Here is a 72,089-nt window from a genome sequence, read left to right as displayed (position 1 = left end):
TAATGCAGATGCATTTAATGAGAAGGATCACATGCGCATTGTGTTTTGAGAGGAACTTACTCATTCATGCAAAGAAAGCCAGCAACAAGCAAGGAGACTTCACTGAGTCTAGTTGGATCAACAACAGTGCTAAAGACCCTCAAATGCCATTCTTTATCATCTTTATATTTCTTTGTAATGAGCTCCATCCAAGCCACTGTGCGATGGTTCCCCTCCCACACATAGAACATTTTATTGGAAAGAAAAGACAACCCCTTCTTGGTTCTCAACTCATTCTCAAACTCTTTATCTATAGCCTGCCAGTGTGCATCCCATGAAGCCCTCATCTCACTTGTCACCGGAATTGCAACACCCAAAGGGGAGACAATAGAGACAATGAAAATACCCTTCTCTGGATAGTAAGTTTCACCCTCTAAGGCTATTTTGAGTAGCGAAGTGTCGCTTCTCAAACCTCAAACCCTAGGGTATGGAAACATCCTACAAAGGGGAATGGGTGGGCACCTTGAAACATCTAAACCCTGCATTTAGCCAATACATCTCCACCTTTCATAATTTCCACCACCTCATTTTCCCCTTGCTCTTCTTTCTCACTACACATGGACTGCATAGTGCTGCTAGCGGGTTGAGACAATACTTGTTCTTTATGTCTTCTTTTAGAAACCTAGGAAGACATTAATCAAACACAAAACAAACAACATTTGAAACATAGAACTTAGAAACTGGCAAACTCAATATAAGCAACATAAAATATTCCCTAGAAAAAGCATACAAACAAGAACCTGGATAGGAGAGAAATCATCGCCGCCACTCTCATCTGCTGTAGGACTAGATGCACACACTCCTTTCTCCTTGCTCGTTGGTTGAATTCTAAATCATTAGTTCACACAAAAATATTAAGAAATCAAGGCTGCAACAATTGAATGTAAAATCTTACTGTAAGAGACTCGAACTCCCTATGTTTTTTTGCTTGTTGTCTATTTCGTGGAGGCATGATTATTCCCTAACATTTCAGAAAATTAAGATCATGGCCACAAAATGGCCATGAGGTAATCAAGATCATGGTCATTGTGGCAAGCATCCTAAACTCCTCTACTCACTCCTATTAAATTTACCTATCATAAGATTGGTGGCAAGGGGCTAAGGTCTCATTGTCTGTGGCCTTAGCAACTTGCCACCAAGGGCAAGAAAGCCCATACGCTGGCAATAAGGAAACCAATGCCTTGGTATTTTGTGCTTGTATTTTGTGCTTGGCCAATGCATAAATTTGCAAGTAAAATTGAAACTAGACATTGAATATCCGCGTGGTTTTTGTTGCTAGTAAACAGATGAGGCAACCCACAATGAGTATGAACATCAAACTCTTCACTTACATCAACAAGAGAGAGATGCATGTGAGGCTCCATAAGGATAGCTATACGTGATGCAGGCGAGGCTCAAACCAAGCACAGGGTCTTAGCTCCTTCCCACCATGCATGTGAGGCTCCATAAGGATAGCTATACGTGATGCAGGCGAGGCTCAAACCAAGCACAGGGTCTTAGCTCCTTCCCACCAACAAGGGGGCAAGAAAGCCCATACGCTGGCGTATGGGCTTTCTTGCCCTTGGTGGGGCTTATTGCCACCCACACATGCCCATGGATGCCCTCTACTGCTGGACACGCACACACAGGCACATGCCCATGGATGCCCTCTACTGCTAGACACACACACACACAGGCACACCCCTGCACACTCGCAGCCCCTGCGCACTCGCACTCGCAGTCTGATGGACCCCCACGCTACATAACCTTAGTTGATTACTCAGACCTTAGCTCCTTGGTTAATTACTAAGACCTTAGCCCCTTGCCACCAAGGGCAAGAAAGCCCATACGCCAGCGTATGGGCTTTCTTGCCCTTGGTGGGGCTTATTGCCACCCACACATGCCCATGGATGCCCTCTGCCTGGACACGCACACACACAGGCACACCCCTGTGCACTCGCAGCCCCTGCGCACTCGCACTCGCACTCGCAGTCTGATGGACCCCCACGCTACATAACCTTAGTTGATTACTCAGACCTTAGCTCCTTAGTTAATTACTAAGACCTTAGCCCCTTGCCACCAAGGGCAAGAAAGCCCATAGTGCATAACAGAGAGAAGAAGGGGCCGCAAAGAGCAGCTCACCTGGCAGTGCAGAAGGGGTTCGCGGCAGTGCAAGATACCTTCGCGAAAGAGGAAGCCGGTTTTGTTGAGCAGCACTGCAGCAACAACCGGGGTGCGAAGACAAACGAAGAGAGCAAACAGAGGCTTGGCGGAGGCGAAAGAAGAAGAGCAGAGCTCGAGACGACCTCGCAGTTTTGAGAATATATTATATAAAAATAAATACATATATAAATAGAGATTGGTATATATTATGTATTATTTATATATTATGTATTATTTATATATGTATTTATTTTTATTTATATATTATGCATTGAAATGCTATGAATTGATTGTACAAGCATATATTAGTGGAGATATAGTCATTAAATGCATCGTAATCATTCTTCAGTTATTTGAAAAAGACATATACTAGTGGTGCAAATATTCGGTTTTAAATGCAATCATATCTGGAAAATATCAGTACTCATATCTCGAAAAGGGAGAATGATGTTGGCCTTCTTGATATATTTTCAGACATTTGTCAATAGCTGCATTTCGCAAGCAGAATGGTGCACGTCATTGATATTCTTTGCTTTGGCTCTTTGAAAATTTTATCCGTCTGTTTTGATTCAGAAGATGTTATTTTGACACAGAGAGAGAGCTTCAAGAGTACTTCTCCTTAGGTAATAATAACTTATCAATGGAGAATCAAAGCAGTGTAGTGCCTAGGATAAAGCTAGCTGATGGTGTTTATGCATTTAAACTTACTGCAACAATGCCAAGGGAATGCACTGTGTCTACTTTATCTCTACATTCCAAGGATGTTGTACATGGTAGAGATGATGGTGGGCATATATTCTCATCAGTAAAAAATCCCTCTTTTTCTTGTTTGGGAACTCCATCAATCCTTGAACCCTGTCTATCTAGTTTAGGGACACCCATAGAAAATAAAGTTCTCAACAGTATCTTGTCTCTGATTAGACGATTGCCTGTTAACGACACTCTTCTCAATGCTTTAATGAATGCATCTGAAGTTAGGAAAAATGATGAACTTCCATCACAGTACGATGGGGATATTGTTTTTGAGCTCCCTATTGCACCACAAGGTAAGCCAATGGCTGGGATGGAGCAAAGATATGATGGTCATGTTGTGTGGGTGGAGTATAATACATGTACAAAGGAATGTTTTGATGGTGTTGTTAGGCGTAGTGCTTGTGGGGGGCATCTAAGATGTTGTAATGTGGAGTGCCCATATTATGAGCGGACGAAGGGAAGCAATCAATCTCAATGGAAGGGAAAACTTAAACAGGTGCCCAGAATTAGGTTTTTAAGTTCTGAAACCGGCACTTTCGTTTGTCGACATTGCTCTACTTTACCAGAATGCTTGGCTGTGTGTGAGTCTTCTATTTATTATTGCTACCCTACAGATAGAACTACTACAACAAGATGTGTCATACATCAAGGTAGTCACTTTATGGGGTGTCAAAAACAAATGAGACTTTTGTGCATACTTTGGTGTAAGATAGAGCTTCCCATGACCTTTTTGCAAAGTGTAAAAAGGTTGAGAGACAGGTGTAGCTCAAGATATAATTATGGACATACTCTTTGATGACACTGATATCACTCCTGATATGGGAGATTTGGGGGTCGAGCAGCTTCTGGAAAGAGTTACACCTCTTGTACAAAGAAAAAGGTTAGGTCTAAACTTTGTTTACATTTTTTTGAAACTCACATGTTGGAATGGTTGACTTTTGGTATTTGATTAGGATTCAGAGATCCATGGATATTGCCCGTCAAAATGTGAAGGGATGGGTTCTTGGGCTCAAAGCATTACTGGATCTTAAGGAGAAAACAAATAGGCGATACCCTTTCTTTCATAGCCTCTTATTTCCAAACCAGCTGGCAAGCAATGTGGAGCCTCATGTATTTAAGATCATGTATTTAAGATGTCCTCTGTGGGTCCTGGAAGTGGGATCGACTTGGTTAATCAAATGAGGCCGGGTGGACCATTAGAGAAACAATTTGTCCACTTTGATCATGTGCACAGGACAAGTGGCTGGACCACAATGAGTGCACATGTTTATCACCCTTTTGTCAGAGAATTGCTTACAATTGCAGTAGGTGAGTTCAAGGTGGAGAATACAAATGCACAGGTTTTATTTTGGACTTTGATGAATGAAAGGTTGCAGCAATGTGGATTTGAGAGTGCAGAGTTTGCAGGTTTCATGGCTGATGAGGCACAAGCAAATTGGCTTGCAGTGCATACTGTTTTCAATAAAGGTAAAAGGAATGTGATGATGTTCAAGGAACGCTCGTGTTCTTTTCACTGGGAAAAGAGTATGCTGGAACATACACGAATTTGTATCAAACCACAATTTCAAGAAGACCATAAGGATTTGTGTCGACGGTGGAGAGATGCACCAAGTGAAGTGTCAGCCGCATCAGAGGACAAACTTGTTACTTTTCGGAGTTTGGGACATGCGCATGAGACAGAGCTACATTCATTGGAGACATGGTTATCTTGGTGGGAGGTGTGGGGATTTCACTGGGCAAAATGGATATTGACACAAGGGGGTGGAGGTCCATTTGTGCCTATGGTTAATCTCTTAGAGTCTAAGCATGCATCCATGCGAGCAGCTTTGGGATACGCTCAACAAGTTAGCTTGTTCTCTGCTTCAGCTGACTGTAGACCTTGCCATGTCAGTCTTGCAAAGTGCCCATTATAAGGCCTACTTGACAGGAAGACATGAGGGGTCTGGGCCGGGTTTAAATCAAATTAAGAAAAGATTTATGTCCGCAGACAAAGGCGTTCGAGCAAAAAAAAATCTTGTGGACCTTGCATCAACAGTGTTGGAGGAACAAGATATTGTTGCTCCAGATGTTCAGAGGACAGTCTTGAAAAGTGTGATGCGCAAGAGAAGAAAAATGGATGCAAAAATTATACTTGATACATATAGTCATCGGCCAGAATATGAGAACGTTACTATTCATGTTCCAAGACCAAAAGGGGGTGCTTCATACATTCATGGGACCCCAAAAGAGAGTGAGGTTGATGTGAAAGAATGGGCTATCCGGAGAACACCACCCAAATGTCAATCTACATGCTGGGGTATTTTGGAAGGGAGAGCCAAACGCTGTGGAGCTTTTGTTCTTGACAAGAAGGAAGGGCCACTGAAGGGTATTCCTGCACCTTGCTTCAAAGGACGTCGACAGTATAAGGATAAGGAGAGTTGGCAGATGTTCTACTTTTGTCCATCGAGTGTAATTCATTCAGCTAGAGTGGATGAGCAGATTTAGAAGTCTTGTGGGCCAGCTCCTCTTCTTTGGAAGGTTGCTAGAGGCACATGTTTGTCTGCGGAAGAGACAACCAAACTCATCAACGTGGGTTTTATTTTGGAGGGTGTAAAACACAGTGTTTCCACTATTCAGACAACACCATGCAATGTTCGCCCAATGAGCAGAGGTGATGGCCGCATTGTAAGATGGAAGGAGAAGATAAGCAAGGCAAGCCAAGATTGCATCAACAGAGCACTTATAATGGAAGGAGAGGTAGTGCGGGAGATAGTTGTCAGTCAAGCAGAGTCACACATTTTTTGGATTTCAACAACTGATTCAAAGAAATCTGGAATCTCCTTTGCGGTTAATGTATGCGAATTTCCAAGGTGCTCTTGTCCAGAGTTTGCTTTGAGGGATCTGAAAAAAGAGTCGTACGTGCCATGTGAGCATATATATTTTGTGTTCATTAGGGTGTTTGGTTTGCAACCTGCAAAATAAACAAATTTATGCACCAAGCTGCAATTACAAAGTTAGAGCTTAGTCAAGCACTCTCGGGACACCGCAATATTCCTTCTACTAGTGTTATATAGAAGGAATGTATAAGGGATGTTTGGCATTTGGTTGGATTTTTTGATCCATTGCGGAAATGCGGAAATTGCAGGGAAGCAAGAAATTATGTAAAGCAAGAAATTAGGTTTGCGCCATAGATAAGTCAGTAACTTTTGGGACATCTGTAATTTCTTCTTCTAGTGTCTTATAGATGGTTATATGTTGTCATTCCTTTTTTGGTTCATTAAAACAGAGTCGCATTTTGAATTATGTTTGCGCTTTCTTGATTGAGACAATATAAGTTTCTTTTGCTAATATCAATAAGTTGTTGCTATGTTGTAAGTTGTTGCTGTGTTGTTCTTGTGAGGGAGAATTCCATTACTAGGCTTGTGTATGCACTTTCTTTGAGAATCTAAAACTTTAAGATATGACTACGAGTTCTAAATGACACTGTCAAAACAGCTTGCTCGGTCTCTTGCCGCTCGGTTTGGGTCCTCGCTCGGTTTTTCCATGCTCGGTTTTTGGTAATCCTCATTCCAACAACCTTCCATTTTGTAGGATAATCCACAAGATCCCAAGTGTGGTTTCTCATAATTGAGTTATACTCTGATTGCATTTCCCCCTCCAGTTTGGATATGCTAATGTTTCCTCCAAGTTGGCTAGCTCTCCTGTACTTTCATTACCTCATCCACCACCAGCAAGGCCATATTGATAATGTGAGTGGAGTCCCTCTTTTGCTCATCTATTCTCTTGGATATGCAAACTACTACTGACTCCTTTTGTGGTATGTTGTAGGCTTCTCTTCTTCATTATCTAATGAATCCACCTCTTGTGGAGGAGGATTTTTTCTATTAGTGGTGGCTATGTTGATGGGCTATTTTTTCATCAAAGGATAGTGTGGATGGAGCCTTCTCCTCCACACCGGATGAGGTTGTTCCTCAAAAACCTTATCATGTTGACAATTATCTTCTTTGGCTCCAGGTCATATAGTCACTGAACCCTTTGACTCTATACTATTGTTGAAATATACAAGTGAATGGGTGTGTGTGCGAGAATAAGCCCTTAGCAAGAGGCTGTAAAAGAGAGTCTATAAATGAGTGGGTAGCAGTGAAAAGGTGAGAGGAATCTACAGGGAGGAGAATAAAGGGTAGCATGAGAAGATCTAGCATGTGTGGAGATATTCTGGGAAAAGTGAAGAGGTGGAGAGAATCAAGCAAAAGAGGTGGAGTGAATCAAGGATGAGGTGTCCCCCCCAGATGTAGGAGAGGTGGCACAAATCAAGGAGAAATCAGTGGGATTAGATGCTTGGCATCTTGTGGATGTAAACACTATAAATTGAGGCATTTGCCTAATGAGTATTTGCTAGTTTTTGAGTATCCATGCCTACATTAAGCTATCAGTTAATTGCTCACTAATCTTGTCTTAATCATCATCTAATCACTTGTTAATGATGTTGATTCTTGAATTTGATCCACCATAGCTCATCACTTTGCTTGCATTTTAACTTGGTATCAGAGCCTAGCTTAGGATCCATCCAATTTATGAGCTTATTTATCTTGCTAATCACCCTATTAATTAAGATTAAGAGATAATCAAATTTTTAAGCTCTTTTTAACTAAACCCCTGCGCCCCCAGCTGGTGGAGGACCTTGATCTCCCTCTAGCCTCAACATTAGGCAAAGAGGTCTTAGGCACACATAGCCAACTCATCCACGCTCTATCCCATCGCGTCAGATCATCAAATCGCTCCTGATTTTTATCGATTTGTAGGCGCCAGAGTTCTGAAGCAATTTACAGATCTTGTCTCTTGTAAATGGAATTGGTCTAATTCCTCTCGGCCCCCAGGGTTTTCAAGAGTGCTCTACAAGCCTATCACCTCAAAATCCATAAATTCTTCAAGGAGAAGTGGAATCAAGCTCTGCATCAAATCTGCAAGTGACTTTGGTAAAACAGAGATTAAGCATTCAATGTTTGGTCAAATCTTTTGCTTCTTGGCTCAAGATCCTCTACTAGACTAACTGCTATTAATGCCTTTGAAAGGATTTGAGCTCATTTGAACTCTAAGGAACCAGATCTAGCCTCCCCACACACTCTGATTTTTGTACACAAAACAGGGGATTATTTCACTAATCAATGATTAATCAACATTAATCACTGAATTTTGATGCAATTGAGGGTTCAAATTACCATTGGGTATCTGATACACATCCCTATCACTTTAGATGGCAATTCGGAGATGGTTTGATATTCCAACCATTCAGTACAGATCAGCTACACTTGGCTTTATTAATTTTTAGTAAATTTATGCTGATAAATCTGTTGTAATCATCATTTAACACCAAATTTGAGTTGTAAAAGGGTAGACACTGCCCTTGAATCTTGAATTGGATCAAGAGGTAAGACCCTCTTCACATCATCTTCATGAGCACGGCAGAAGAAATAGCCAAATTTAATGGGGAGCAGTTTCATACATGGCAAACAAAGACCATGTATCATGAGGAAAAATCTGTGGGGGCTAGTTGAGGGAAGAGATGAATGCCCAGAGGTGATTGGGGAGAATGAGTGGAAGAGCAGGAATGAGTGGAAGAGCAGGAATGAGAAAGCATTAGGACTCACTGCACTCAGTTGGTAAATGATGAAATCATTCACCACATCACAGGGATACAACGGGCTAAAGATGCATGGGATGAACTCAATAAATTATTTGGCACTCAAGCAAAAAATTCAAAAATAAATCTGCTAATGCAATTCTACAAACTTGAGATGAAGGAAAGTGAACCTCTAACCACACACTTGAACAAATACAAAAGCATTAAGCAACAATTGGTAGCCCCATTGGTGAGAAGGTAGAGGATGATGAGGCACTAGTAGTGCTTCTGAAGAGTGCGGACAAAGGAGAATATGAAAACATTGTGGCAACCTTAAAGAATGTACTAGAATTGAAGCTACATGAGATAGAAGGAGCTCTACAAGAGCAAGAGACCAAGGTCAAAGAGAGGAAAGGGGTGGACCCAACAACTGGAGACAACAACTGGAGAGGAAAAAGCATTCTACACTCGAGGAGGATTCTCACGAGGAGGAGGAGGAGGAAGAGGCAGGGGAGGAGGAAGGACCTTCACTTGCCACAACTGTGGGAAGCCAGGACACATGGCAAGAGACTGCCTACAGCAAACCCAGTGAAGAAGGATCGACATCGGCAAACTTCATGGAGACTCCTAAGGAAGTGAGTCAAATCATCTTTTCTGAGAGAGAAAGAGAGAGAAACCCCACAACCCAATGTAACCTACCCCAACAAAGTAAAACCACCTCTGAGCCACCGATGATGTAGGCCATGTGGTAGATGTATGTGTGAGCACTTTAGTCAAGGTCATGGGCACTTATAGTAAGCCTTGGACACACACATAGAGAGAGAGAGAGTGTGTGTGTCAAGGACTATGAGTTAGGGACTTGAGGCACTAGTCGCGGGCTACCAAAAGTAAGAGGGAAACTTGGTATAAGGTCTAGGTGTGCTAGGATTATTCACTTGAGAGGAGGTGTTGAAATATACAAGTGAATGGGTGTGTGTGGTGTCGGAACAAGCCCTTAGCAAGAGGCTGTAAAAGAGAGTCTGTAAATGAGTGGGTAGCAGTGAAAAGGTGAGAGGAATCTACTGGGAGAGAATAAAGGGTAGCATGAGAAGATCTAGCATGTGTGGAGATATTCTGGGAAAAGTGAAGAGGTGGAGAGAATCAATCAAAAGAGGTGGAGTGAATCAAGGATGAGGTGTCTCCCCCAGATGTAGGGGAGGTGGCACAAATCAAGGAGAAATCAGTGGGATTAGATGCTTGGCATCTTGTGGATGTAAACACTATAAATTGAGGCATTCGCCTAATGAGTATTTGCTGGTTTTTGAGTATCCATGCCTACATTAAGCTATCAGTTAATTTCTCACTAATCCCATCTCAATCATCATCTAATCACTTGCTAATAATGTTGATTCTTGCATTTGATCCACCATAGCTCATCACTTTGCTTGCATTTTAACTACTATATCCTAAGAAGATACACTTCTTGGTCTTGGAATCCCACTTAGTTTTGGATGAGTTTGGAACATGGACAAATGTCTTTGTTATGATCTTTTCTAGAATAACACCCAAATGTCTTTGTTATGATCTTTTCTAGAATAACACCCAAATGTCTTTGTTAGGATCATTACTCTAAGTAAACTTAAATTAAAAGTCTTTGTTAAGATCTTTTCTGCAATCACACCCAAATGTCTTTGTTAGGATCTTTACTCCAAGTAAACTTAACTTAAAAGTCTTTGTTAAGATCTTTTTTACAATCAAACCCAAATGTCTTTGTTAGGATCTTTACTCCAAGTAAACTTAAATTAAATGTTAGCATGATGGCATATAATACACAAGCAAAGATTAACTCAAAATCATAGGCAAGGTAGGAAATACACATCCAAAACAAAAGCAAAAGCATTGAGCTATAATAAAGTACACATTCATATTTAGACTTTTGCACATATAAATAACCTTTGCCCTTAAATCTTCTTAGGTTTGTGTAAACTTATGGCTAAAATAATGCACACATGAACATTTTAATAACATAGGGCTATCCAAATAGCATATTAACTAAATACTCCAATGACATTGCATGGTCACAAAATAATATATTTGATATTTGAATCTTAGCCTTCACACCACTGCGGCCTAATCCATCATCCATGTGACACCTCAATCATGGCACCTTCGTATTCTGCGACACCTTTGTCAGTACCTTGCGTAGCTCATAACCTAAAACTCACAAACATAACCCACGCCAGTTAAATGATTAATTGAAGTCACATCAATCAATCCTAATGATATCACGAGAAATAGGCACAACATAATAAAAAAACAACAACAAATAACCAAAATGTCAGCATAAACATATGTGAGTCCACCCACTCATGGAAATCCATCCACCACTGATCGTTTATCCGATATCAAAATAATATACGTGCCCACTAGCACAATTCACATGGGAATCCCCATCAAGAACTTAAAATCTACCCCCATTAAACTCATGGATGGACAATTCATAACATTCCCTCTTACTTGGGTTGCAACTATCCAAGGTTGCATATTTGCAGGAGCGAACGACTTCATATTGAATGTGGAAGATGGGATCTTGTATTTCAAAAGAGAGGTATCCTCAAAATCTAATCACGTAATTGTATATGAAATAGTTCTAAGTGTCCCATACCATGAAGGCACAATCCATATACAAAAACTTGTTGGTACAAGATAAGGTCTAATAGGTCTAAGTGTCCCATACCACAAAGGTACAATCCACAAACAAACCACATACAAAAACTTGTTGATAAGAGATATAAATATGTTTAGTGTATTCACATGAAATTAATTTAAGTGTCCCATCCAGATTAACTCCATATAAAAGACTCATTAAGAAAATAAGTTTGAGATAGAGAAGCCACTTTCCCTTGAAATTTATATCCCAACATAAATTTTCCTTTTCTTTAAACTAATGACAATTTTAAATTTGAACTTGTTACTAAGAAATTCTTCAATTAAAGTCAATGCTGGAAATAAATCATTTTAGAATGCTAAAATGAAGAAATATTACCAGTTGTGTTTGTAGATCTTCTTATAGGGGTTGAGATAGTTTTTTCTTAAATTAGACAAGCTTGGTTGACTTGTGTTGAATGTCAATACTTGAATTCAAAAGTTATAACTTCTCTCTAAGTATTTATAATTCTTGAATTTCTAAACTTTTACTATTCTTACAAAATTAAGAGTTTAAATGCTTTGATTTTGAATTTGAACTTCAGAAATAATCAATACTTGCCAAGGGTAATAATCTTTTATATCTTTTTCTCAAAATTAAGAGTTTAAATGCTTTGATTTTGAATTTGAACTTCAGAAATAATCACTAAACAAGTCTTGGATCTTCTGTGATCTTATATGTACTAAATTGTAGGTGCCAAACATAATGTTTATAATACTTGGGAAGCAAATTTGGAGGAATAGTGGACTTAGAAAACTTGTTTTAGGTCAACCTGTTGAAATCTTGGTCAACTTAATAGTATTCAGCCTTGCCTCAAATTAGTAATAGCTTAAATAAAAGGTTTTGGTATAATGTCTTTTCTTCGTCTCAAAAATTTAGTATTACCAAACTTGGAATAGTACTAACAACCATGGGTAAATATTCATTCTTAAATGACTCTATGTAGTTCATTCTTGCCACAAAATTTGATTGCTCTTGGAATTGAATAATCGTTCTAAAAGTTGAGCTCATGAGAAGAGAAGCTTGAATTTGAGAAAATCATTTACTTGATAAATTTTGGTTTTTAAGCTATATTGGTATCTATACTTGAGAAATAACTTACATAAAAGTTGTCTCTATCACTTGGTCATCACACTTGTTGTATAAACTTCCATTTTTCCCATCTCTATCACTTGGTCATCACACTTGGTGTATAAACTTCCATTGTTCCCCTCTTTCACTGGCCCACTAATTAAAAACTGCCCCAAATTGTCTCATCTTTGATAAATAAAATAGAGTTATATTTTTTTTTAAACTAAAATTTTGCCTTAAGCTTCTATAGAACTCGCACACTTGAGTAATTTGATTTGAGTCTTGTTCTTGGTATATTATTCATTAGGAATTCAATTTGACTTAATGAGTTGCTCTAGAGTCTTGATATTGATGCAGTGAATATAAGCTTGCTTAGTATTTACCTTAATATTATGGTGGTCAGAGTATACTTTTCTTACATGCTTCAACTTTGAATCTTTGGCTACCAATATATAGGGATGCTAAAATCTTCTTAGAGTCTTTGATAGACTAGGGTTCTTATTGACTTTCTAGGTTCTACTAGATTTATCTTGTTTAATTATTTAAAAATTCAAAGTACAACAAATGTAATAATTAATGTAAATTAATTACAAAAATTATTGAGAGAAATTTGTACTTACGTTCACCACCATTAGATAGTGTGTTGTCGGTGTTACCCTCTTGCTTGATATGACTTCCGTTAGTTGCACATTTGGTCATAATCTTGTTCTTCTTATTTGTCAGGAAATCCCTAGCAAAACGTCCTTGCTTGCAACACCTAAAACATTTAATGACATGCTGCTTGGGTTCAATGTTGTTAGTCGGACTTGGTTTGTTAAGTTTCTTAACATTTTCATCTTTCTTTGATCTATTTTTTTCTTCTCCTATACAAATGGTGCAAGATTTTCTTCTCAAAATCCTCCCATGACTTTCATTCTTCAAACAAGAATGCACGAAGAGAAACGAAGTGGCCTTGAATAGTAAGACACTGTGGAATGTCACCCATATTTGAAATTTAAAAGAGAACATTAAAAAATAGTAAGAGTAGAAAAAAAAATATCTTGTATAGAATTTTGAAAATGATAAAAAAATACCATAACTTGAACTGATTTCCTTGTCAAAGGGCCACTTAAAACTTTGAACAACAGAGAACTTCAAAATTGGGTTAGAATACACGTGATAATTTTATGAACTTTTTGGAAACAATAAAACTAGAAGAATCTCACACAAATAAACAGGAAGACAGTGTCCCTAAATGATCAACAAATTTTCTGTGTTGTTTGGGGGTTGAATGGATTAATTCCATAACTTTTAGTGAACTATTTGGAAGTTTTCTAGGTCTGTGAAGAAATCCCATTATTATACATGGACTTTGTGTGTTAAGAGAGTAATGTAAGGCGACTCTTTTTTTAAAAAGAAAGTAAGAGGTTTTATTTTTTTCCTTTCTTTTTTTTTGAAAATTTGAGAGATTTTTCCCATGAGTTTTTTTTTTTGAAACCCCTCTAGTAACAATTTTCTCTATAAAAAATAGAAGTTGTATATGAGGCTTTTGTTGATGCTTTTGTTTTTTTTTAGTGTTGAAATCCTTTGTTTAAGGCCACCCATGGGCCTTTGTTTAAGGCTTTAGAAGCCTTGTAACTAAGCTTTTATTAAGCCTTTTTACCATAAGGCTTTAAAGCTTTTAAAGCTTAAATCACAAGCTTTACGACGACTAAGCATGAGAAAACCCCGCTGTCTGTGAGGAAGCACAATTACTATTGTGTCACCTTGTTCTAAGGGAGAATAAACTTTATGAAAGTTGATTTGGAAAATGTGGGGGATTGGACAAAACCTTTTTTAATGAAGAAGGCGTGGTTTTCTTGAAGTGTTAGGTGGTTCTGCACATGGTCAAGAGGTTTTTGAAGCTTTTAAAGACTTTAAACTTTTATCTATGGCTTTAACCATTGTCTATAGCCTTTACACCCCATAAAAGCCTTACAACCTACTTACTTACTTGAGCTTCCACTTGGCTAACCTTCACTTGAGAGTGATCCCATGCTCTTGGATGTTGATATGTACCCAATTACAAACTTTGAATGCTTTTACAAATATTTACATGCTCTTGACAAAATTTTGCACAGAAACCATATAATGTAAACACTTGTAAAATTAGATTATTGACCTTCTAGAAAATTTCCCAAAAAATGAGTTTTATTTTCCAAGGTATACCCTCCTTGTTGTACTTGGCCTTTGCTCTAATCTCTAAGTAAAACTCAAATAAAAACGAGCAAGAAGGCATATAATAAACAAGCATAGATTAACTTTCAAAACCATAGACAAGGTAGGAAACACTCATCCAAAATACAGGCAAAAGCATTGGGTGCAATCTTCCCTCCCCAATGTGAGTGGCTCCTTTCTTGAGACGTAGGTATTTTTAATGTATTTCCAAAATAGGCCCTTGAGCCAATAATAGAGCACACATCTATATTTGGACCTTTACACACATAAATAACCATTGTCCTCAAACCCTTCTTAGGTTTGTGCAAACTTATAGCTAAAATAATTGAACTTGTGTACACACACGCACATTATAATAGCGCCACGCTATGCAAATAGCATATGAATTAAATACTCAGTGATATCACATGGTCACAAAATATTATGTTTGATACTTAGATCTCAGCCTTCATATCACTACCCAATCCATCATCCATGTGACACCTCAATCAGTACCCTCACATTTTGCAACAACTCTGTAGTGGTACCCTCACATCTCATAACCTAAAACTCATAAACATAACCCACGTCAGTTAAAAACAATCAGTCGAAGTCACATCAATCAATCCCAAAACGAGATCATGAGAAATAGGCGCAACATAATCCAAACGATCAATTGAAATCACACCAATCAATCCCAATGAATAGCACAACATATAATAAAAATATACAATACCAAATAGCCAAAATGTAAACATAAACACATGGGAGTCCACCCACTCATGGAAATCCATCCACCAACTTTATATTGAATTGTGATTCCTTTTTGCCTTGGAGAGCATAGAACAACGAAGATGAGCCCCAGGGCTTCCCTTTCTATTGTATTGTAATTTCTTTTTAACCTTTGAGAGCATTCTTCCTGGCTCTCTCGGTTGGCAAACTGTGTCCTCCCTACAATGGTTCTCTGCAGTTCGTTCATTTCCTTGTGTGATGGAGATTGTATCCTTCTCCTAATTCTGCTTGCCATGGCCTTCCCAATAGCATCAGATAAGAGCACAATATGGACTCCATCCTTGGTACTACAAATGTCACAGTAAACTTGCATCCTGTTACCATCATCTGCTCGTCGGTGGATGATCATCACCCATTGCCACTGTAAGGGCAGGGGCTCTCTTCTTTCCACTGTATCAATGTTGTGTTGTGTGGCTCCATGCCGTATAGATTTTCCACAGTTGTGCACCCTTCCTTGCTGTAACTCTCAGACAAACTTTCGCATCCATGAGAGCAGCCCCTCCTTGACATTAGTGCACAATGCCATCTCTTCCAAGGAGAACAACCTTCGGCAGGTGTGAGTACTAGGTTTTCCCAATTATAGGTGGCGCATTGGCCAATTTTGTAGAGGACCATTCATCCCATATCCTAGTTGTAGTGGCCCAAATGGACCAAATAGTGAAAGAAGAAGGGTCTTTCCTTGCTTACCTACTTCTTCAGACCATCAACTAGGGGACTTAATTTGGGACGATCATCCCCCAATGTCCCCTGCCCGCCCGCCCGCCCGCCCGCCCCCACCTCTCTTCCTACCCCCTTTTCCATGTAGAATCCCTCCGAGAGTACCCATGCAGCAATGCCAAGTTGCCTTCCTTTGCACCCAGAGGATTTCCACCCACTTCCTCACCCAAGAGAACTCTGGCTTAATTTGGGACTCTCTCTCTCTCTCTCTCTCTCTCTCTCTCTCAAACTGGCCAACCACCAATGGAGGGAGTCCTCTACAATTACTTCTTGTACCTCTACCTCATGAAAGGGTTGTAACTAATTCCCTTTTGAGTGGACACTTTTTTTCTAACGAATACAAGAGGTGTTCTTAAAACAACAACAAAAAGAAACAAACATGTTTTTGCTGTTAAAATATATGGTGTTGTCAATTAACAATATCAAGCTTACTAATTCTTATGGTGTTGTCAATTAACAATATCAAGCTTACTAATTCTTATGGTAATGCAAGGGCACTTAGTTCTTATATAAGTCTCCATACAACTGTTATCTCCTTTAAACATTTTGAGGTAATGGATCCATTCATAGTGCTAAGCGGGTACATATTTCATTAAACTTTAAAGTCTTTAAAGTTATAACAAGGTCTTTCAAATTTAATACAATTGGAAAACTACTCATAGATCAGGTGCAACTGTGTTTTCATTACATACATTTGCGGACATACTTCATGTATCATACAAATTATGCTCGATTGTATTTCCCAAAACTCCAACTTACAAGGATATGATTCCTCTAGGTCAATCTTTAATAAAACTTACCAGGCAAACAAGCATGTACAACATTTTTGCAACTAAAATCAATCAGCATGATTAGCTCCATCAAGTTTTAGAGGTAATGGATCATGTTGAGTGTGCTACTTGTGTACACATTTTCTTACTCTTTGAAGTTCTTTAAAGCTATGTAAATAACATTTAAATTTATTGAAATTACACAATGTGCAAATGGCCTCTTGGGCTATTATAGCTCAACAATAGCGAACACGCATCACATGATGGAGGTACTAGGTTTAAATCTACCGTAGTGGCATTCTAGTTTTGTATCCACTCTTTCAATGGAAAAGGTGCAAATCTGTTTCATTAAATACATTTGTGAGGCTTGTGTATTATATAAATTATGCTCAATGTATTTCCTAGAAGAACTACTTAAAAGGAGTTGATTCCTCTAGGTCAACCTTCAACAAGTCTTATGCATTCATTCCAACAAAAAAATACAAGGCAAATGCACAAAATTTCAAGTTACATGTTAGACAACCCCAACAACATTTGTCTACTCGATCTTTACATACAAGCTTTAGCACATTTCCTTGAAAACCATATTCATTACTACTCTCATTGGCATTCAGTATGTATACATCTTAATGAAATCCACATATATATATATATATATATATATATATATATATATATATATATATATATATGTGTGTGTGTGTGTGTGTGTGTGTGTGTGTGTGTGTGTGTACATACATACATACATACATACATACATACATGTATGTATGTATGTATGTATATATATATATATATATATATAAAGTCTTGCCTCCCCTCCCTATTGTATTAATTACTGCTCGTCGCGAGTTTTTGGAAGCTCTCGAACTGCTCTCAACTATACTCAATATATTGATATGACTAACATGCAAATCAAATCTTGTTCCTTCTCCAAATTAGTGCATTTCTATCATCAAAGAAAGTTTGGTTTGTTAAATAAGATTTGTGCTCCACCTGGGAAACATGTAAAGCCATAAACAGTACACTACTAGCTTGTATCAACTCCCTAGCTGGTTCATAACATGTCAAAGGCATCTAGGTCGCATGTCTTGGTTCATGCAACTTGTTCCCTTCCAACCAACCAAAAAACACTTTCACTTGGAGCGGAAGTGTGTCATAGTATACAAGTGTGTCAGGCAACTCGTGTCCATGCATACACCAAAAAACACTTTCAAGAACTATGATCTTGCATATGTACACGAAGAAAATGATGCAGCAAAGCTGCATATTGCCTGCATATTTGTAGGCCCCTCCCTCGTTTTCATGCATACACCGAACAACACTTTCAATAACTACGATCTTGCATATGTACAAGGAGAAAATGATGCAGCTTTGATGTTGCCTGCATATTTGTAGGCCCCTAGCCTAAACAAAGAATGTACCTTCTAGCTTGAACATACAAAGGGGGCTCAAAAGAATGGATCGTGGTTCTGTTATACATGCACCTCCCTCCTGACTTTCAGGACGGGCAAGACTGCGATTTCTTTCATTGGCTCAATAAAATTTGGATTACGGTTACTTCAATTAGCCTTCTTTCTAGAAGCCAAGTTCAGTATGACTGACTCAGCCCATTTTGAGTCGCTGTGACCTTCCTACCTGTGAGTCGGTTACTTAATTAGCCTTTTTTCTAGAAGCCAAGTTCAGTATGACTGACTTAGCCCATTTGGAGTCACTGTGACCTTCCTACCTGTGAGTCGCTGTAACCTTTCTACCTGCAGGCGAAATGCCTGCAAATTGGGTTTTCGGTTGTGTAACACCATCGGCCATCATAGGATCTCTTTTCCCATCTTTTTCAGATGTTCCTGTTGGAATCGTCCTTGTGTAAGAATACATGGGAAGTCCATTATGAGAAGTGTGCACAATGCCATTTTTGGCATGCCGTCGTGGATCGTAGCTGTCTTTCGGCACACTGTTATCCAATGGCAAACCAGGACCTAACACTTTGCCTGGCTTTGCAGGCATACCTATACAAGCACATAACAATAACAGAATATCAGATAATGCCAAGAAATCAAAAGACTACAAGCATATAAAAAATATATATAAAACTCACAACGAACAACCAAGATCTGAAATTGCCCAATATCATTCAAACATGAAACCCAAATTGGAGTAAAGAGCTACAAGTTCAAGACTTAAGAAAATTAGTTACAAAATTTCATTCCACCTGAGTTTACCTATAAGAGCCCGTTGATTGACATGTGAAGGAGACCTAAAGGTACTCTTATCGGATGCCTTCTCTGTACCTCTTCCATACTTAATGGTTTCCTCCCGCACATCCAATATATGGTCTTTTTCCGGGACTAATGCTACTCTTTCTTGTGACTTGGCCATTTCATTGGAGTAATAGAAACAAGGCCTGCAAAAGCTGGAAAACTAAGTATCCAAATTCTCATTCTCTCTCTCTCTCTCTCTTTTTTTTTTTTTTTTTTTTTGGGAAACAAAAGTAAGCGCATCTTTCACAACTCTCTCTCTCTACCATCAATTGAAAACATAACCACCAGGGCAGTGATCACCTTCAAGACAAAAGAAGATAGGATTGCTATACTTCGGCAGTCCTGGACTCTCAAAGATAACGAACAGAAGACACGAGCACAGCTCAAGCAAAAGGGAGCAGAGCTAGAGAAGATGCAGGAGGCACGCTAAGCAGGGAAATAAGTAATCCTCCGAAACAACAGGCCATCATTCAGGAGTTTCACACTCCTAAATCGATAGTCTCTCCTTCAGATGTGGATGCCTGATTGATGTTATTGTAGGTTTTCTTTTCTGTTTCTTTTTGTAAGCCTTATAAGTTATGGCTCCTTGATGGACTCTCAGTCCTTAAGTGATGTACTGCTATTTGTCCCATAGATCATATATGGCCTCCCAAGGACATTAATATCATCATCATTATCATCAACATCATCATCTCTCTCTCCCCCCCCCTCTACATACAGAGGGGATCCTGTGGAGATTGTCTCATCCTATGTCTAATTTGGAGTCACTTTCAGTGGCTCTCGCTTCACCATGGTTCTGTTAGCAATCATCTCCTGTCTGTAGGGAGTGAGGGCCTCTGTTGTGGGTGTGCCCGCCCAATTAGGAGTGGTCCCCATTTTTTGTCCTTTACCAGTTTTGCACCACGTGGGGGGTGTTCTTTTCTGCTGTTGGCTGTAGTAGTACTGGCCGACCAGGTGTGGTCCACATTTTTGTGCTAGTAGACCAGGAGATCTCCGTTTTTGCTGGCCGCGACCAGGTATGGTGCTGGCCGACTGGATTTTCCCAGTCATGGACACCATTTGTGAGCTGTCGGCCTGTTTTCTACTGGCCGACTGGAATTAATCCAGTCGTGGGCCCATCTGGGGGCTGTGGGCCCATCTGGGGGCTGTCGGCCCAGTTGCTACTGGCCGACTGCCTTCCCCAAGTAGTATATATGCATACCTTGCCCCCCACACCATTCCTTGTACCGGGATCTTGTGTATATAGCAGAGTTTATACAGCTTCTCTCTCTCTCTCTCTCTCTCTCTCTCTCTCTCTCTCTCTCTCCACTTCTGCGTTTTCTTTCTCACAGCAGAGCAGTTCATCTCATTTCCGCTGTGCATTCCGACATGGTATCAGAGCCCCAGGTGGCTTGAAGAATTTCTGGGCTGTTTGGGACTTGGAGAAACAAGTAGAAGGCAGCCTTCATTGTTGGACAGCCATTTTGCATAGTGTTTGCAGCCTCTTCTTCATTTTTTTTTCCCACCCACCCTCCCTTCACAAGACCTTGTGAACCCTTGAGATGGCTGATTAGCTTGAGATGGCTGAGAAGCATGTGAAGATCCCCACCCTACCAACATTCCCGGTGGACCGACAGTTGGACAAGACCAATTATGGCATATGGAAGGTAATGATGGAGTATGTCCTAGAGTCTTATGATTTGGCTGATTTCATTGTGGTTGGAGTTCCACGGCTAGAGTTGGAGGGTGGGCTTTACCTTCTACTAGGAAAGAGCGGGAGGCTCAGGCACAGTTGTGGGATCGAGTCAATGCTTGTGTGCTTTCTTTCATCTTCCTTAATTGCACACCCCAAGTGATCAATCACATCAAGCACGTGACGCTGGCCCGAGGGATTTGGCAGCACTTGGCTTCTTTATATAACAAGGTATCACCCATGAAGTGGATTTCCTTGGAAGTGCAGATGCGAGTGATGAATCCTACAAAGTCTTCGATGATGCGGGAGCACATCAACAAACTCCAGGCTCTTCATCAGGAAGTTCTTCAGGCTGGGAAGGACTTATCTTCAGAGGATATGGCCATCACTTTGTTATCTCATCTCACCCCTCAGTATTCAACTTTCTATTCTTCTTTGATCACCAGTTGGAGGCTCAGCACCATCACATGGGAGGAGCTTGTGCCGATGGTTTTGGATCAAGAAGAGCCTCCACACGGCAGAGGTTTTGTGGCTTTGACTGGCCAGCGGTCAAAAGGCCGCAACAACAACAAGGACAAAGGGAAGTCTTAACCAGGGAAGTCTTAACCAGCGAAGTCTTAAGAGCAGGAGCCCGACTCGGATCGTGATGCCTTGAAGGCAGAGCGGACCTGTAGCCAAACCATTGTGGCGAGAAGGGTCACTATCGGAGGAAATGTCTTCAGCGGAACACCGAGAAAGGTGCAGATTCCTCACAACTGTATCCGTGAAAACTCCAGCTTCGTGCACTTGGAGATTATGGACACCGGAGTTTCATCTTTTTCGAGCAGGGAGGCGGTTGGACTCACCGTTGGGGATACTCGGGAGTGGATTCTAGACAATGGTGCTTACAGGTACATGACTCCTTCTCGAGAGTTGTTATAGGATCTTCGCATGCAAACAGGTCACATCCTTATTGGTGATGCATCCACCATCCCAAAGCATTCCTCCCAAGTTCTTTATGTCCCATCTCTTGCTTTTCATCTTTTGTCAGTGCATGAGGTTTGCAAGACTGGCATACGGGTGGAGTTTGATGAGCATTTTGTTGCTCTTCGAGACAAAGTAACAAGCCAAGTTATTTGGCAAGGCAGAGTGGAGAATGGGATTTATAGACTCTCAGCGCTCTCTCTTACAGGTCCACCGTCCTCAGCTAGCTCATTTGTGGCAGTTTCGTCATGACCACTTGAATGTGGATACGCTGCAGCAGGCTTTCTAGGACCAAATGGTGGATGGCTTGCCAGATGTTGGCAAAAGGCATGGACATTCCAGTTCTTGCGTTCGTCAGTCAGAGGAGCTTTTACATGTGAACTATGCTTGCTTTTTCCATTGGCACTATAATTCATCTTTGCCATCGTGATCTCTCTTGATCACTCTTCTTGTGCAGCATAGTGCAAGACATCTTTTCCAACACACTCACGTTTTCTCTGTGCTTGAGCTTGTGTGTGTGTGTGTGTGTGTGTGTGTGTGTGTGCAGGCTAGCTGCCCTCCTACCATAGTAGTTAGGGGGTTGTTCAAACGGGTTTCGTAAAATCAGCCCGGAGTTTCCTACCACAGGTTTTTGCATGTACAAAATTTCAAATATATACTGTATAAAATATGTAAAAATAACACTAAATGCATAGAATACATGGAAACATCAATTTAAAGCCTATAGTCTATAGTCTTTGAATCACAAATAACAAAAACCATATAATCATCCATCATCAATGTCAAACCATACATGACACTATCACACTACATAGGTTAAAACTTATAAGTTTGAAGTGTTCATGTCACATCAATGATCATACATGAATCATGATGAATCAATAGTCATGGCCCAATGCCCATAAACAATACATAATAAATCATGATAAGCCACATGGCTCATGGACAATGGATCAGGCTCTCGACTCTCAGCCTAGCTAGTAGCTAGGCCTACAAGTCCTCAATCTCCTCATCCTCATCGGACTCGGACTCACTGTGAGAATCTGAATCGGATGTGGAGGAAGCCTCAGTTGCTGCACTCGCCTCACCTGCTGCACTGGAACTAGCACCTATTGCTGTAGATGAATGTGTACGACTAACACGTGCAGATACTGTGATCTCCTCATATAGCATGGCATAAATGTCACACTCCTCTCGAGGAATCTCTGGGACTTCTTTCACTTTCTCGATGTCGATTTTATCAACATTGACTTGGCGCGAGACTCGATGGGATTGCCTACCTGCTCAATTAGGCAGAGGTTGCAATGACAAAATACCAACCGCTCTAATTCAGCAATGGACAACCGATTCCTCTTCTTTGTATGGAAGAGGGCCCAAGTGCTCCAAATCCTCTCGAAGGACCCAAGCTACAATCCTGTGATAGGACTTGAATGGCGAGGGATTTCTGTCATAATTCATGCAACAAAAGAAGTTGAAGCCCCTATTAGGAATAACTTATAAGTATACTACAAGTGGATTCTTATGCAAGATTCAAGAACCAAGAGTCAAGACTCACCAAGTGAGGGGTGTTGATGCCATATTTCTCCCACCATGACTGTCACCATTTGGCCACCCGAATGGTTCACTCTTGCTTTCACACTATGTACATATTGGATTGGTGTCCATGGCTTATGGAATGTGCCTATGCATGTGATTGACACGTGTCATGCTGTATAGTTGGATATGATATTCTGCTGGGACTTGACGTTATCATGCTCGGAATATATGGAGGACTTGGCTTTCCGCTGGGACTTGTGCCTTTGTGTACATGCCCGGAAACGCCTGGAGGATTGGCTTTCCACTGGGTCTGGTATCGCATATACTTGCCTGGAAATGCCTGATCTTATATGGTTTCATGAACAGAAATTGCTCATGCCAATGCTGCATTGCATAGCATCTTTATGTGCTTGCCTGCAAATGAAATTGCATGCTGTTTTCATGTCTGCATGACCTATGTGTAGTTCCGGGTTAGGGGACGCCCGCCCGTGAACCGTGCGTGTGAAACTGTCTGCTGACATGGTTGTGTGGCATGTGAACAAGTGGTAAGTATTACCCAATCTGGCTCAAATAGCCCTTAGGACTTAGCCAATATTTATAAGTGAGTGCGTTCCCACTTCATTAAAGTTTGGGCGCCCAAAAGTCACTCATAAATTATGACCGCTTCTAAGTTCACACTCACTGAAGTCGGGCCGGGCATCAAGGCAGCTCCTTGGTGATCTACATCGACATACCATTGTTTTCTAAATGCTGAATTTCATATGCATTGGCATGGAGGATTTGGCAATGGATGCTCATGAAGCTATGTATTGAATTTCTCCAATAGTAATACAATTTACTCAAGGGAGGGGTCGGCCGTTCCGGCTCATTGTGTGTCTCTTGTCAATTCAGCAATTTACTTCTTGTATTTGAGCAAGTGTCCTTCAAATCTTAGTGTATTTAAGTGTATTGATTAGCTTTGTGTTCAACCAAGTTACATTGGTATCAGAGCATACGGTTCTCTTTCACTTCTATCGTGAGAGACGATCACCGTGAACACTAGCTATCTCTACACTTAGAACATTATGGACAACCATACAATGAATGTTGGAGATGCTAATACAATAGGCAGGGACAATGAAATGCATGCCTCTAATGCTATACAGGATCAGCAAACTCATGTGGTGCACAATAGGGAACATGAATATGTGGGACAGCCGTCCCGTGGCAAAGAGAAGATGCAAGAAGAAGAGTCCATAGTCTTGAGGGCTGAACTTCCTCGTATACAGGCTCTTCTCCATGCACAACAAGAAGAATTGAATCTCTATCGCCACGAGGATCCATTGGTACATGATCATTTCAAGGCCAAGAAAGCTGAATCTTATATGGATCATGCAATGGCAATGATTGCTCAAGAGTTGCACATGCAACTGAGGGATGCAGCACGTGCATACTTGGCTCGTACCGAGGATGTATATGCAGAAAAGACAACCATCCCACATGTCTTGGAATCCCCACTGGTGCCTGAACAAGAACTTATGTCTAAGAGGATAAATCTCCATGCTATGGGAGAGGGACAATCAGTGACTTCACACCATGCAGGAATACCTTATGTAGCCCGTGAAGGATACAATGTTTATGGCAGTGGTCAAAATGTATGTCAAATGCCATTACCGGCTGAAAATGTACATGCACAACACATGCAACATGGGCTGCAATTTTCTGTTGGTGCAGTTATTCCGCGTATCTCTCATGCCACTCATGCCTTCGAGTGTGCTCGTGAGGGAGAAGTTACGGCTGAAAATGTATCAATGCATGTTGAGGGGCCAACCATGCCTCATGCTTACAGGGCACATGTATCTATGCCTTATGCATCACCTTTTGGTCCAAAAATGATGCCAGTTACAAGGACTGTCCCAATGGACAAACATGGGGAAAAACATGTTGAGATGCACACACATGCATCAAAGTCTCGTGACTCAAAGCCGGAGACAAATCTGTGAAGTTTGACACATATCATGGGGAATATGATGCATCAAAGGCACTTGCTTTTATTGCCCAGTTTGATATTGCTTTCAGTGATGAGGATTTCACTCAGACAACCATGATCCGGCATGTAAGCATGTTCATGAAAGGCACTGCTGCCCATTGGTGGCTCATGGAGAAGCTCTCACCGAATCCTGTTGGATCATGGGAAGAGTTCAAGGAGAGGTTCTATGCTCAATTCTTGCCTCCCAATGCATTGAATGAGATAACAATGAAGTGGGATTGGGTAAAGCAAAATGAGGGGGAATCGGTAAATGCATATGTACAAAAGTTTTGGAAAGTGCTCTTGGAGGTGTCTCCATTTATGCATGTCACCGAGGTGGAAAGGAAGAGAAGGTTTCAATCGGGATTGCAACCCGTGTACAAAGCGGGATTACAAATGTATCCTGGTCATACCTTACACCAATTAATCGCAGCCGCCACCGCCACCGCCACCGAGCAATTGGAACTCAAATTGAGTCGATCCAATAAGGCTAAACCCTCATTTCAAGGCAAAGAGAGGGCTGTCCAAAACCTGCAAAATGATGGACAGCCACCTAAAGGGACCAAAACCAAGCCAAATCAGGTCCAAAAGCTGAAAATAAGTTTGCTAAAAAGCGCCCTTATAAGCCGGCAAACTTTGGTCCTAGTGCTGAGAAAGAGGAGCACTATATGCGTGAAGGCAAATGCTTTACTTGTAGCAGCACTGAGCACATGGCAAGAGCATGCCCAAATAAGAAGAACAAAGCTGAAAATGCTAATGTACCGAAGCCCAAGGTACATATGGTTCCCGATGTGCAAGGGAATACAATGCATGAGGGCAAAGATAGGGTTGTATGCAAAGCTTGGGGACAACTCAAGAATCAGCTTGCTTTGTTTATGTTTGATGATTGTGCAATGGAGAATTTCATATCCACTCAGATGACAGCTGCTTTGGGTATTGAAGTGGAGGACATGGGTCCTCAAATTGAAGCAAGGGCTGTTTTTGTAGAGAAGTGCAGGTCATGCCTATTTTTGGCAAGTTGCGCATACACATTCAAGGCTATGTGGATCAAGAGGATTTTCTTGTGGTGCCTTTGAATGGCTGTGATGTATTGCTTGGAAAGCCTTGGCATACACGTATTGATCCGTGCAAGGCTTACAAGACTAACAGGATCACCTTCATGCATAAAGGCCGAGAACATGTAATTGATGCTGGTGAAGAGGGTGATACCATTCCCCTTGTATCTCATGTACAAATTAAGAAAGTAATGAAAAAGATTATTTTTGCGTACTTGATTTTTGTACGAGATCCTGTTGAGGAAAATGATGTACATGTAAACACTCTTTGTAATGATAGGCTGAAATTTTTGCAAGAGCACAATGATTGTTTTGCTGATGAGTTACCAAATGAGTTACCACCTATACGACCGGAAGATCATTGCATTGATCTTGTGCCGGGTAGCTCACCACCTAATAGGCCAGCCTGCATCCCAAAAAGAGAAGATCATGAAGCAAGTAAATGAGCTTCTTGAGAAGGGTTTGGTTCAGCCAAGCTCTTCCCCATATTGTTCACCCGTCCTCTTAGTTCAAAAGAAGGATGGATCCTTTCGTACGTGTGGATTATAGAGCTTTGAATAAGCTTACCATTAAGAATCAGTTTCCGATTCCACGCATATATGACATCCTTGACAAGTTGGATGGATCGGCATGCTTTAGCCGAATTGATCTCAAGAGTGGATATCATCAAGTGCGTGTAGTGCCTAAGGATGTACACAAACTTTAAACCTTGGAGGGACCTTTAACTCTTTTAAAAAAAAGTTTAATCTAAAAAAAAAAACGAAAGCAAGCCCAAATCGACGAATGCTTTCACTGTTGCACATGCCTCATATGTGATCAAAGAGGGTGGGTTATCTCATGAAAGATAATTGCCTATGTGTGGTGTCTGACATGAGGCAAAAGGTTTTGGATGAGTGCCATGCTCCTCCATATGCTGGTCATACAGGCATAATGCCTACTACGCACATGATTGAGCGGTATTTCTTTTGGCCAGGTATGCGGAAGGACATAGAGGCACATGTACGTGCATGTATCACCTGTCAAAAGGTCAATTTTGATAGGCAAAAGGCACCAGGTTTGCTTCAGCCATTGCCTATTCCCACGCAGCCATGGGAAAGTATTACAATGGATTTCATTATGGACTTGCCACGTACCCAACAGGGTAATGATGCAATTTGGACAATTATGGACAGGTTTAGCAAGCAAGCTCATTTCTTGCCGGTCAAAAAGACCATCAAAGCTGAGCATATGGTTAAAATATATCTTGCACAAGTGTTCAAACATCATGGAATACCGAAGTCCATTGTGGGGGATAGAGATCCCACGACTACAAGTCTCTTTTGGCGGGCCTTATTTGATAATATGGGCACCAAATTGGACTTCTCATCAGCTTATCACCCTCAAACGGATGGGCAAAGTGAGGCTGCAAATTCAGCCGTGTTGGATCTCTTGAAATGTTGTGGCGGATCAGAAGTCTTCTTGGGAGAAGTACTTACCGCTTGTGGAATTTGCATACAACAACACAGTGCATGCATCTACGGGAAAGGCCCCGTTTGAGATTGTTTATGGTAAGGTGGTTTTGTCACCCATCCTTCGCACAAAGGATGAGATATTTGCAGCTGATGAGTATGTAAGAGACTTGGATATTGCTTTTGCTCAGGTGCGGACAGCCATTGCAAGGTCACAAGACAAGCATAAAAAGGCTGCCGACAAGCATAGAAGGCAATTGGATGTTAAAGAGAATGATTGGGTATTGCTGAAATTTGAGAAAGCAAGACTTGCAAAGAGGCCTGGCAAAGAGGGTGCATATCCTAAGCTTGCAACCAGGTACTATGGACCTTTTCGAGTGATCGAGAAGATCAATGAAGTGGCTTTCAGATTGGCATTACCTAGTCATTGGCACATACACAATGCTTTTCATGTGAGTCTCCTTCGCAAGTATGTAGGGCCGGAGCCCAGTGAAATGGTCATTGAGGATCCACCAGAAGTGGATGAGCTTGAGGAGATCTTGCAACCAGAGCAGATTGTGTATCACAAGGAACGCAAGCTTGCTGCAGGCAAAGTTGTGAGGCGTTAACTTGTAAAGTTTAAGAACTATCTTCCCATTGATGCTAAATGGGTAGATGAAGAGTTCTTCAAAGATTGCCCGCATGTGCTTCAGACATATTTGGATGCATTTTAGTTGCGGACAACTGTTTAGAAGCGGGGGGGAATGTCACCATTTGGCCACCCGAATGGTTCACTCTTGCTTTCACACTATGTACATATTGGATTGGTGTCCATGGCTTATGGAATGTGCCTATGCATGTGATTGACACGTGTCGTGCTGTATAGTTGGATATGATATTCCGCTGGGACTTGACGTTATTATGCCTGGAATATCTGGAGGACTTGGCTTTCCGCTGTGGCTTGTGCCTTTGTGTACATGCCCGGAAACGCCTGGAGGATTGGCTTTCCACTGGGTCTGGTATCGCATATACTTGCCTGGAAACGCCTGATCTTATATGGTTTCGTGAACGGAAATCGCTCATGCTAATGCTGCATTGCATAGCATCTTTATGTGCTTGCCTGCAAATGAAATTGCATGCTGTTTTCATGCCTGCATGACCTATGTGTAGTTCCGGGCTAGGGGACGCCCGCCCGTGAACCGTGCGTGTGAAACTGTCTGCTGACATGGTTGTGTGGCATGTGAACAGGTGATAAGTATTACCCAATCTAGGCTCAAATAGCCCTTAGGACTTAGCTAATATTTATAAGTGAGTGCGTTCCCACTTCATTAAAGTTTGGGCGCCTAAAAGTCACTTGACCGCTTCCAAGTTCACACTCACTGAAGTCCCGAGGCGGACAAGACTCAATGTCCAGGACCTGATCCTCCCTTTTTACTCATAAATGGGCATCTCCCCACGTCCCTTCAACTGATTGGACCCCAATTCACTTACTTATTAAAAGAAAATTCGTGTTTTCTCTTCATGAGGATTTTTGGAGGCTGAAAACTCTGTTTTTCCACCATTTCTCTCCATTTCCAAGCTCTCCATAGCCATACCCAACTTGCTAGGGTGTTTTCCAAGATTCCAAGAGTGTTTCCAAGTGTTAATCACTCTCCTACTCACTCCCAATGACTGAAATTCAGCAAAACAGCTCTCATTTTTGCTGTAATTTCTGGTCTTTTTGCTGAAAACCCTAATTTCAGCCTTCCTTTCTCAAATTGAACCATAGGGGAAGCTTTCCCAGGGTTCCCTTCATCCTCTTGAAGATGTTGCTACCTTGCTTGGTAGAACATAGAGCCTATTACCCAACAAATACAGTGTTGACTCTATCTTCTCTCTCTCTCTCTCTCTCTCTCTCTCTCTCTCTCTCTTCTCTTCTCTCTCAAACTGGAATTGCATAAACTCACGGGTTTAAAGAAGGCTGTGTTGCGCTTTATGACAATCAACCTATTGCATGCTACAACCGTGACAAGGCTTTTCCTTTAAAGAGGCCCTACACAATCTGAACCTTCCGAGCAATCATGGACAGGATGGAGTTCAAAGTGAACATTCCACCTGTTAAGCCGTGCGCATCAACCACTTCAAGAGTTCTCTTCTTTCTTCCCCCCAAAAAAACCTCTAGGGTGAAGAAAGGAGCTGCTGAAATCTGCCCTGCAGGCACCGGAGTGGTCACAACCACCGTCTGCAATATAGTGATTTGCTGATGAGAACGAGTAATCTCCTTCCAGAGAGGCCATCTCACTACCCTTCTTCTTTTGGGGAGAAATCTTTGCATGGAGCTTCTGCATCTCACTATTGAAGTAAGTTTTCTCAACCACATCTATCTCTTCCTCTTCCACCACTATGGTACGCTGCCCATGTGCAAGAGCATGGCTGGATTCCCCAATTTCTTCCCCTCTTTTTTTTGGTTCCCGCTCATGGTCTGATAAATCATCGCTAAAGGAGAGGGGCTTGGGTGTTGCCATGGATAAGATAGATGGAAGAGAGAAGAAAAGCAAGGGTTTTATCACTGTTGCTCTGACAGGACTCAAGTGTAAGGAATTGTGAATAGTGGTGACCAATTTTATGTTATCACCTACCTCATTAATATTCAGCAGCTACTCCTTAAGATTTGTTACTTGGTAAGGCGATCCGATACGGAATCTACCTCATTCACAGTTAGGTTGTCCAATTCCCGCATTAGGTACATGACTCTTGCTTCATTATAGGACTGGAACATGTCTTCAAGGACCTCCCATGCAGCCTTAGAAGTACTGCACGACCAGATGTGAGATATGATGGATTGCTTGACAGAGAGAGCAATCATGAACATGGCTTGGGCATCTCTGGAATCCCAGTAGGAGGACCTTCTAGAATTACAGGTACCACCCGAGAAACTGTTTGGTTCCCCCTTACTACTGTGGATAATGTTGTCGAGGGAGGACGAGGTTCATCCCCAGTGACAATCTCCCATAACCCCATGGCTATCAACAAATTTTCCAACAAAGCTCCACGATGAATAGTTAGGGCCATCTCTATCCTCCATGGCCATGTACCCAAAAATGTATGATCCCCTTTGTGCCATCTCTACCCCACAATACTAGATTTCTCAAAGCAAACTTTTGCAACTAGACAAGAAAGTCCCTTGAGAAGAGAACTTTTAATGTACCCTTTATGCTTGTGAGAAATAACAAGATATTAACTACGATGTACTCACTAGATACTAATATAAGTCGAAATTTAATGTGTACACCGAAATGCACCAAGCAATGGGATGTGCACTTGAATGAGCTACTCCGGGATTAAAACTGCACTGTGATGCAAAAATGCCTATGGATGCTTCCACTTCACAAATTCCCTTTTATTAAAAAAAATCCCAAATTGCTTATGAATGTCTGCTGGACAAAATGACAAAATGATATTGGCTATAGGATGACGTGGCTGCAGGCTACAGACTGCAGAGGCGAACTACCCCTTCATGACGTTGCTATTGCCATGTGGGCGCCTAAGCAAGGCATTGTTGCAAGTTCACATGGATGATAACACAACACTCTGGGCTTTCACTGCAACAATGTCCTTGGCAAATTCCTTAGTTCTAGGAGGAGCCTGCACAGGGGGGGAGAGACTGCAGGTAGAAGCGCTCCTTCAATGCGAGATTTGTGTCTCAAGCGTGGTTGGCATTCTCACTGCTAGGCAGGCTGCTGAACGGAGGAGGCGGTGGCGGCCTAGGGCCTTCCACCTTGATGCTGCTCGTCACAGGTGGCGAATGCATCCTTGGCCAAGAGTATGGGCACAATGGCAATCAATATGCTTAGTGGGGTGAGGACGGGAGGTTTAGATCTTGCAGGCAGTGGGAGGCTACAGACCTTGGGTGGTGTCGACGACAATGTCGAAGGAGGTATGTGCACCCAATGTTACACCATCATCCGCCTCTCTCCCCGTTGCTTCCTCGCTTTTTGCAGTCACAACTTGAAGCTTGTGAGGGCTATACAGTTAACACCAGCTTAGAGAGAGAGAGAGACTTGTGACAGATTGCTCTGATACCAATTGAAAGAATCAAATGGAAGCGAGAGAGGGATGGAGAGCTCACGATCATTCACTAAGAGAGAAGCAGTTAATCAAATGACTAACAAGAGGATTAATGGTTAACAAAGGGATTTTATATTTTTAAGAACATAGAATGCATACTTTGTCTAGCAGCACTATTGGCTACAGGCGAAGCTGACTACGCAGGAGGCTGGAACAAGTGGTGTCAAATCCCCACGGATCCCCTCGTGATCGATCTTGGTTCGAAACTCGAATCCTGCAAACAAACGAACAAACAAACAAGCAAGGGGGTGCAGGTCTGACTTACCTCCCAACCATGACAGCCATGGGCAAGCCCACAGTCTTGGCTGTCCCCACCGAGCCACGAGCTGAGCTAACTAGGATGACGTACCGACCAATCTCCTCCTTGCGACGTCCCATACCGCCGCGAAGCTGCCCTTGCGGGCCTCGAGATTGCTGCCGGCCTCGGCTGCATAAAGCAGGTGCACGTCTGCACTAGATCCAGGCTCCAAGACCATAGAGCTCTCACAAACTCGCGAGACTCTCTATATACAATAACTAACCTTGGCCACCCTTTTATAGGCTCTTGGCCGGTTATCGGGCGTCCACACTTGGCCGCCTGCCCGTCCATACTTGGGTGCCCGCCCGTTAGTATTTCCCTAACTCAGCTCGTCAATCAGCCTGCCTAGTTCCAAGCTTCCCCAAGCCTCGAAACTAGTCTTGCATGCGTATAGCACACGGTAGATACCCACTGTGCACATGACATACTCCCCTTCCTCTAAGGGCTCACTCCTGAGCTCACTAAAAAGCCAGGGTAATCTCTCTGAAGAGAAGTCAATGTCTCCCATGTAGCGTCCTCCTCAACACGATCCTTCCACTTGATCTTGTATTCCGTGATAAGCGTATGACGCAATCTTCGTTCACGAAATCCAAGAATCTTTTCAGGTTCGTGCGGAACAAATGTCATGTCCTGGACATCTATGATTTCTTGAGGAGTAACTAACTGATCTGCTCCACCCAGTACTTCCTTAAGTCTACTGACATGAAATACAGGATGAACCTTCACATGAGAAGGCAAATCCAATTCATATGTAACACGAAATGGTCCACAGTATCTAGGGGATAATTTCGGAGATCGACCTGTCCGTAAAGTCTCGGAATCTTTCGGAACTCGCAAATACACCATCCTTCCTTCAGAGAACTCTCTAGGTGAACGATGTCTATTAGAATAAAACCTGTCTCGGTCTTGAGCACTTCTAATAGATTCCTTCGCAACTTGTAACATTTCCTGCGTATCTTGCAAAAAATTACGTGTTGCATCATGCTGAAGTCCTGAGAATCCTATTGTAACAGGTGATCTAGGTTGAAAACCATACATAAGCATGAAAGGACTAAACCCTGTACTCGTATGCTTAGTACTGTTATATGCAAATTCTAACATAGGAAGATAATCCTCCCATGAACTCTGTCTTTTGGATACATATGCTCGAAGCATATCCTCCAAAATCTGATTCACTCTTTCAGTCTGGCCATCAGATTGAGGATGATCTGAGGAACTCAAATTCAAAGTTGTTTCCAACTTCTCAAAAACAAGTTTCCAAAAGTCACTCGTAAACTTAGAGTCCCTATCAGTGACTATGTCCTGCGGTAACCCGTACAGTCTAAACAATTGCTCGATAAACTGCCGAGCTAATTGCGTAGCTGTAATAGTCTTCCGGGTCGGTAAAAATCTAGCCATTTTTGTCAAGCGATCTACCACAACCCAAATAGAATCGTGGCCTTGATGTGTTCTTGGCAATCCGGTAATAAAATCCATGGAAATACTTTCCCATTTATTACCTGGGATTTGCAAAGAATGCAATAACCCAGCCTGTCTAAAGCGTTCAGCTTTATTTGCCTGACAAATCTGACACTTGAGAACATAATCTTCTACATACCCTTTCATCTTCGGCCAATAAAAAGTGTGTTTCACTAATGATAGTGTCCTGTGTACCCCAGGGTGTCCAGCAGAAGGGACGTCGTGACACTCCCTCAGAATCTTGGACCTAATGTCCGGGATCTGTGGCGCACAAATTTTGTCATTACGGAATAGCAAATCATTCCGAATCATCCACTTACCGCCTGCAGCCTGAGTAGACTGCTCAATCATCGAGTCTTGGTCAATCAATGAGCTCCCGTCCTGGATCTTCTGCCAAAATGGACCAAAATAACTATCAGTCCTGCAAAGCCCTCTCAATGACTGAAATAAGTCAGTAGAAATCTCGGTGAACGACAAAGAATTCACCTCTCTAATCCGACTAAGCGCATTTGCAATATTATTCATGGACCCTTCCCGATAACGGATCTCAAAATCAAAATCTTGCATTAACTCTGCCCAACGAGCTTTCCTGCCTCTCAAATCATCCGCATCACACACATACTTGATTGACTGATGATCAGTCAATACCACAAACTTGGAGCCATATAAATAATGTCTCCAAACCTTGAGAGCATGAATCACAGCATAAAGCTCCTTCTCAAGGGTTGGCCAACGAGATTGAGTGTCATCTAGCTTTTTACTTTCAAAAGCAACCGGTCTACCATCTTGAAATAAAGCAGCCCCGATAGCATAGTCACTGGCATCAGTTTCAAGAACATAAGGCCAGGTAATGCTAAGATAGGTGCTTCCTTGACTTTATCTTTCAAAAGTCTGAAGGCCATATCCAAATCATTATTCCAAGTGATAGGCTGATTGGACTTACGTCCACGACCTTTCAATAAGTCGGTCATCGGTAGTGTGAGCTGAGAGTACTCCCGTACAGATTTCCGAAGAAAACAACAAAACCGAGAAAAGAACGAAGTTGTTTCACTGTTCGTGGTATAGACCAGTCCAAAACCTACTGAACTCGGTCATAGTCAATGCTCAATCCATCTCGAGTGATCTTGTGTCCCAAGTAAATGATGTTGGTCATAAAGAACTCACATTTACTCAATTTAGCATATAGTCGATTCTGTCTTAAAATAGATAAGATAATCGTGAGGTGTCTGACATGATCCTCAAGAGTACGACTATAAATCAAAATATCATCCAGGAACACCACCACAAATTTTCCCAAATGTTCACGAAAAAGATCGTTCATCATTTGCTGGAAAGTGGCTGGAGCATTGGTTAACCCAAAAAGTAATACGAGAAACTCATAATGGCCATAAGTAGTCCGAAAGGCGGTTCTTTCGACATGCCTTTCATGAATACGTATCTGGTGATAGCCAGTACGTAAATCTATCTTCGTGAAATATTTCGCTCCTGCTAACCGGTCAGTTAGGTCATCTGATCTAGGGAGAGGATAACGGTTCTTAATAGTCAGCTTGTTCAATCTTTAGTAATCTATACACATTCTCCATGTATTGTCCTTCTTTCTCCTAAGCAACATAGGTGCACCCCAAGGTGATTTACTTGGACGGATCTGGCCCATCCTCAAATAATCTTCGAGTTGTTTAGCCAACTCATCTTCCTCAGCTTGGCTCATCCTATAAAGTGGAATACTCACAGGATGAGCACCAGGGATCAAGTCAATACAATGATCTACTGCCCGTTCAGGTGGTAAACCCGATGGCAATTCCTTAGGAAATACATCCTGAAACGAATCAAGTATCTTCTGTAATTCTTTGCTTTCGAACACACTTAATTCATTCACATCCATAGAAGGGATGAGAAAAGAAGAAAGTGGAATCAATACACAATGGAAAGCGGTATACAAAGAAGAATCCATTATATTTCCAAAATCAATTGTATTTACAAGAGGTCCCTGAGAGGGATGAATACAATCACCTAAAATACTATACTTGGTGTCCCTATGTTGAAAAGAAAAAATATAACTACACCAATCTATCTGGACGTCAAGAGTCTTAAACCACTCAATTCCTAATAACAAGTCTACATTTTCCAGATGCATAACATAGCATTCTAGAGTATCTTTGTAGTCCTGAATCTGGATTGGAAGCATCTCCACCTTGCGATCCCAAACTTGTCTTCCCGCAGGTAGACGTACCTCATAGGTATGGTCGCTGAGTGTCGTATCAAGACTCAATTTCTGCACAAGTTTGTAGTTAACAAAATTATGCGAACTGCCAGGGTCTAAAAGAATGTGAACCTTATGGCCATTCACTTCTCCATAAACTCGGAGAAGATCATGCATGCCAAATACCTTAGAATTGCTGAAGCCAAGGTATCCATTCCCGAGAAAGTAGAGAGGGTAGTGGTCAATAGAGCGATCGAGTTCTGCAAAGCTTGCATTTGAGCGTCGATTTGTGCCTGACGTTCCGACGAAGAAGCTTCGAGAGCTACTTTGAACTCTTGGAAATCTGATTTTGACACAAAATCGTCAAAAAGATCGGCATCGGTACCTGCTGTAGCCGGCAAGCCTTCGCGTTCCACGAGGGACTCCAACTCTGATTCTTGGGTCGACATCGTGAAGAGGGTACGTGGAGAGAAAATTCGATCTTTGCACAACAGAAGTGCACGGGAACTTGAGAGCTTGAGAGCTTGAAAACTTGAGAACTTGAGAGATGTGTGGCAAGAAGCCCACTTGAGGGGGTTTATAAAGGTTTCCCAAAAGCCAAAAAAAAAACTCGAAAAGCTAGGCTTAGCTTTTGCTTTAGCTTTTGTGTTTTTTTTTTTGTGAATATATATATATATATATATTCTCTTTTCTTAAAAAAAATAAACATCTTGAAACCTTTGAAACCCTTGAAACCTTGGAGGATTCTTTTAAAACTTTGAAAGTTTTAAATTCTTTAAAAAAACGAAAGCTAAGAAAAAAAACGTGCTTTCCTTATGTTTTTTTTTTCCTCTAGGATAAATCTGCCGGCGCCTGGAATAGCCCGCCGGTGAGCTGACGTCGCCATGCTGCTTTCTGGCCGTCACCTACACGCTTGCCGACTGCCTGGCTGATCCGTCATCCTGCGCCTGCCACGAGTGCCTGGGCGGCTGTGCGTGGCCTGGGCGCCAACTTGCTGTACGTGGCCTGGGCTGGCCTGGCCGGTGCGCTAGGCTACGTAGGCCTGGCTGCCTCGCTACGCAGGCCTGGCCGGCCTGGGGTGGCTGCGCAAGCCGCCTGGCCGGCCTGGGGTGGCCGCCTGGCTGCCTACAGGCACGCACCTGCCCGCCTGAACACACCTGCCCGCCTGCCACGTACCTGCCTGCCTGCCACGTCAACAGAACCCGGCCAGCAACCCACTCGCCAGCTCTTCTCTCGCTCTCTCTCTCATGCGCCAAAAAACAACAAAAAGCAAATATGCGTTTTTTTTCTGTTTCTCTCCCTGCAGGTTATGCGACTGCACAACAAAACTTCTCTTCCTTGCAAAAGCAATCAACCCTATTACACTACCATCTCCCATCAACATGGGGTACTTTGATGAAGAAAAAAACACATACAAAATCTGAAAACTGCAGTATGCACAGAAAAAACAGCAAGCTTTTTTAACACATACCGTTCTTCGACCTCTTCTTCTCTACCTACCGACTTGCTCGTTCACGAGGTATGCTCTGATACCACTGTCAAATCCCCACGGATCCCCTCGTGATCGATCTTGGTTCGAAACTCGAATCCTGCAAACAAACGAACAAACAAACAAGCAAGGGGGTGCAGGCCTGACTCACCTCCCAACCATGACAGCCATGGGCAAGCCCACAGTCTTGGCTGTCCCCACCGAGCCACGAGCTGAGCTAACTAGGATGACGTACCGACCAATCTCCTCCTCGCGACGTCCCATACCGCCGCGAAGCTGCCCTCGCGGGCCTCGAGATTGCTGCCGGCCTCGGCTACATAAAGCAGGTGCACGTCTGCACTAGATCCAGGCTCCAAGACCATAGAGCTCTCACAAACTCGCGAGACTCTCTATATACAATAACTAACCTTGGCCACCCTTTTATAGGCTCTTGGCCGGTCATCGGGCGTCCACACTTGGCCGCCCGCCCGTCCATACTTGGGTGCCCGCCCGTTAGTATTTCCCTAACTCAGCTCGTCAATCAGCCTGCTGCCTAGTTCCAAGCTTCCCCAAGCCTCGAAACTAGTCTTGCATGCGTATAGCACACGGTAGATACCCACTGTGCACATGACAAGTGGTGTAGGTTGCGCAGATGGGCGGCAGAGGCTGGCGCTTGGCTGGCTAGCTAGCTGGCGGCGCTAGCTACTGGCTAGTTGGTGATAGAAATACAGAGAACAAGCATGGCATTGGCGGCGTAGCAAATTAAGGATGCCAACGATGATGTCTTTCCACGCTTCCATGATCAAATTGACGAGGTTGATGATGACGAGCGCCAGTCTCTTCAACGAAGATACTCTCACCCTTCATGATGATGAAGGTCTCCTTGCTCTTGAAAGTCTCCACACGCTTTATGATCTCCAAGAGGAACTCAAGCTTCTTTTATACTTGTGGGAAGCCTTGCTTTTTGCCAAAAGTGGCCTAATATTTTGCTTTTCACTTTTTCACTCTGCTTTTGTCTTTTTGACTTTTAATAATAAAATATTACTCATCTTTAATCAAAGTTCTTTAATTTTGCTTTTCTAGCTTCAAGGCCTTGCTTTTTGACACTAGAGCTGCTTTTCGGAAAAGCGGCTTTTAGCTTTTTGATCCAGCTCAGTCTCCTCTTGCCAATGGTGCTCCTAGCTCACGGTCAACTCAGTTTGACTTTTTGCTTTTCTGTCCTTTTTGACCAAAACTGGTGCTTTTTGTGTCAACTTTATGATCCCTATCCCAGGCCGCCTTCTGCATGTCATGTGTCCAGGCAAGGGTTCCATCATGTGAAAAGAGCTAGGAGGGCCAAATAGTTACATCACCTTTACACATCATTGTTTACATGAGATCCTACTAAGGGGTTGTTCCTAGACACTAGCAATTGTTCACACACACTAGAACCCCTTTATTTAAAGCCTAGAATACTAAGTTATTAAGTGCCAATTTACACAAACACCTAGCACCTGTTTATTTCCACATTGATCATTATATTCAACAAAACTCTAGGTGCATATGGTAGTCTAAAGAGCCATGATTTCCTTGCAAAGAACCTCAGATGACGGTCTTTCTTTCCCTACTTGATGACGGTCTTTCTTTCCCTACTTCGTTGCTTGGAAAGAGATGCCCCCATCCATGTTTATTAACTTGGTTGGAAGAGTTGGGATGCTACTACCCTCACTAGGAACACATTTCATGGTATCCTAGTTTGACTAAAGCCATGTTTTTTTCATTTTGACCAGAGTTAGCTAGTGAGAGAGCTAGTTGCCTAGTTTGACTAGAAGCGAATCATCTAGATCCCATGCAACCATGCATGATGCAAATGCACATATACTTTGGAAATCTCCCATTCTCAGTACTTGCATCGGGACGTCTAGTCTCCCTGGGAACCTTTCAAGTGACATATTCCCCCTCTTCTAAATAGTTGACCTCAACTGAGAAGAACCCCTTACTTCACTAAGAAGCAAGGTTACCCTCATTTTGAGGAATGAACCTAGATACATAATTATCGAGGTCCTCACTAACTCCAGTGAAACTAGAAGGGTTGGTTAAATCAGTCTATATATGTATGCTATGTTTTTGCGTACTGCATGTGCTACTATGGATCAATTTTGTAGCATCAGGAACACCCGAAACTATTGGATATAAGACCAAGTGAGTGCCCTTGTCTATTGACCGGTAGTTGGCATTTTGCAAGGTTCTCAAGTGATGCCTGAATTTAACCCAAAGGCTACGTTTTGAGACTTCGACAAATTTATATTGTAAGTGATGATCAGCCTGCGCAAGAGGGAGAAGAAAACTGCCCGCCTGCTGTCCCTGAATGCACACCCCTCCTCCCCCCCCCTTTTTTCCCTTTTTGGCCAAAAGTGGCTAATGTGCCAAAAATACCAATTTTATCCTTTTCACAAGCTTGATGGCCAAGTTTGCTTTAGGCGCATCCTTCTGTACACATATACATGCCCAATAATAATAAATCCAACCCGCCTTTAATGATGTATGAACACACCAACTTATAAAAATCCCATGCTGCTTTTGCTCAGAAGCCATCTTTTAGGCCAAACTTTGCCAGTAAGTGCTCCAACTTTCTTATGTGGAAAATCCCCGTTCACACCTTGGTTCCAGTTAGTGTGTGAAAACACTGGTCAAGACTGGTGAGAGGACCAAATTGGTGACATCTCCCCCGTCTTATAAGATAGTTGTCCGCAACTGTATAAGCCTCATACCTGAATGGGAGAATTAGGGTTTAGAGTAATTCATGTGTGGGAGACATACACAGAGAAAACAAGGGAGAGAGAGAGAGTTGTGGGGATAAGTCAACTCATGATATGAGTGTGTGACTCCCCTATCACACATGTATATTGCACTAGTACACATAGTGCACTTAGTACATTAAAAGTACTAAGTATACTATGTACTATAACTTATGGGCTTGTACACACTATAAGGGTGGGCATTATGCCTTTACCCCAACAACCTCCCACTTAAAGGCAAAGTGCCCTTAAATGAAGGAAATAAAAAAAATCAGCATGTACATGATAATATACAAGGCCATATCAAGGCTGAAACTGGCCTCATCCAATGCCCATCAAGTGTCTGCAATGAGCAAACCACTCCGGAGGCAAACTCTTTGTCAACAGATCAGCCGGGTTGTCATCCGTATGAATCTTAACAAGCTGAATTTGCTTGTTCTCTATCACCTCTCTGATGAAGTGATACTTCACATCCACATGCTTCGTCTTTGCATGAAAGACAGGGTTCTTTGCCAACTGGATGGCACTCTGACTATCACAATGCAACAATGGAATATCCCCTGTATAGCCCAAATCAACCACTAACCGAGATAGCCATAATGCCTCCTTGCAAGCCTCTGTGGCTGCAATATACTCGGCCTCTGTAGTAGATAAGGCTGTGCACTTCTGCATCCTGGATATCCATGACACAGCACCTCCTGTGAATGTATACACATAACCGGTAGTAGACTTCCGGTTATCTGGATGACCGGCATAATCCGAATCCGTGTAACCATTCACTAATGCATCCTGTTTGCCAAAACAAATGCACATATCCTGTGTGCCCTTCAGGTATCTCATGACACCTTTCACTGCTTCCCAATGCTTCTTGCCAGGGTTGGCCATGTATCTAGAAACCACTCCCACTGCAAATGCAATGTCCGGCCTAGTAGCAACCATGGCATACATGAGACTGCCACAAGCTGAAGCATACGGAACCTTGGCCATATCAGCCCTGTCTTTATCTGACTGTGGGCTGTCCATAGCACTGAGTTTCACATATGGAGGCAAAGGAGTACTAGTCTTCTTCCCCCCGTCCATATTGAACCTCTGCAAGACTTTGCCAATGTATTCCTTCTGAGACAAATACAACACATGCTGATTTCTGTCCCGAAGTATCCGCATACCCAAGATCCTTCATATCAAAGGTTTGATGCAGCCTCTGCTTCAAGGTATCCATCTCCTTACGAGATTTCCCGGCAATCAACATATCATCAACATACAAGATGAGGATCAATAGACTGCCATCCAAAGCTTTCTTGGTGTACAAGCAGTGATCTATGTCACTTCTCCTGAATTTCTGGGATTTCATGAATGTATCAAATTTATGATACCATTCCCTTGGTGCCTGTTTGAGCCCATAAAGACTCTTTTTCAGCTTGCATACAAGCTTCTCCTTTCCACTCACTGCATAACCCTCTGGCTGCTGCATATATATCTCCTCATGGAGATCACCGTGAAGAAAAGCAGTCTTCACATCCATCTGAATCAAGTCCAGATCATCATGTGCAACCAAAGCTAACACAGCTCTAAGTGTGGTCATTTTGACCACTGGAGAGAAGATCTCCTCAAAGTCCACACCATATTCCTGCTTGAAGCCCTTAGCCACCAACCTGGCTTTGTATCTTGGCTTTGCATCTGGTGCAACTTTGAGCTTGTATACCCACTTGCATGGCAAAACCTTCTTGCCTGCAGGCAAATGCACCAACTTCCATGTTTCATTTTTGTGCAGAGAATCCATCTCTGACTCCATGGCACGCTCCCATAGAGCCTTGTCTGCCCTCTGTAAAGCCTCCTTATAACATGAGGGCTCCCCACAGTCAGTGAGCATCAAGTAGTCAACCCCTGGAACAAACCTGTCAGGGGCTCTGGAGGGTCTAGTGGACCTCCGTACCCAATGACCATCATTTGCAGGTTGCTGTCCAGCCTGCATATCACCCATTGGTAGCTCCTGTTCCATGCCATAAGGCTGAAATATCATGCCCGGTATCTCCTCCAACTGTGGTATATCCATAGGGATATCTTCTGCCATCTCTGGCTGTCCATTTGGACCATTTTCAGCACCATTTAAGGGCTGGTTTTCCTGCTGTAATGGCTGATTTACAGCCCTTGGTTGTTGTCCATGATGTCCATCATCATCAAAGATGACTCTGCTAGGCTCCTGTTGCCTTGCAGGCTCCTTATACATGCATGTTTCATCAAAAATGACATCATTGCTGCGTATGATCTTTCTATTCATGGGATCCCAAAGTCTATACCCCATTTCACCTCTGTCACCATATCCTAGGAATATGCATTTGTGAGACTTAGGATCAAGTTTGGTGCGCATTTCCCTGCGTATGTGCACGTACGCAACACAACCAAACACTCTCAAGTGCTTGTATGACGGAGGCTTCCCTGTCCATACTTCCTTTGGCACTTTCCCACCAAGCCTCGTGTTAGGTGACCTGTTTATAAGGTGAACGGCTGTCATAACAGCTTCAGCCCAAAAACCATGAGGTAACGCAGCATGTGACAACATAGAACGGACCTTCTCCTGTATGGTCCTGTTCATCCTCTCTGCTGTCCCGTTTTGTGGAGGATCATAAGGAGTAGAGAGCTCCCTCTTGATGCCTTTAGCATCACAAAAGTCCTGAAACTGTTTGGACATATACTCTCCACCATTGTCGGAACGCAAAGCCTTCAGTGTTTTGCCAGTTTGATTCTCAACATGAGCAACAAACTTCTGAAACACTGAGAATGTATCACTCTTCAAACGAAGAGGATAAACCCACACCTTGCGTGTGGCATCATCAATAAAAGACACAAAGTATTTTGCCCCTCCCAAAGAAAGCTGAGGCATCTCACATACATCTGTATGCACAAGCTCTAACTGAGCATCTTTCTGTCCAAGAGCTTTATTGTGGGGGCACTGTAGTTGCCTTCCATATATACAATGCTCACAAAACTGAAAACTTGAAAACTTTAGAGAAGGCAATTAACCCAAACGAGACAATTGCTCCATTCCTTTGACACTCATGTGTCCCAACCGGCTATGCCACATAGAGATTTGCGGCAGCTCGGTTGCATTTACATTAGCATGGTGACAAACACCTGCATGCATAAAGTAAAGAGTGTCCACCTTAGAGCCTCTGGTAACAACCAGTGAGCCCTTACTAATCTTCCACTTTCCACGACCAAATGTGGTAACATAATCAGCATCATCAAGCTGTCCAATAGAAAGCAGATTCTTCTTGATCTCGGGCACATGCCTGACATCATGGAGCATAAGCTGTGAGCCATCTGAAAACACAAGCCTCACATCACCTCTGCCAAGAATCTTGCATGCATGGTTATCACCCAAATAAACCACTCCTTCATTGCCAGCAGTATACCTGACAAACAAGTCTCTGCAACCAGTGACATGAAAGGAGGCACCTGAATCAATGATCCATGAGTGCATACCATGACCACCTGTAAGAAGTGAATGGGCATCAAGTGAAGACGTAAATAGGACCTCATCCTCACTGCCACCTGCATGTGACACATTGATTTCTTCAATCTTGACTCCACTTTTGCCCTTTGGCTTTACATTTTTGGCTTCATCTTTCTCTTTGTCTTTGCCTTTTCCCTTTTCTTTTTGATCATTTTTCCATTTGTAGCATTGCTTTTTGATGTGTCCCTTCTTGCCACAATAATGGCATTCCAAATCCTTTTTGGAGCAAGACTTGCTCCTTCCCCGTTCTTGGCTTTTTCCCCTTTGCTGGGATCTCCCACGTGCATTCATTGCATTGGACTTTCCAACAGAGTTGTTTTTCCTGTTCATCTCTTCTTGAAGAAGAGCACCCTCAACATCTGCATATGACAGCATAGCATGCGAATTGCTAGTGTCTGTCCTGAATGTGTCCCAACTCTCTGGCAAAGTGCATAACGAAAAAGTGGCTTTGAACTCATCGTCCATTGCCAACTTTTGATTAATGACCTGGCTGACAATACCATTATACTCATTTAGATGGGCTGTCATAGACGCCCCTTCCTTCATCTGAAGACCTATGAGTTTCTTCAACCAATACACTTTGCTTGAGGCACTTTGTTGGGCATACAAGTCCTGCAATCTCTGCCACATTCCCCAAGCTGTCTTCTCTTCACGAATGCTGAAAAGTAATGAGTCTGACACAGACAACATGATAGTAGATCTTGCCAGCTCATCCATATCTTCCCACTCTTCAGCAGTAAGAGAAGCGGGCATCACACCCCTTTCTTTGATAGGCTTGTGCTGCTTCTTCTGGAGCAACACATTATAGCACTAGGTTTGCCAAATATCATAGTTATGTGAGCCTTCAAGCTTCTTTATGTGAAGCAATGAAGAGCTCTCACCTATGGTTGCCATAGCAATATGCAACCTATCAATGCCTGACTCCCTGCAAAATGTGCAAACACTGCACCAAAAGCACACAAAGTGCTCACAGTTGTTCTCCCAAGCTTTATCTCCCACTGCGGAAGCAAGAATGCAACTTTTCTCCCACTGTATGTGATGAAAACACCAAAATCTGGTTGCTGCAAATTTAGGACAGCACCTTAAATGTGCTTTGTTGCCCTTCCAAAGTACTGTACAACAGTACCAAGTGCTCACCTGTGATGTACCAAACCTGTACCGGCAAGTACAGCAGCTGAAATTGAACCTTTTCCTCACTCAAATCAGTGTACAGCCATGCCAAAACTTGCACAAAGCTGTGCCAAATCTGTACCAGCAGGTACAGTAGCAATAAATGCTCTCCTGGCTGTCCAAATGAGTGAAAATCAGACTTTTACAGTCCCGAACACGGCATACAACAGTTCCGAACAGAAATTGGGCAAAAGCCCCTTGACTGCAAGCTGATTTCTGAGGATTCAAGGCATAAATGTCTTGCCTGCTGCTTTGCCAAGCTCAACAAGCATACGATCTTGAAAAGCCCCTTGATTTAAGATCAATTGCTGATCATACATGGTACATTGACGCACATGAAGGCATCCAGAGTCTTCACGGTGCTTCCCCCTGGCCACATATACATCCAATACATGAAAGCCCCTTGATTTACAGGCACATTGAGTGCTTGTAAGGCATCAACACATTATCCACAGCATCAAATGCGATTGCCTGCATGCAAATCAACCAAATCGGCACAAAAGCCCCTTGATTTGCACTGCAATTTGCTGCAAATTTTGCTGCAATTTGCTGCAAATTTTATTGCAATTTGCTGCAATTTTGCCCAAATGTGCGATTTCTCACATCATGCAGCATGTATGAGTGCTTAATTGCACAATTACATCAAAAGCCCCAAATTTCGACGTCCAATTTCCTGCAAATTGATCCTGATTGTGACCAATTTCCTGCAAATTGATCCTGATTGTGACCAATGTCACCCAATTTTGCCAATTTTGCTCAAAATTGAGCAATTCGACACCTGTACCTGCTCAATTGTTGATTGTACTTGCTCAATTGCAAATCCCCAAAAAAAAATTTGAGGAAAATACCTTGTAATTTCTGATTTTTCTTCAATTTGCAGGCTGAATTTTGTTGTTGCAAGAAAAGGGGGTGATGATGCTGCTGCTGTTCTGTGCAGGTGGGGGGGGGGGGGGGGGGGGGGGGGGGCACTTCTTGCTGATGTGCCTGCAGTGCTGAAGTTGTACGGATGGCTGCATCTACCACCAGCTCATCCTCGAAGATGGGGATTCTGCTCATGACTGACGTGGCCTCATCTGTTCGTTGGCGGGATTCCTAATGCCATGCTCCACCAATACCTGGCGCAGCCGCTGCATCAATGGGTAGCCTGGGCTGGCGGGATCATCCGCATACGTGAACACGTGAGAGCCGTCGAAGCGCAGGCCTGCAGAGAATGCGTATGTTGTCTTTCTCCACGTCGCCTACTCACGCGGACCACTACCCCGCTTACGAGCTCGCCTCCGACTTCGCCTGCGTGTCTCTGATTGGCTGTTGGCTACCTATAGCCCACGTGGGCGTGTCGAGCTTGCCTTCGCTCCACGTCACCCAACTTGAACGCCGCCCGCCAGAGCTACACGGCTCACCGAAACTAGCGACTATAGGGGCTCGCTACGGGTCCTCGCTCACGCCCAGCAGCCTTGCGTGTGATTCAGCGCAGAAGTGGCTGCCCGCCACCTTCTCCTTCCGCCCACCTGCCTGCGACTGCTGCCTTGTGGTTCTCTTCTAGCCTCTTCACACACAGGCTGCTGAATGGGAGAGTCGAGCTGCTGCCTGCCTGCGTCAGAGAGGTGAAACCCCTACAAGCCAGTGATTCAGCACTCGAGAACAAAACCAGTGCTCTGATACCAGTTGAATGGGAGAATTAGGGTTTAGAGTAATTCATGTGTGGGAGACATACACAGAGAAAACAAGGGAGAGAGAGAGAGTTGTGGGGATAAGTCAACTCATGATATGAGTGTGTGACTCCCCTATCACACATGTATATTGCACTAGTACACATAGTGCACTTAGTACATTAAAAGTACTAAGTGTACTATGTACTATAACTTATGGGCTTGTACACACTATAAGGGTGGGCATTATGCCTTTACCCCAACAATACCACTGAAATATCCTTAAGTATAGCACATCCACTGTCCAGTTGTAGTATTATATAATTCCAACATTAAAGCCATGAATCCGGATCCACAATCCGAAGTCAGATAAGGGCAAAAGAGCCAACCGTATCAAGAAATTGTATCCATATCCTGAGTCAACAACTCTAATAATAACCAGACACAGGCACAAGAGACAATTGTGTCCCAAATATCCATAAATCCATAAGCCGCTTTTCTAAATGTTCAAGGATGCTAAATCCTTCCGGAAAAATTTCCCAAAACATAAGTACAAAGTGAGCACCACGGTTGCTAGTCCTGAGAAAAATCACACCATGTCAGGCTGCATCTGCCACTGTAAGAAAAACACAGCATGTCAGGTTGCATCTACCATACAGGTACTGTCGTGTCAGGCTTCACAAGCCACACATGCTCTATCATGTCAAGCTTCATAAGCCTATCATGATACATGTTCTGCCATGTCAAGCTTCATAAGCCATACATATTCTGTCATGTCAAGCTTCATAAGCCACACACTCTGAGATGGCAACGACACTGAGCTCTGCAGTGGCTGGTTCTGGGCAGCTCTGATACCATTGTTGGTCCCATTTCCTAGTGACGAGAGATCACCCTCACCCGTACATACACAAAGATATAAGCTAAGGACTAATCACCAGCAAGAGTATAAGGGCACTATGGGAAAAACATAGGAGTCATGAAGATTTAGGAAAGCACAATTTCTATTAATGTTGATGCCTCCTTTTATTACAAGTTATGGCCTTACACCCATATAGCAACTATGACACATGTACACAAAAGATACAGCAACTAAATGCTCTCATGCCATGTGTGCATCTAGGTGTGCCCTTACGTGTACCTATACTAATAAAGGTGCTATGTGCTACACTAAGGTCTACAACCATTCATTTAATCCTAACTTCTAATATTTGTGCACTATCCCAATATTTAATGTGCACATTACACCACTACATTTTTCCTAACACCACAGAGAAGATCACACCCTAGGCGATGTCAAACCCAGAGACATATTCCTCCTCAAGGACATAGGACCATTTTTTATCTTAGGCAATCACTGAGTTTGGATCCCCCTTCACGTCCATCATCGGACTATGTCTCAGATGGCTTTGTAACCCTGTAAAGCTTTTGCATACTGCACTCTCACTGACCACCTCTCTACTAGGAAGACTTTTGGTTTCCACTTTACATTTACAAAACTGGTCCAAATTGTGCATGTGTTCACAGTACCTTGGAAGTGAAGTATGCTGTCTTTCCAAAGGTGCTGTTCCGCCATTCTCGAGATGAGAGAACTGTTTTTTGAATTGTTCCACAGCACTGTTAACATCCAAAAATACAAAGATCAATCAGTTCATCATGTTCACCTGAATTCAGTGTACCTTTCAAATGATCAAAGAGTGGACCAAAGCTAGCCTCACACACCTTGGATATAAGAAGCTGGACCGGTCAGTTCCACTTAAATACTTCTTCATCTTCTGTGGATGATACTCAAGTATCTGCCAAACGAAATGGGCACAAGAGATGTGTATTGATGATAAGCAGGTCATAAACAACCAAAAAACACAGAAAATCATATGAAAGTAGGTGAATGAGTGTGAAGGTAGTAACCTCGCACCACATTACCTCTCTGTAGATGAGCTCCCTGATATCTTCTTTTGTCACCCTTCGCCTCTCAAACTCAAACTCCAACCTAGTAATAGGTTGGGCCGATGGCTCCCGCTCCACCTTGGCTAAACCCCTAAAATAAGGATCTGCCAAAGCCTACAAAACATTAAGTATTTAGATGGCTCCCACTCTCAACATCAGCTAAACTCTCGTAAGAAGGTTTGTCAAAAAACATGCAAATATTTAGATGCTCTCTAATTCTTCAAGTTGAGCAGTTAATATTCATACCTCCTCTGCAGAGGGACGGTCTCTTGGATCAAAGGCAAGAAGCCTTTCAAGAAGACGAAGAGCCAAAGGGTTTGCCTTTGGGAATTTTTGAGAAAATTTAACAGGTGGTTTTTTTGACATGGTACTTAGGTACGTCCTTGCCTTCTCATTTCGTACCTGATAAGAAATCCACTGATGTAATTTCCTATACAACCGCAAGCTTAGAATAAAGCCTCACAAAACTCACAACATCACAATCAATTGTCAGCAGGACAAAAGATTCCAAGCAAGAATACAAACCCTTTCAATCACTTCTGGGTATGGAGTGCCAAGGAAGTCTGTGATCAATTCCAGCTGATGAACTACATTTTTGCCTGGAAAAAGAGGCTTCCCTGTTAAAATCTCTGCAAAGATGCATCCAATGCTCCATATATCAATGGCCAGAGAGTACTGCAATTTTCCACAGACAAACACCTTTAGCCTCAAAAACAAGGTCTACCAACCCCTACACTCCATGGTAATACAAATTGAGCAAATCAAGCCAGCATTAACATTAGAGAACTTTTAGCAAAAAAGCTTCTTTAGAAGCTGTTCTTAAATAAGGATCACCCAGAATATCAAAAAAACAACAAGCAAGATACAACAATTGGAAAGGCCTATAAAGCGATGCAGCATCTTTGCAGGGTGTCCAGTATGATGAAAAGAATGTAGGGGTTCCCAAACTTGGATAGAAAACAACTTTCTACTATAACATGCGTTGCGGAAGCGTGTTCATGATTAACGCTAGGCAAAGAAGATTAACGCTAGGCAAAGAAGATTAATGCTAATCCTATGTTTAGCAAAGACACAAAAGAGAAGGAGAGAGAGACCTAATCTACTATATATAGCCAAAACATGCTATATATACAATGATCTTGCTGATTCATAGCTTCGTGATGCATACCAAAGATCCCTGCAACCCTCTACTTGCAATCGGACAAGAGAAGCTCTTGCTCATCCACCACTGTGTCCTTGTTGCCTTGCAAAATCTGACAAATGGATCCTCTTGATCTTTGAATGATGATTCTAATGAATGCCTAATGATCTTATTTATAGGAAAAAGGTATGAATTCGTAATCAAGTCGGTTTTGTCTATTTTACCCACAAAACATTGCCCAAAAAGTCATATTTTGTGCAAACTATGCCCAAAAGGTGTCCCAACCATTAGGCTATGTCTTGGGAACTTCCGAGAGCCTGTAGGGCTACAAAATCTACCCTGAATCTGCCCATATATTTGCTAATGAGAATATACATGTCTACGAGCATTGGCATGAACGGATACACATGACATCCCCTCTTGCTAAGCTTGGAGCACTAGGGTAATCCATACACCTTTGCTCCGATTCCATTCCGGTCCAATTAAAGATTGCACTTCATATCCATCGGCTCAATCCCCAAGCTCTTTGACTTGGTCTTCAAATTCTCTGGATCTTCTGAATACTCCTCTAAAACTATCGAGATGACCTCATCCTCCTCCAAATAGGATTTGGAAAGATCCACCTCATTGGGAACTATTAGGTTGACCTCATCCTCCTCTAAATAGGATTTGGAAATATCCACCTCCTCGAACTCCGGTTCTGGTTCTGGTTCTGGTTCTGGTTTGGCTTCTGGCTCTAGCTTTGGCTCTGATTCTAGTTCTGGTTATGGCGTGTGCATCCCGGGTAATGGCATCTCCTCGGAAACACCTCTTTCTGTGATCACGTCTCCCGAGAACTCATCTTAGAAGCTCTCTTTTTGTTGGGTAAACGCTCTCGGTCATGGGCTACTTCACAACCCTAGGTGATTCCTTCTTGGCCTTTGTTGATGTTGCCATGAACTGTGCCCATGTCTCCTTGAGATGTGCCCATCTTTGCTTGTATAGAAGCTGGCTTTGACGCGTCTCTTCTTGAAGCTCTTCTATGAGTTGTTGCCTAAACCCAGTCCCGACGATGATATGTTCATACTGGCCATAGCGTTCTTGTTCCCTTTTGTATCGTTCTTCATCTTCCTGTCCCTAACGGCTCTGCAAAGTCTTGAGAAAGTCATCATCCATTGCCTCTGAACTCATGATATTGTTTTGCTGTTTTTTCTCTTGAAATCAACCCAAAAATCCTAACTCTAGAGTTCTACATGCTTTCTAAACTCCCTAGGATCATGCTAGGCTGAAAACTAGACTTTCTAGCACTATACTATGCTGAAAATGGGCAAAAAGCTGATGCAAAAATGCAAACCCTAATTTTGCATGCAAACCCTAAAACACAAATCCTAATTTCAGAAACTCTAATTCAACATGCACCAAACATAAGCTAAGGGCTGTCCTAGGATGACCTAAGCTCTGATACCAATGTAACATGCGTTGTGGAAGCGTGTTCATGATTAATGCTAGGCAAAGAAGATTAACGCTAATGAGAGAGAGACCTAATCTACTGTATATTGCCAAAACATGCTATATATACAATGATCTTGCTGATTCACAACTTCATGATGCATACCAAAGATCCCTACAACCCTCTACTTGCAATCGTACAAGAGACGCTCCTGCTGATCCACCACTTTGTCCTTGCTGCCTTGCAGAATCTAACAAATGGATCCTCTTGATCTTTGAATGATGATTCTAATGAATGCCTAGTGATCCTATTTATAGGAAAAAGGTATGAATTCTTAATCAAGTCGGTTTTGTCTATTTTACCCACAAAACATTGTCCAAAAAGTCATATTTTGTGTCCAAACTATGCCCAAAAGGTGTCCCAACCATTGGGCTATGTCTTGGGCACTTCCGGGAGCGTGTAGGGCTGCAAAATATGCTCTAAATCTGCCCCCATATATTTACTAATGAGAATATACATGTCTGCGAGCATTGGGATGAACGGATGCACATGACATCTACAGAGTCATGATGGTGATAATTTAACGCTTAGGATTCTACCTGAGAGGACTCAAAACCATTTTGATACGAAACTGAACACACATACATATTCATATGGGAGCCCAACAAAGCTTTATAAACACTATGCCGCAAGCAAAATCTTGAGATTTGGTGGCATCATCTACACACCCACCAAACGCCTTGTACACAAGAAAGAAGAGTCCAACGCAAAAAATAAGCAAGGGCTTCTTGATAACTGCTAAGACTTATTGCTGCCTTTAGATAAGAAATCCCCCCTCTCCCCAAAACAAAAAAAAAAACCAAAAAAAAAAAGATAAAGGCAATAAATGGTAGGGTCATAGGGATTCCCCTATCTAACACACTTATAGGTAAGTTGGCAAATTTCATTAACAGCCTCATTAATAGATGGCGAGGGCTCTAGCTATACCCGTTCATGTTCCCCAAGAGAGCAAATCTCTAAGGCAATTAGAGTAACACTTAGGTTATATTTTGGTATGGGTGTTAGTCCAGACTCCAACTTAGAACTCAAGGGTATGTATCTAGATGTAGCTTGGATTTCCTTATTGGAATACAGGAGATTGCAACTGATGCTAGTCATTCTATCAGAGGTGTTCTCGATAGGGGACAGTTTTTGCCATAGTTGTCACGGTACGACGGTACGATACCGTACGGTACGATACCGTACGAGAATATTCGGTACGATATGAAATTTTGGGATACGGTACGATAAAATACGGTTTTTTAAATTAAAGAACACCTACAAACATAGACATTTTCAATTTGGAAGGGTAGAGTCTAGAGAAGTTGTTTCAAACCAAAATATCATTAAAAACAACTAAACAAGTTTGAAGTGACAAACAAAAGTACATAAAGTATAGAGGTGCGATGCGATCATGCGCGCTAGGCGCGAGTACAAAAAGAGAGGCTAGAGCCAAGGCCCAAGGAGAGACTAGACAAAGGCATCACTATCAGAGCTCTCGCTGAAATCATCCTCATGAGAAGAGGACACATCAGTGGCCTCGCCGAAGTCGCCATCGCTAAGAAGGTTGCCCTCATCATCGAACTCGGGCTCTCTAAGCTCATGTGAGAAGCCAAAGGGAGCATCCTCATCTGCAAGAGCGAGTGTGGAGCTACCCGATCCACGCCGCACATAGGTATGCACTATGTCCCTGGGAGCACCACGAACCGTGCATCCACGGCTTCCTACTTGCACTCCTCTGCCACTACCTCCACGCCCACGACGAGTGCAAGTAGGTCGTCGATCAAACGACTCGAGCTCTCGATAGATCTCTGCATAGATCCTCTCCTCCTCCTCATCCTGCACTTTGTTTACACTCTGAAGAGTGCCCCCTGTGAGCTTGAATGCATCCACATTCACCTACATTGTACAATGATCAAGTGACAAGCAATGTATTAGAATTTGGTTCCAAATTTCAATAAACATTGAAGTTTGAAATTTGAATGCTTATAACTTATAAGTTGTAACTTATACCTGTCTCGCCGATTCCATCTTTTGCATTGCGCGCAGCATGCGCAAGTTAGCGCGGCAATACACTAGCCGCTCTAACTGTTGCATGCTCAAGCGATTACGTAACTTCGTGTGTACAAGTGAGTAGGAACTCCAGTTCCTCTCACATGCACCTGAAGAGCAATCCTGAGCTAGGATTCTCAAAGCCACCTTTTGGAGGCTTGAGAGCGCATACCCAAATGTCTCCCACCAAAAGAGGGGCTTCACAAGGGATTCCCTCTTCCAACAGGTAGTAGATGCAAACGCGGCTCCTCCCCTTTGGTCATTGTAGCTTATGAGCTCCTCAAGGAACTTCCCATGGCGATCCTCCGACAATGCTTTAGGCAAGTAAGCATCTCGGGCTTCAAGTAGCTCCACGTTGGTGAAGAGGGCAGGTGATTTGTAAGCCGGATGCAATAAAGCGGCAAGACCATGGATAGGTCTTCGCATCCACTTCCATCTCTTCTCCACAATGGCCAACATACCATCGCGCTTCTCCTCGTCGATGGAAGGAGAAACGCGTAACTCTGCTATGGCCTCTCCCATGAAGTGAACAAGAAGGCCCATGGTGGCTCCCTCCATGTCAGTCATCCGCAATACCCTATAGAAGGGCGTGACCGCAATGACAATAGTGCGGACCGACTGCCAAAACTCCTCCTTTAGGCAAAGCCGTTGCATGGCTTTGGCCTCCGCCGATTCTCGCTCATCCCACTCATTCCACATTGTGGAGACCACTGTTTGGCGAAGGGAGGATTTCACATCGTGGAGGCGCTCCAAGAGGAGCCACATGTAGGCGAAGCGTGTAGATGAAGGCTTCTTCAATTCCAACTTGCTATGTTCGCGGAACATGGCAAGCACCTTCACCTTTGTGGTGAAGAAGGTAACAACAGAGATAGCTTCGGTCATTACTTCCTTCATCCACACTAACTTGCCCATATCCTCCATGAGCAAGTCAATGCAATGGGAGGCACAAGGCGTCCATACTCTGGAGGGATAGTCCTTCTCGAGCAACTTCCCCATCCGACGGCAATTTGAAGCGTTGTCGGTGATGACTTGCACCACGTTCTTCGATCCAACCTACATGTCACAATGCACATGAATGGATGCAATGAGCGTATGCGGTATGAGACTTGAGTCATGACTCATGATATAGCCACATATGATCATATCACATATACTAAAGCCTAAACTTTAAAGACTTTAGTGCAATTTGAAAGTTGAAACTTACCTCCATGATGGCTTGCTTGATATGGCGATATATGAATGCACCCGATGTTTTCCTCCCCGCCTTTCCGGAATCCACGCCCCGCACAAAGTATGTGCCAAGAGGGCAAGAGACAAGTATATTGATGATGCCTCTCTTCTTCCGGTCACTCCATCCGTCGGAGAGGATGCTACACCCATACTTGGACCATGCCGCCCGCACCGGATTGAGAGATCTATCGATTCTTTCCCTCTCGTCCACAAGCCTCTTCGTGCGCATGTCATGATAGGAGACGCCGGTCCATCCTTCACATGGGCCCACAGTTGCAATGGCTTTCACCATTGACTTCCATTGATCCACCTTGAGCACATGGAATGAGAGATTGCACTCAATAATGGTGCGTGCAATCTCTATATCCACTAGCTGTTGCCGTTCTCGGAGATGTGATAGAGAAGAAGAGAACCCCCCGGTGGTTTGGGCTAGAGTGGCTTGCCTCATGGGAGACTCAAGCCTTTGTCTCTTTCAGGAGGCAGAGGCGGAGGCGGCACCGATGGAGGCGGCGGGGGAGGATGTATCACAAGGCGGGGAAATGACCTCATCATCCGCCCTTGAGCTTCTACCACTATCATAGTGAGCACCCAATCCACCCTTGATCTTGTTGAAGATCTCAACGGATATAGCAAGGGGGACTTACTTGCATGGCGCAACTTGCCCCCCCACCTTTCCAACATGTTGGAGAAGCCTAGTAACTCCACTTGTGTATTGTTTGCCACAATACTTACAAGTCCACCTATATGACTTGGACTTTCCATTGGCTTTCTCTACATGGATAGCATGCACATTGAAGGCTTCATTCTTCTCCCTTGTCATTGTAATAGAGAGAGAGAAGTTAGAAGATTCAAGAGATGGATAGGCTTGAGAGAGAGAGAGAGAGAGAGAGAGAGAGGCTTGAGAAAATGAGAGAGTGAGGCTTGAGTCTTGACTCTTGAGAGAGAGAGAGCCTAAAGGCTTGAGAGAGAGAGAGGCTTGAGAGAGGGCCTATGGGGGAGAGAGTGGCTTGAAAGTTGAGAGTTGAGAGAGAGAGAGGGAGAGAGGGGGGGGGGGGGCTTGATGGTCACTTGAGCAAGACTCAAGAGAGGGGGGGGCTTGATGGTTACAACTCACTAGAGTAATGAGAGGCTAGAGCTTTGAGAGAGGCTTAGGGGGTGGGCATTTTATAAGGCCATGTAGCATGTCCAATGGGCCAAGCAAACACATGGGCCACAAAGCATGCCCAAAACGGCCAGCAAACGGCTACAAAACGGCTACAACAACAGGCAGAAACGGCTACAAAACTGCGCAGTCGGCGGCGGCACAACAGCTAAAAACGGGCAGAATTGGCATATCGTACCGTACGAATCGTACGTACGAATTGATTCGTACGCGTACGAGAAACAACCATGGTTTTTGCCAAATAGAAGCATTGTTCGGGATGTACTACCCGGGATTGAAAGAGTGCACAGAGCGGAAGCAAAAGAGCACTAGAGTGTACTGAATAGAGAGTGCAAGAGAGAGAGATATGGAGCAACTATGCTAAATATACTGAAGCAATACAGTCCCAAGCAAGAGACACAAGCAGTCTCATAAGTGAGGGAGCAAAAGATAGACTAGGCAAGATACAAGACTAAGAGGCCAGCCCACCTATTTATAGGTGGGGAGTGCTAGCCAACTGGACACACTGAAGCTGGCCGACTGGGAAAAAACCATACGGGCTGAGAAAAATCCTAGAAAAATATGTAAAATAAGGGTGGCCAACCCACAATCAAGGGCCATGCAAAAGGGACCAAAAGGACACCAAACATGGGCAAAAACTGGGGATGAATGTGCTAACACCCCCTCTCAGCACCAGATGCTGAACAAACTCCAAGAAGTCAAAGAAGTCGTCCTCTGTCAAAGACAAAAGAATGCAGCAACAACAGGTACCAGGAAAGCTCCACAAGCAATCTCCACAGCAACTCAGCTACAAAAGCAATAGAGCAAGCTGCCAGGTACACTGCTCCTCTAGAAGAAAACAACCATGTAGGCTGCGTCGTGCTGCTCCAAATATCGGTGCCAAACCCAAATGTAAACACAGTGTCACAGAAATCCCTAGAAGCCTGTAGCTCCAAGAAGATAATACCCTCAAAAGAAATAGAGTCCATCTGCTCAAACACTGTACCAAGAGTAGCCAAATGCTGTACAATAGCACCCTCCTCGAAGGTCGGCATCGCCAGATGTAAGAACTCAATTGTCCCCTCTGAAAACTAATGTCGGGACTCCACAAGCCCAACCAAATCCAAATCCCAATCCTTCAAGCCCTAGAAGTACCACTGTGCCCTAGGCACGGTCACGGACACACTTGACCACAATCCAGAATCCTCACACAAAGTAAGAGAAAGAGGAACATTCACAGTAGTGGTAACTGAAGTAGTAGTAGCCTCCTCAATAGCATCACACAGCATAGAAGCAGGCTCCTCCATACAAGGCAAAGGGACCAGCAACACATCCTGGTCACTGGTTGACGAAGAAAGAGTCAGAGGCGAAGCAATAGGAGACAAATGCCCCTCAGAAGCTGTGAGCAAAGATATCCCACTGTCTTCCTCGAAAACATTACCAGAGATATCATCCTGGCAAGGAGAAGTATGCACAGAAACTGAAGGCAAGGCAACAGGAGAAACAAACTCCTCAGATGCAGTGAGCAAAACTAGCCCACTATCCTTCGTTGCAGGAACATCTCCAAAAGAAGTATCCACAAGATCACTGGCTGCACAGCACCCAGAAGTAGAAACCATTTGCCAATCACACGGGCATCACCATACAAGTCACAAAGCAACTGCCACCATAGAGAGTAGAAGCATCATCAGGAGCATAGATGAAGTGTCGAAGAACCGAATCCTGACAATTCAGGAGGAGAAAGCCATAGATCTGTCCGTCAGTCTTCCTCCACCGACACACATCCTCCGCAGAGACAAGGTCCGACAAGCACCGATTCTTGTACGAGAGAAACTCCATCAAACCATACTCCCTAAGAATAGAAGTAACCTGCAACTTCCATGATTGAAAGTTACCACCATCCAACTTGTCTGCCTCATCTAGGAAATAACAAGAAAGTGGTACGGGAGCCAAATCTGAAGCTGTCATCATTGATCCAACCAATAGGACCAAACCTCATAAGATAAAAAACTGTCCAAATAAGAAAACGCTGATGTAGGTCCCTTCCTCCCACCAAAACGCAGCCCTAAGAGGCTTGACAGCACCCGAAAAATCCTCCTGTAGCAAAAACACATAAGCTTCTGTTGACTATACCTCCAACCTTGAGGACACCAGAAGAGGGAAGTAAAAAATGCAGATTTGATATAGAGAGAAAAGGCAGCCACACAGGGCTTGGAAATATGCTGTAAAAGGGTGCAAAAGGGAAAGGCATCAACTAGGACTGTAGCTTGGACTCTCCTCAAGAAAAAAAAACGCACAATCTCAGAAAAAGAAGTGTCCTCCACAAGTACCAAGGGTGCCACCAAAGCCCGAACCACCACAATCCCCCTCTGCACAAGGGAATGTCCACCGGAAAGGAAAACGCAGCCAAAGAGGGGCTGCTGTCCTGAAAAAACATGCCGCCTAGATTCAAACTGCAAGTAGGAATGAAACACTGATGAAAAAGTTACCTTCTGGCTATAAGCGATGAAGCCAAACTGAAGGAGAACCAACCAGCACAAGCTGTCCAGAAAACGCAGCAAGAAGAAGGCTGCAAATCTGAGAAAAACGTAGAGGTTAAGGGACTGTAAATAGGGCTGAATCTGGGGCAACAGATGGGATCGTTGAACCGGGAACGATGATACCATGAAAGAGTGCACAGAGCAGAAGCAAAAGAGCACTAGAGTGTGCTGAATAGAGAGTGCAAGAGAGAGAGAGAGATATGGAGCAACTATGCTGAATATACTGAAGCAATACAGTCCCAAGCAAGATACACAAGCAGTCTCATAAGTGAGGGAGCAAAAGATAAACTAGGCAAGATACAAGACTGAGAGGCCAGCCCACCTATTTATAGGTGGGGAGTGCTGGCCGACTGGAGACACTGAAGCTGGCCGACTGGAGGACTGAACTGGCCAACTGGGAAAAAACCACACGGGCCGGGAAAAATCCCAAAAAAAATATGTAAAATAGGGGTGGCCAGCCCACAATCAAGGGCCATGCAAAAGGGACCAAAAGGACACCAAACATGGGGCAAAAACTAGGGATGAATGTGTTAACAGGGATGAGGATGCTTGTATATACTTATGTATTAATACCTGATAGTTCTGAGATTCTATGAACAGTGAAGTATGTTATGTTATCCTCTAGGTACTATGATGTGACATGCAAAAGCTCTGGGTAGCTCTAGGTAGTCTTCTTTCAGCCCTAAGCACTGCATAGGAACTCTTGACACAAGAACAATCAGCATAGACACACACACACACACAAATAGCTATACTCATGTAGTACAAAAAGGTACATGATATTGTGGCCTTTGGCCTTCCCAAAAATGAAACATAATACCCAATCTATGACCCAACTCCTTGAGGAGAAAGATCCCCTACAATGACCAATGCTATGCCTTTATAGGCTCTTGCGACAATCAATCAACTGGCCGGCCAGCTCCATGGATAACAATATTTATATATGCTGCCGTCTCAAATTGCAAGCTCTTGTCCACCTGGCCGACTAATGGTCCTTGTCCACCTGGCCAACTAATGTCCTTGCCCACGTGGAGGTCTTCTACATAAATCCGAGCCCTAATCTAATGTTTATCTGTTGCAAATCAAGGATTAGCATGTCCATGTGCATGCACATGACATCCTCTCCTACTAAACTTGATGACGGGATTCCAACCTTGACCTTGTTCTGTCATCATCCTCCGTCTCCACATATGGTCTCCCATACTTGGCATCCTTCCCTTCCTGGCAACCTTTTCACTGAATACCTTGCCCTGTCTTTGATTCAACACCAAATCTGGTGTAGAGATCTATGCATCTCTTCCACTTTGTCCCCTTGCCTTCTTGCCGTGTCCCTAAACACAAACATGAATCCTTCTTCTTGAAACTGATCCTAGCACCCTTGGCTCCATCCCTTGCATGAACTTCATCCCTTGGAGTGCTCCATAAAAGCTTTCTAGGGCAACCCCAACTGGATATCAACTCTCATGAAACCCTCCCCTTGGGCTTTCCTAACACCAACCAGCTTTTGGAGGTCTTGACACATGCTGAGTTACTCTCCTTGGACCTGTGCACTTCTTCTGGAACACCAACAGCACTTAGCATAGTTGAGCCTAATACTCTGATACCACTGTGACATCTGGGTAGTCTTCTTTCTATTGGCATATACTACATATGGTTGTAGTGCCACATGTGAATAGGGCATAACTAGGGGCACTTTTTCCCTTTGTGTTTTTCCCCCTGGCACACATGGTGTCAAAGGAAACCTTTTTATTATTGTTGTACTTTGATATTATATGTGGGTTGACTTCTCAACTCCACACACATTCCAATGCAATCCACATCATTGCATCTCCATCTATCACCATATCTGTGATCTGTGTACCTGTTCCAGCTAAGGGTAGGTCGCCCAAGCTCAAGGGGCAGGCCTAGGATCAAGCTTGTAGAGAACCAGGGTACCTGGCACTTGGGTAGGTCCCTCGTTTATAAAGGTACGCCGGTGATTGCTTCTCTAGATGGAAGGCTGGAGTTTGCCCCGCTGCACCTAGGGATTTAAATCTCTTGCTTGGTATCAGTCACGGGCAAGGAGATTCATTAACATCAACAATAATGTTGAAAGTTATACTCATTGCATTGTTAATTAAGTGCTCCAAGCTACACGCTGCCCGTTACACAAACAACAACTAATGCTTTTTCCCAAAAATCCTAGAAAAGCTAGAGGGGAATGCAAATGTGCAAGGCTGTTTGGAAGATCTACGACCACTAGATTTCCATCATGTACATGTGTGGTACAGGAGTGTACATGTGTGAGCATGTGGGAAGAGACCGCAGTGGCTGTAGTATTGACAACACATTGTCTAGAGATGAATCTAGAGATGAATAAGAATGCTGATAATCATCTAGGAGGATAAGTGTTGACACCAACGATTATCCTAAGATGTAACACACCACAAGACTGAATCCTCGCATTAATCCATGTACGTATTTGCAGCATTCTCATTTTCTATAACCTATGAGCAAACAATAGAACAAGCACAATTGTCGAGAAGATGCAGAGAGTTTACTTTAGAAAAGAAAGAGCCACAAAGCTCTGGAGCCCGGTACCACCTTGTCGCAACATAGTCCTGCATACAATTTGTTACAACGCCTATGTCAGTCAAATCTGGTTCAACTAAAAGAAGTACTGCTAAATATAGCAGAGAATGTCTCTAAGTTAAACAACCCTGTAAAACTTGTCCCGCACTGTCGGCTATACCGTCCAAAATATTGCAGTCGGGGTGTCCTGAAAGGCTACACGAGCTAAACCGAAATCGCAAATCTTGAGCTTGCAGTCAGCATTAGCCAGTATATTCTTCGGTTTCAAGTCTCGATGAAACACATTAGCTGCACAACCACTAGCTTTCGTCATATTAGCCTTTCAAAATAATACCTAGAACTCTGAAAACATATAATAAAATCTAGGTTTTGAGGCAATGAACACCTTGACGCAAGATGATCTAGGCATTCAAAAATTTTGCCACAATTGAACACCAGGAGCTCATGTTAGGCTCCTTAAGATGCTGAGTTAGAACCAAAAAATAATAAATGGCCACTTCCACACCAGCATGCCCAAAAAATGGCTAAGCCCCCCAACAATGCCAGATTAGAACCACAAAGTGGCTTAGGCCACTTACACATAGCATACCGATCACATTTGCCCAAAGAATTAGATGAGTTTTGGCCAGCATCTCTGTAATGTGTAAGAAGCCTAAGGGTATTGACTAGGCCTTAATACAAGCAGTTGGCTCCTGCGACCAGGTTTACCTGTGCCTAATGCTGCTGGCATCAACTAGGAGCTCATGTTAGGCTCCTGGAGACGCTGGGTTAGAACCAAAAAATGATTAACGGCCACTTCCAGCCTAGCATGCCCAAAAAATGGCTAAGCCCCCCAACAATGCCAGATTAGAACCACAAAGTGGCATAACATGCCAATCACATTTGCCCAAAGAATTAGATGAGTTTTGGCCAGCATCTTTGCCTATCAATGGCTTTGCGAGGGAGCCTGAGTTGCTGTAATGTGTAAGTAGCCTAAGGGTACTCACTAGGCCTTAATACAAGCGGTTGGCTCCTGTGACCGGGTTTTGTTATAGCTTGATTGGCTTGCAACCTGTACCTAATGCTGCTGGCATCAGCCACTTAACCAATGAACTAAGGCTGATTATGCACAGCCAGGGCAACCATTCCCACCTAGGATGGCCGCCTTGGCCGGGGGGACCCAAATTGCATAAGGTTGCCTAAACAGTGGAAGGCGAACAGCAGCCAACAGACATTCCCCTTACACTAACACGCTATGACTTTGCCTTCGGTTGCAGTACATCGCACACCATTTGCATTAAGTTGATGGTGGAAGCCCCACTGATCCTGGATGTTGCCCATCGAATTCTGAAACATCATTCGCATCTCCATGAAGGGTGGCAGGCACTCATTCAGTGTGTAACAGGGCTAAGGTCTGCTAGTGAAACACAATGTGGCTGCACCTTGAAAAATCCCTGAAAGCACATGGCAAAGTGTGACTGTAACATGTTGAAACCCACCTGTGTGGATGTATTTCAAGGCTCGTAAAAGCTGGTAAAGAAAGAACTGATAGTGCTCAGGGGTCAAGTCATCATTTGCCTTGATAACCTGATGCAGGTCTGACTCCATCAGTTCGAAAACAACATAGATATCCTTGAAATCCCGTCCTGAGGGTGGAAGCATGATATGTTTGATTTCCACTATGTCAGGATGCCGTAGGAGCCGGAGCAGTTTTACTTCTCGAAGGATCCGTGTGGCATCAGAGACGTGTTCGAAAATGTCATTGATCCTCTTAATGGCCACCCTTTCGCCGGTGTGCATATCCAGGGCAGAGCAGACAATGCCATAGCTACCCTTCCCTATAATCTCCTGAATTTTGTAGCGATTAGCGTCACCATACTCTGTAAAGAACTCAGTTTCTGCATTGCTCTGCAGAACATAATCAATCAGATCTCAACATATACTTACTGTAGACTCAGACTAACAAAAAGTGATATAAGCTCATATGCTTCAAATCACTAGAAATGAGTAGAAGAGAGAGAGAAAGAGAGAAAGAACCCAGCACAACACTGTCTCACCTTGCAGCGTTGATCAGCAGGTTTCATTTTTTTTTTCTGCTAACTCCTGAAACTTTAATCTTCCTGCAAGATTAACCTTGCACCAAAACCACCTGTTTAACCTCTTCCCCTCCTGTAAACCTAAACTTCTGTTAGCCCTGATGTCTCTGTAATCCTGAGCTTTCATAGATGGCACCAAATCCACCTTCTTAATCTCAAACCTGAAAATAACTGACCTCCAAAAACAACTGATTTTTCATAATGAGGCCTGATACCAGATCCACCAATTCCATTTCAAGCTTGAAAACCCTAACCCCGCATCACGGTGTCATCTTCTTCCTGATCAATCGAGGGCCTGCAAATCCTAATATCCCAAGGCACCTTTGCTGAGAAGCTATCTTCCTGCTAACACTCACAGCCTGTAAATCCTAATGTCCCAGGACACTTTTTCTGAGAAACTTTCTTCCTGCTTAATGTCAAAGCCTGCAAAACCTTATACCTCAGCGTAACAAGCCCTCAACAAGAAACATTGACACCTTCAAACTGCCATGAGTCAGAATCTGCCTTCGTGCTCGATCCGAAAATTCTTAGAAGGCGATCATTGCGGAGCTCTCACAGGGAGCCCATGTCTAACTGATTGGGAGCTGGAGCGAACAACGTGTAGCGCGCAGGGAAGGGGAGAGGGTTAACGCCATGGACTGAGGAGAAATCAAGTAAAATTAGGGTTACAAACAGGGAAGCTTGAAAGGGGGGCAGCTATGAAGGTATGGGAAAGTAGGGTTACATAGAAGGGAAGCTGGAAAGGAAGGCGAGTATGGAGATATGGCAAATTAGGATTAAGGAATGAAAGGTGAGAACAGCCTACGTAGATCTGATGACAAGGTAGGACGACCGTTGTGGGGGTGGGTGGTGGTGGTGTGTAAAGAAGGAGAGAGAGAGACACAGAGAGAGAGAGAGAGAGCTTTCTGGGCACACCCACACACACACGGAGGAGCGTCAAATGGAGCAGGTGAAAGTTGTTCAAGTTGTTGGTGGGCGATAGATACCCTTCAAGAGGACTTCATAGGTTGTGAGAGAGTGCTCTTGGTGGTGGTGGGCTAAAGACATCTCGAGGCAAAGGTTAGTGTATAGACATGTTGGAGAGGCTTGTTTGTTGTCAATCAATTATTATTCAGCCAAAAGAGCAAAGTAGAGCTTTGGACACATGGTCCTTTTTGTCCCAAAAGAATACGATTGGTCCTCAAGTATTTCGATCACTGTAGAGAGATAGAGTGGAAGGTTATTTGTAAGTTTCTGCAAGTTTTACCATGGTACACAAAAGAAAATGTAGAACACTACAAGTCATGGAAGATGCCATTGAAACTCGCTCTTAGAGCGTGAGGGACTCGTGGTGTTTGTCAATCAATTATTATTCAGTCAAAAGAGCAAAGTAGAGCTTTGGACACATGGTCCTTTTTGTCCCAAAAGAATACGATTGGTCCTCTAAAGTATTTTGATCACTTTAGAGAGATAGAGTTGAAGGTACAAAAGAAAATGTAGAACACTACAAGAGGACATCAGTCATGGAAGATGCCATTGAAACTCGCTCTAAGAGCGTGAGGGACTCGTGGTGTTTTTGCAAGTTTTACCATGGTACACAAAAGAAAATGCAGAACACTACAAAGAGGACATTGGTCATGGAAGATGGCATTGAATCTCGCTCTTAGAGCGTGAGGGACTCGTGGAGTACCAAGTTTTTCAAGCCTCGAGCAATAAGGTCTTTAGAGTAGAGATCCTTTAAACCTCAAAAAGGCAAGGAACGACTTACATGAAGTGCAAGATCTCATTCATGGCAAAGTGAGCATACACTAAGTCTAGTCTCACTACCAAAGCAAAAGTAAAAGCTTGGAAGGAATGACCATGTTTTAATTGCATGGGCAAACACCAATGGAAAGACTCTCCTACACAAACTCCAAAAGTGTCATCCCTCCTAAATGGTGTTAACTGTAATAGACACTTGTAAGGGGGAGGAGTCAAAGCTAGGCATGGTAAGTGACACTCTAAAACCTTATCCTCAAATGCTCTCTTAGATTTTTTCACTTACAATAAAGAGATTTTACTACCATGTGTGGATGTGTTATTGCTTTGTGAAACTCATGTTATTAGTTTCTAGAAATAGAATTAAATATGAGGAGGGGCTTGTGGAAGGAAAACAAATCAAGCTTTTGTTTGACACTAAATCCACTCATAATGTAATCAATTCTTAACTTATAAAGAAGTCCAAGTTGAGACACAACCTGTCATTATCGCACATTATGTCATTTCTTAATTTGTGTCGCTTAGCAATGCTTGCAACCTCAATCTAGGCCGAAAAAACATTCACACTCTTGTAGGGCTTATGTTCTCTTCTTTCACTTGCATCGCCCCCCCCCCTTGCATGTGACCATGGAGGACAACAAGAATCTATACATCAACTAATAAACTGATCCTTCTTTATTTGTTGGTGGGTGCGTATCATGGGCGAGAGGCCATTGGTTGTTATTTTAATATGTTTTTAAATAAATATATATAGTAGAACGTGGGTGACGTACACGCATGCACTCATTCATATATATATATATACGTACATACATGCATACATACATATACACATACATACATATACACATACATACATACATACATATACATATATATATACACATACATATATATATATATATATATATATACACACACACACACACACACACACACATAAATGTGTGTGTGTGTGTGTGTGTGTATATATATGTATGTATACACACACACACACACACACACATAAATGTGTGTGTGTGTGTGTGTATACATATGTATATACACACACACATAAATGTGTGTGTGTGTGTGTGTATATATATATGTATATACACACACACATAAATGTGTGTGTGTGTGTGTGTGTGTGTGTATATGTATATATATATACATATATATACACACACACACACACACACACACATTTATGTGTGTGTGTGTGTGTGTGTGTGTGTAGGAGAGTGGACATCATTGGAGGAGCAGCTCTAAACCTAAGGGACACAAATGAGAATGTTTGTATCAAGCCAAGTTGTCAATATATGTATCTAAATCTCTTCCTCTAACATAATATTATTTTACAAAAAAAAAATGCATACTGTTGGACAATGTTGTCAAAGTGTATGTTAGTTGATGTTGAAGCATGTGTCTAAATGGACTATATTGAAGCATTATTACACTCTCTAAAAACAATCATCCCACATGCATTAATATCAAGAATGTGTCTCCCTGCATAATAGGAGAGAGAGAGAGAGAGAGCTCTAAATTCGACATTGTAAAAAAGACTTATCATTCATACCATCACTAAGCGATGCATGTGAGGTCCCCCTGTTCCCACCAAGCAACGGATTCGGGTACCAGCAGCGGAAGTAGCACTTCTCGCGCGGGACAGGGGTCCCACATTCGGGGCCTCGTCCACGGATATCCGGACAAGAGACTAATCCGTCGGTTTTTCCAAAACCGAACCCGGAAAAACTTCCCTTACCGGAAAGCACGGGCAATTCCACCAGGATAATTTTTTTTCTCTAACGAAGACAAGATCATTTCTGATCAAGCTGATCCAATTGTATCTTCAAGATACTAGATCAGATCAAGGAAGAAACTTGCACTTGGATCATTGGGATCAACGCTTTTTTCCCCATTCAAGAGGCACAGCCGTTGATTCCTATCCATAGAACAATTACTGTCCGGGATTTACTTTATCTATCGTATTAACAAAAGTTGAGTCTCGATTTACGGATCCATCAGTCCAGCCTAACCCCATCTGATCCCATGGGTTAGCCAACCGCCCAACCACTGTAGTGATGGGATCCAATTTGGAATTTGGTTAGGTTTTGTCCCGGGTACCAAGGAAAAGAGTTCCAAGGCCCCCTAGCCGGAAGTTCATGCAAACATAAAATTAGGCACACCACTTACACACCCAATATGAAATTGCCTTATTCTTAGCATCAGCTAACTTTAAAACAATCCTTTAATGAAACCATAGTACCACTGATCACAGTCTTCCAAATTATCCGGTTGATTCTCAAATTTCACATCATTCCTTCATCATCAGAGTATCTATGGCATCATTGGCAACTAGAACGCTCACCACCTGTCCACTCAGAGGCCGTTTCCATAGTTCCTAGCCCATAATACTCGGCAATATAATCATTTATCAAGATGGACTCTCGTTGAAGATCAGCAAGATCAACCAACAGATCCATATAAAAGAGCCATGGACTCATCCGTTGAGGACCAGCAAGGTCAGTCAACCAGATCCATGCCCGGTTTCACAAAACAACTCTTACTCCTTGTTCCAATATCTTCCTCGACGCACGCGTGGGTATCCTAGGCGACCTAGAGCCCGAGCACCGTATGGTCAGCACCCTCTAGGATCCTTCGCAGGTGACCTAGCGCTTCACTCATAGGCCGCTTCCTTGGTCCCTCATCCACCGTACCGGAAGCTCACCATTTTAATCGAACCGAGGCTGGTCAAGACCTCGGTCGACCTTGCTACGCGAGACGTCCTCCATTGACTCTCCGTCAGCAGTTGCAACTTTATCAGTTAGGTCTCCACGACCTTAATCACAAGACGGTCAAAATGCTTCCCCAGCATTCTTGACATAAAACAGCCATTTACAAACAGCATTTACAAACAGTTTACAAATACAGTTTCTATATTAACTCTCATTTTTCCACATTGTTCCTCATTAATCCACATTACTTATTCCACATTCCATTTATATGTGTACTCATCCAATCACCTCATTTTCCATCTCTTCACTTCAAATTCCTTCACATCACATATCATATATTCACATCCATATCCACATCCATACATCCACATCCATATCCACATTCACATCCATACATCCACATCTACATGCTTATCTCCATTTTCACATCTTCATTTATACATCCACATCCCATATCCACATTCATACATACACATCCATATCCACATCCATACATCCACATCCACATCCACATTCACATCCATACATCCACATCTACATGCTTACCTCCATTTTCACATCCTCATTTATACATCCACATCCCATATCCACATTCATACATACACATCCATACATCCACATCTACATCCACATACATACATACATCCACATCCACATTCACATTCACATACATCCACATCCACATTCCCATACATCCACATCTATACATCCACATTCCACATTCACATCTATACATCCACATCTACATTCACATTCACATACATCCACATCCCCATTCCCATTCACATCTATACATCCACATCTACATCCACATACATACATACATCCACATCCACATTCCACATTCACATCTATACATCCACATCTACATCCACATTCACATACATCCACATCCACATTCCCATTCACATCTATACATCCACATCCATTCACATCTATACATCCACATCTACATCCACATTCACATCTATGCATATATATCTTCATGCATATATCCATTTTCACGTTCATACATCCACATCTACATGCTTACCTCCATTTTCACATCCTCATTTATACATCCACATCCCATATCCACATTCATACATACACATCCATACATCCACATCTACATCCACATACATACATACATCCACATCCACATTCACATTCACATACATCCACATCCACATTCCCATACATCCACATCTATACATCCACATTCCACATTCACATCTATACATCCACATCTACATTCACATTCACATACATCCACATCTACATTCACATCTATACATCCACATCTACATTCACATTCACATACATCCACATCTACATTCACATTCACATACATCCACATCCACATTCCACATTCACATCTATACATCCACATCTACATCCACATTCACATACATCCACATCCACATTCCCATTCACATCTATACATCCACATCCATTCCCATCTATACATCCACATCTACATCTACATTCACATCTATGCATATATATCTTCATGCATATATCCATTTTCACGTTCATACATCCACACTCCCATCTCCACATCCACACATCCACATACATACATCCATTTCCACATTCCCATTCATATAACCCCATATACCTTCACATCTAATCTTTACATCACATCCATTCTCGCCCTATCACAACCCATATACATCTTATCCTATCACATACACTTCTTACCTCATCCCCCCATACACATCTTAATTCATCTTATCACCTCCTAACTTATTTCATAAGCATCATATCACACCTCTTATCACATCCTATCACATCTCTTATCTATTTATAGAATACAAGAGAATTCTTACATTTGATATAAGATTTCTTTACACATTTATTTATGAATAAATTCTATTTAAGGAGATTAATACTTTCAAAGTAAAAATCAATCTTTTATGCATCTTCCTATGCATAAATTCATTTTTAATGAAAATGACACTTTTGAATTAAATTTTAATCTTTTATGCATTTTTCTATACATAAATTCAATTTAGATGAGAATGACACTTTTGAATTAAAAAATCAATCTTTTATGCATCTTCTTATGCATAAATTCAATTTGGTAGGAATTACACTTTTAGAATAAAAAAATTTCTCTTATGCATCTAAGTTAAGCATAAAATCCATTTATGAGGAAAATCACACTTTTAGTATAAAAAGAATATCTTTTATGCATACCTATATGCATGAAATTCAATTATGATAAAAGTCACACTTTTATAATAAAATAATCAACTTTTATGCATACCTCTATGCATGAAATCCAATATGATAAAAGTAACACTTTTGATATAAAAATTTTTCCATTATGCATACTTCTGTGCATGAAATAAAAATGGTAAAAATAACACTTTTGATATAAAAATTTATCCATTATGCCTAATATTAAAATTCAATTTCTCCATGATTGTAATGAAATTCTTTCAATTAATCTAGGATGATAATTCCTAGAATATGGTAGGAAGTCCTCTTTTTATGCTTTGAATGAGATTATTTTATGCATAATTTTTATAAAAATTTTGCCATAGCTCCGCTGCTATGACTGATAAATCTCAATTTTTCTAAGGGATAATGCTTATCATTAAGGAAATAATTAAAATGATCTCTAATTGGATTATTAATCCATAATGGATTGAATCATCAATATTCATAAACTAAAAGCATAGAAAAAAACCATTAATTTGGCCTCAAGCATAGCTTAATCTTGGGTTAAGGAAAAGCTTTATGAAAAGCTTGATTTGGATTGAGAACGGGTCATGAGTATGACCATTTCTTGAGTGAGAGAGAGAATTTACATAAGAATCATTAGAATTTAAACATAAATGAAAATTAATTTCAATAGCATTTATTAAATTATGTAACTCTTCACTACTACTATTCAAACTTCAATAGCATTAAAAAAAAACCATACCAATTAAACTTCTCAAGCTTGAGAGGGGTTGAGAAGAGAGAAACATTGAGAAATTATAGAAAGATCAATATTCACTAATTACCTTACAACTTGCTTGATTCTTTGTTCACGGTAGAGGCCCCCAACCAATCAATTGGTTAAGTATGTTGATGGAGCCACTAATGGGGATTGAAGAAAGAGGGAAGCTCCAAAAACTAGTGAATTATTAAATGAATTCACAGTTCTTGACTTAGGTGGAGTAGAGTAATGATGCATAAACACTATATATTTTTCAACAAGGGGGAGGCTTCTATTTATAGGAAAAATTGAGCTCCTAACCAAACAAACTGATTCTAGAATTTTCTAAATCAGTTTGGTCAATATTTGACCATTTTTAGGTCAGTTAAGCTAACTTTTTGGAACTAGACTTAAATGAGGAGAGAGGAGAGATGAAATATCTCAATTTTTATGAGTTTAAAACTCATTCAAGCATGTGAAATATGCTCCTCCTTTAAAGAACTCCCCTTCCTTACATATGTCATATTTTTAATATTGCTCATAGTTTTTTTACTAATAAACCTTGTACATTTTCAACTCTTCATCTTATGTGAAATATGCACCTCCTTTAAAGAACTCCCCTTCCTTACATATGCCATACTTTTAATATTGCTCATAATTTTTTACTAATAAACCTTGTACATTTTCAACTCTTCATCTTATGTGAAATATGCACCTCCTTTAAAGAACTCCTCTTCCTTACATATGTCATACTTTTAATATTGTTCATAATTTTTTACTAATAAACCTTGTACATTTTCAACTCTTCATCTTATGTGAAATATGCACCTCCTTTAAAGAACTCCTCTTCCTTACATATGTCATACTTTTAATATTGCTCATAATTTTTTTACTAATAAACCTTGTACATTTTCAACTCTTCATCTTATGTGAGCATTTACTCATTTTTGGGTATCTTCTTTTCAAATTGGATTTATCTCCTCCCTACACATGGATTGATGCTATTGGCCCATAGGAACCTTAATTGGACCATAATCCAAAAATTTCTGAAAATCTAGACCCTTAGACTAAGGTCCTTTATACACATTTCTAATTAATTCCAATTGCACATTGGAAAGTTCTTTTTTGAATTTCTGTTTCAGGGGAACTTATTTTAATAAGATGAGATAATTTTCTATCTAAAAATATTAAAAATCTGAATATTCTCTCTCTAGAATATTTTCTCTCTCTAGGTTAAAACAGTTAGAAACAAGTCTTTTATATTTCTGAAGAGGGATTGATTATAGAAGAAGATACTAGACATCAAAAAGGGGTTTGGGGGAGGAATCTTACATTCTACCCCACTTAAAAAACGCGAGATGTCCTCATCTCGCAAACTGGGATAATTTCGCAAGATGCACGAATTATGAGACTTAGAGAAAAATTTAAATCAGGATTTAACCACCAAGAAAAAGTCTCAAAGAGAGCAAGATTCAAGATAAGAACAAGATTTAAACTTTATTCATTCTCGGAACTTATACAGTAAAGATAGAAGAACTCTTTACACTTCCATAAGCCCGTCCATCATATGATCACAAAAGCAGCACTCACAAGCTGCACAAGTATAGGGTAACTCATCTATGGGAATGATTCTGCTGGTTATTGCCGCACCTATCTCAGTGGTATGAGGTGATCTAACAAAAGGACCTCTGAGAGGCAAGCCAAAAACAGGGTAAAGGCATATCTTCTCATGAGGAAGAAAACACGCCAATAAGAAGACCCGCTCAGAAAACCCAGGATGCCTTGATCTCATGACGCAGTAGTATCGGGGACCCAAACCCAAGGCTTCAATAACCATGGCCAAGCGGACATTGTTGCGAAAGTGCTGCTGACCCCAGGGTGTTACCCTAGTTATGTCTTGATAGGTCCGCCATTTGGTCTGCGCTACAGAAGTTCCCAAGTGAGGGAAAAGTGAGCGCTCATACTGTTCTATAAAATCCTTCTTCACAGACTCACTTGCGTCTTGAAGGTGAGGAATCATTATGGATAAAACTAATTCTTGTTGCCAAGCCATGAAGGAGATTAGGAAGAAAGGAGATCGATGGGAGTAAGATTACTGTGAGCGACAAGTAAAAGTTACGACTTATATAAAGGAAGGAGCTAGCGTAATTTAGAAGCCAACGGTAGCTTGCCACTGAAGTTTTACCGTCTTTCCATGATTTGGGTTTGGCACAATTTTCTATAGAAGGCATTAAGAACTTTGAGATGAGGAGATAAAA

At 42.3% G+C, this 72,089-nt stretch overlaps 2 protein-coding genes across 3 annotated transcripts; both read right to left on the bottom strand.

Annotated features, from left to right (window-relative positions):
* Window positions 1-17,918: 17,918 nt before the first annotated feature.
* On the bottom strand, window positions 17,919-63,544 carry LOC147625768 (mitogen-activated protein kinase 10-like). Of its 2 annotated transcripts, none has more exons than XM_086817322.1 (11): window positions 62,428-63,544; window positions 61,870-62,278; window positions 60,552-60,679; window positions 60,361-60,420; window positions 48,774-48,923; window positions 48,495-48,650; window positions 48,225-48,362; window positions 48,024-48,097; window positions 47,832-47,918; window positions 18,954-19,145; window positions 17,919-18,750 (listed from the first exon to the last, which is right to left on the bottom strand). In XM_086817322.1, exons 1-11 carry the CDS (start codon window positions 62,452-62,454, stop codon window positions 18,699-18,701), a joined length of 1,473 nt encoding a protein of 490 aa, XP_086673448.1. In that variant the 5' UTR covers window positions 62,455-63,544; the 3' UTR covers window positions 17,919-18,698. The 2 variants fall into 2 exon arrangements, with proteins under 2 accessions (XP_086673448.1, XP_086673447.1); XM_086817321.1 differs by having other exon boundaries at window positions 18,964-19,145.
* LOC147625769 (uncharacterized) lies at window positions 52,181-54,587 on the bottom strand. The gene is made up of 3 exons (XM_086816985.1): window positions 54,114-54,587; window positions 52,871-53,962; window positions 52,181-52,756 (listed from the first exon to the last, which is right to left on the bottom strand). The coding sequence occupies exons 1-3, from the start codon at window positions 54,585-54,587 to the stop codon at window positions 52,328-52,330; spliced, it is 1,995 nt and encodes a 664-aa protein (XP_086673111.1). The 3' UTR covers window positions 52,181-52,327.
* Window positions 63,545-72,089: the final 8,545 nt, after the last annotated feature.

The sequence above is a fragment of the Cibotium barometz genome, chromosome 23 (genome assembly GCF_041138505.1).
Source record: "Cibotium barometz isolate CiBa-2024 chromosome 23, ASM4113850v1, whole genome shotgun sequence".
NCBI classification, from domain to species: Eukaryota; Viridiplantae; Streptophyta; class Polypodiopsida; order Cyatheales; family Cibotiaceae; genus Cibotium; species Cibotium barometz.
The sequence above is the reverse complement of the archived record's forward strand: the minus strand, read 5'-3'. Positions and strand labels throughout refer to the sequence as shown.

What these genes read in the sequence shown, in the direction of transcription:
- LOC147625769 (XM_086816985.1), bottom strand. Translation starts at nt 54,587, where the DNA reads ATGAGGCAAGCCACTCTAGCCCAAACCACCGGGGGGTTCTCTTCTTCT. An exon ending in TCAAGCAAGCCATCATGGAG is followed by an intron (nt 53,963 to 54,113) that starts GTAAGTTTCAAC and finishes TGTGACATGTAG; the next exon opens with GTTGGATCGAAGAACGTGGT. An exon ending in AGATGGAATCGGCGAGACAG is followed by an intron (nt 52,757 to 52,870) that starts GTATAAGTTACA and finishes TGTACAATGTAG; the next exon opens with GTGAATGTGGATGCATTCAA.
- LOC147625768 (XM_086817321.1), bottom strand. Translation starts at nt 62,454, where the DNA reads ATGAAACCTGCTGATCAACGCTGCAAG. An exon ending in CGACTGCAATATTTTGGACG is followed by an intron (nt 60,421 to 60,551) that starts GTATAGCCGACA and finishes AATTGTATGCAG; the next exon opens with GACTATGTTGCGACAAGGTG. An exon ending in TCCAGCTTCTTATATCCAAG is followed by an intron (nt 47,919 to 48,023) that starts GTGTGTGAGGCT and finishes GGATGTTAACAG; the next exon opens with TGCTGTGGAACAATTCAAAA.